At 43.4% G+C, this 72,089-nt stretch overlaps 1 protein-coding gene across 1 annotated transcript; it reads left to right on the top strand.

The window, feature by feature from the left end:
- The first annotated feature begins 31,816 nt into the window (after positions 1-31,816).
- CD276 (CD276 molecule) lies at positions 31,817-50,016 on the top strand. Its single transcript, XM_073579462.1, has 8 exons — positions 31,817-32,218; positions 37,975-38,033; positions 40,682-41,029; positions 41,115-41,411; positions 43,574-43,714; positions 44,494-44,532; positions 44,659-44,691; positions 49,328-50,016. The coding sequence occupies exons 2-8, from the start codon at positions 37,994-37,996 to the stop codon at positions 49,351-49,353; spliced, it is 924 nt and encodes a 307-aa protein (XP_073435563.1). The 5' UTR covers positions 31,817-32,218; positions 37,975-37,993; the 3' UTR covers positions 49,354-50,016.
- The last annotated feature ends 22,073 nt before the right edge of the window (positions 50,017-72,089 follow it).

Below are 72,089 nucleotides of genomic sequence, written 5' to 3' on the forward strand. Positions count from 1 at the left end.
GCAATGATTGACATGATCAGGGCATCAGGCTGCGGACATCAGCTCCGGACATCAGGCCGCAGTCATCAGGCTTACGATCTCTGGCAGCGATCGGCAGGTTCCGGACATGACGAAACAGGCAAGGCAGAGCAAGGACACAACATGGCGAAAACAGGCTAAGGCAGAGAACAGCGGAAGTACTACAAGGCAAAGCAAGGCAAGGACAAACATGGCACGAGAAACAACACAAGACATGGCACGAGACAAGAGGCAGAGTACAAGCACAGAGCGTGTGCAGAGATGCACGACAGGGCAGAGTGCAGGGGCACAGAATACAGGGAGCGACCGAGCAGACCAACCAGCCATGCAGGGAAGCAACGCGGTACTCGGGTCCTGACCATAGGGAGGGGCGGTCTGATATAGCACCGTAGCATCAGTACTTCCGGGTCAGGACCAGGGAGGGACTTTGAGTTCAGATCCTCCAGGATCACAGAGAGCATTGCTAGAACAGCCTGGGTAGAGCCATAGAGAAGGTCACATGATCAGGGAGTTCCAGGAATACAGCGGGTTGCAGAATCAGAGCAGGACAGGAACATAGGAAGGGTCACATGATCAGGGGTTTCCAGGAATATAACGGATTGCAGAGTCAGACAGAGACGGATGGTTACCCAGCAACAGCGTGCAGCCATGAGGTAAGGCGCGCATGCACACTGTTCCAGGCATCTTGTGGTATGACAGACATGGCGGACATGACAGAGAGGGTTCAGTCCTGAGGAGAGGTCTTGGGAACCGCGAGAATGTGGATGCTCCACGCATCATGGACCGATTCTTGGCCAATCTCAGGAGATGTAAAGGGGGATGTACTGTCACGCCGGCACCGCCTGTCAGGTCAGTATGAGTGCCACCTGTGAGGTCGGGGCCGGTGTTGCCTGTCATGCCGGGTCCCGCACTGCCTTCTCCTGCTTCCTGGGTCTCCTCCCGGCTCACCGCTCCAGCCACCGAGCGGCACCCCCGGTCTCCGGTCCTGCAGCTCTGCTCAGGGCTTCCTCCTCTGCTCCTGTCTCGAACATGCACCTTAGGCCACGGGTGCGCGCTCTTCCCCTCACTTAACCCCTGCTGCACCAGGCCTGTGGAGCGATTACCAATCAAGCTCCAGCACAGGGTATATCAGGCGGCTCCTCCCTCATGGAGGCGCCTAATTATCGTGTGCCTTCCGTACGGTACTCTGGCCCTGTCTGGTCACTCCTGACTCCAGTCTCTCCTGACTCCGGCTACTCCTGACTCCGGCTACTCCTGACTCCTGTCACTCCTGACTCCAGTTACTCCTGACTCCGGTTACTCCTGACTCCTGTAGCTCCTGACTCCGGTCACTCCTGACTCCAGTCACTCCTGACCCTCTGTCTAGGTTGTCTCATCCGCACCTGAGTCGCCCCTCTTGGTACCAGCTGTCTCGGTATTCGACTCCTTCGGGCCTGCTCCTAAAGGTCCCTGTATAGGGGTCGGCACCACCTGGCCAGCTCGCCCTAGGGATCCCGGTACCGTGACCCAGAGGGTCCACTCTTGCTACTCCAGACAAAAGTGCTTAGTCGCGTTACTGAAAATGAGGCAACAATGAGAAAATAAACTTTATTTCTCCCAGGAGCTGCTGACTTTCAGTCATCCAATCGTGCCCAGAGCAATTACAATCACCACTCACAGCAGTGATAGCAGTGACTAGAAAACATGTATTTGGAAGTCGCCTTGCTACAATCATCAGGAGAGCTTTAAACTAGAACAATGTGGGAAGGGAAGCAAAAGGCCATAAAAAGCCATACACCTGACAAATGCTATTGAGAACTTTTCTATTAGAAGTGGAAAGGAAGAACAAAGACAAAAGAATCTAAATAATAAAAATATTGGAGAAAGAGAAACCAATCACAAACTAAAATGTTTCTATACTAATGCACAGAGCATGGGCAACAAACAAGGAGAATTGGAACTACTAACACAGGAAAAGAAATATGATGTCATTGGATTCACTGAAACTTGGTGGGACGATACACATGATTGGAATACAAGGCTAGAAGGATACAACTAATTTGCTAGAAACAGACTTGATAAACGAGGAGGAGGTGTCGCATTGTAAGTTAGAAACGCGTATATTTGCACAGAGATTGAAGCTTCAGAGACTGGGAGTTCTGTGGAAAATGTTTGGGTAAGAAAACAAGGACAGAACAATGGAAAGGACACCATTGTAGGCATTTACTACAGGCCGCCTGTGCAAGCTGAAGATATGGATGAACTCTTTATGCATCAAATTACCGCGTTCTCCAAAAAATATGACATAGTTGTCATGGGAGATTTCAACTATCCTGACATTTGTTGGGAATCTCTCTCAGGCAAAACTAACAGGTCAAGGAAATTCTTATCCTCTCTTGCTGACAACATTATCTTCCAAAAGGTAGGGGAGAAAACAAGGGAACTGCTACCTTGGATCTAATTCTTATAAACAGGGAGGAAATGGTTGAGGAGGTAAATGTGGCTGGGACCCTAGGAGGAAGCAACCATGCTATTTTAGAATTTTGGATACCTAGTGGAGGAAGACCTGTGAAGACTCAGACGTCAAGGTTAGATTTCAGAAACTCAGATTTTAAGGGATTCAGAAAGAGAATTGGAGGGATCCAATGGCTGGATATCCTTAAGGACAAAAATGTCCAGGAAGGATGGGAAATCTTGAAAAATGAAATTCTCGAAGCACAATCGTTAACAATTCCGAAAAGAGGGAATAGGAAGCGTTTAAGGAAACCAGGATGGATGAACACTGAACTTAAGCACATGCTAAAAAGGAAGAAAGAAATGTTTATAAAATGGAAAGAGGGAGGCATATCTAAAGTTAATGCTGTCTGCAGAAATTCCAGGGCACAAATCAGATTATCTAAAGCTGACAATGAATTTAGGCTTGCAAGAGATGTAAAAAGCAATAATAAAGGATTTTGGGGATATGTCAAAAGTAAAAGAAAAGTCCAAGATGCTATAGGGTTTTTACAGGATGAAAATAATGAAATGGTAAGACAGGATGTTGAGAATGCCGAACTCTTAAATTCCTATTTTGCATCTGTTTTCTCTCAGAAAGGAAATGTAACATCAAAGGTTCTTCACTGTCCTATTAAGGGAATAGAAGAATCCAGGATATCTATAAACAGAAAGTTTGTGAGGAAGCACTTAGCTAACCTAAATGAATTTAAGTCTCCAGGTCCAGATGAATTACACCCCAGAATTCTGAAGGAGATAGCGGATGAAATTTTTGAACCCCTCTCCATAATCTTTGAAAATTCTTGGAGAACAGGAGAAGTCCCAGAAGACGGGAGAAGAGCAAATGTTGTTCCTATCTTCAAAAAGGGGAAGAAGGTGGACCCAGGCAACTATAGGCCGGAGAGTCTGACTTCTATACCAGGAAAGATCTTTGAGCAAATTATTAAACAACATGTATGTAAGTACCTGGACAAGAATGAAGTGATTAACCAGAGTCAGCATGGGCTTGTAACTAATAAGTCATGTCAGACTAACTTAGTTTCCTTCTATGACAGAATCACTGATTGGGTGGATCAGGGAAATGCTGTAGATATAGTATATTTTACTTCAGCAAAGCATTTGACAAAGTATCTCACACAATCCTTATTGAAAAAATGGCTAAGTATGGAATGGACAAGGCAACTAACTGTTAGGTGGATTCATAACTGGCTTAGTGATCGGACCCAAAGAGTGGTCGGAAATGGCTGCACATCCAGTTGGAAGAATGTCTCAAGTGGGGTACCACAGGGCTCTGTCCTGGGCCCTGTATTGTTCAACATCTTTCTCAACGATTTAGATGAAGGAATTGAGGGTAAACTGATTAAATTAGCTGATGACACAAAGCTAGGAGGCATAGCTAATACTAGAGAAGAGAGAGAGGATTCAAAAAGATATAAATAAACTGGAGCAGTGGGCAGCAACTAACAGAATGGTTTTTAGCAGGGAAAAATGCAAAGTACTACATCTTTGCAATAAAAATGAAAAAAGCATATACAAAATGGGAGGAATAGGGCTATGCAACAGCAAATGTGAAACAGACTTGGGTATACTAATTGATCACAGACTGAATATGAATCAACAGTGTGATGCAGCAGCAAAAAAGGCAAATGCAATTCTAGGATGTATAAACAGAAGCATACAGTCTAGATCACGTGAAGTCATTATTGCCCTCTACTCCTCTTTGGTCAGACCTCATCTGGAATACTGTGTCCAGTTTTAGGCGCCACATTTTAAAAAAGACATCAACAAACTGGAGCAAGTTCAGAAAAGAGCGACCAGAATGGTGACTGGTCTGCAAACCCTGTCTTATGAGGAAAGGTTGCAGGATTTGGGAATGTTTAGCTTGCAGAAGAAACTGAGAGGAGACTTAATAGCTGTCTACAAATATCTCAAGGGCTGTCACATTGTAGAAGGATCATCTTTATTCTCATTTGCACAAGGAAAGGCTAGAAGCAATGGGATGAAACTGAAGGGGAGGAGACAGATTAGATATTAGAAAAAACTTTTTGACAGAGTGATCAATGAGTGGAACAGGCTGACACCAGAGGTGGTGAGTTCTCCTTCAACAGAAGTCTTCAAACAGAGGCTGGACAGACATCTGTCTGGGATGATTTAGCGAATCCTGCTTTGAGCAGGGGGTTGGACCAGATGGCCCAGGAGGTCCCTTCCAACTCTAAGATTCTATGATTCTATGTACGGGGACGGAACAATTATGTGCAAGATCATTCTGCTCGTCAGTATGTATAGCCCTGTTTAAACAGGCAAATAAATGAGGGTCGACCAACTTGTATATAGTTGATCTGTGCACATTAACATTAGGCCACACAGTCAAAAGGTGGCACCATATTTAACACAATATGAAACAATTGGCACATTAGATAATTTTATTAAATCTTCTACAAGGTGCCTTTACATAATAAAAATAAAGGACTTTAAAGGACTTATAGCATTTCTTTACAAACAAAGGCTGTCAGGCAGTTCACCGAAAATATTGGTAGCTGTAGAATTATAGTAGCTGGATGGTTGCTAATTCTTGATATAAATCATTCTTCAGATCAACAGGGCATCCTCTAAGTTTATTTATTTTACTTATTTATAAAGCACCATTAATTCCACAGCCCTTTACAGAAATTATTGGTCAAACCATAATGGCTAGAGAGAAGTTCCTGGAAGACCTCGTCAAATAAAATGTTCCAGCAATTCTGAGGTCAAGGCTTGGTTATGTTTCTGCCTGCTGCTAAATTCTCAGTAAACTCATTCTGTGATTCACAAACGTGGTCAGTGTCTCTTCCTTCCCTGTGAAAATATGCAGGAATACTGAATGTATTGTAATGGGTTGTGAACGTAAAATAAAAGGGTCAAATAAGGCTATGGGACACTGCCTTTTTACACTGGGTGTTGTCCATATACACAAAACATGGCTCATTGCAGTTATCATATACTTTATTCAATGTATAAATTCCACTAATTGTTCCTTGAAAATATGTTCATAAATCACTTAAACATGAATCATTTGCAGACTGTGGGAAGGGATGACTAACCATCCATTGTGAGCATGTATGATTTACACACAATAAAACTGTGTGTAAATATACATGTATATAGTGAAAGGACAAGTGGTCAGGGAATACTATATATCTACTCATGTGTTACGCCACCCACTCGCACATGCCTTTTAAGCTCTGCTCCACCCAGTACCTGACCATCGCTCTGAGCTGCCTTGTATTTCACTTCTTGCTCTACTGTTTGTGAGTTATAGGGGGCACAGCTGAACTCTACAGGAATTTGTATCCATCCTATCCTACAGAGATCTGCTTCCCCATCACCTGCCAGAGGATGATATATCAGTCAACTCCACCCTCCATTGCTTACCTGAACTTAGATTCTAGCAGCTTAGTCTCCAGCTTCCTGTATTGGTGTATTCCTGTTTTGTCTTACCTGTTCTTCAACCCGGCTTGCCTTCTTGTCTATCCTGATCTCTCCACTCCTGACCTCTGCTATTAATTCTGAATGTGTGCTGCCTGCCACATCCTTGGACTGTCTGACTATGCTTCTATCTTGCCCACCTGTACTCTGTACCCGAGTCTTTGACCCTCTGATCAGCTGCTGCAGTCCCTGGAATTCCCTGGACTGATACCTGGCCCAGCCTATCCTCACCATCAGAGGTTCTACTGAATACCTGGTAGACACAGTTCATGCCCCTCCCAGGGTAAGTCGTGCCACAGTGGATCCACCTGCAGCAGCGTTATAGTAAGTTCAGGTCATCAACCCCCGCTGACTACTCAGGATCCAGGGACCCCAAGTCTAGTATACAATTACTATACGAGAAGGTTTGCTCTCAGCGTGAGCGTCAGGACCAGCTGATGCAGGCCATCAATGTGGTGGCAACGCAGCTGCAGGATCTGTCTAACGCTATGTCCTCCTTGTCTACTGCTACTACATTGTCTGGTCAACTCTTTCCTGGACAGTCAGCCTCTTCGAAGGAACCGTCTAATACTCCAGTTTCGGGTGGAACTGCTAAGATTCAGCTTTCACATCCATCCCGCTACAATGGAGACCACAAGGAGAACCGCTGCTTCAATAATCAGTGTCAGATACACTTCAAACTCCATGCTAATCTCTTTACTTCATAACAGACCAATACAGTGTTTGTGGTCTTTCTGATGTCTGGGCAACCCCTTTCCTGGGCAAACCCATTTGGGAGCATGGAGGTCCAGAAACCTGCGATGTTGGGAGGTTACTGGAGATTTTCTTAGTGGTATTAAAAGCTCCATGCCACACCTCCATAGATATTTTGTCACTGTTATCTCGAAGGCAGAGGAGGATACCGTGGACCAGTATGCCTTACACTTCTGTATCTTGGTGACAGAACTGGTTTGGAACAAAGAAGCCCTGGTGGAAACCTTCTGGCAGAACCTGTCTGGTCGAATCAAAGATGAAATGGCAGGCAGAGTTCTTTCATTCTCACTAGATGCCTGTCACGATTCATTATGGGATTTGTGGCAGCTCTGGTTCTGCTGTGATTTAAATGTTTTTCCTTTTGGTCCAGCAAGAGTTAATGTCTGTCTCTTGCTGGCAGATTAATTTAGGCTGGTCAGCTGATATTGGTTGTTAACCACTCCCACCATCTTTTAAATAGTCACAGACCAGTCTGGAGTGAGGAGCTCTCTTGTGTCAGTAGTGCAGCTGCTGCAGGAGTTTGAATTCTTGGTGCCATAGTCTCTGGTTTGGAGCTCATCCGCAGAGCCTGAAGCTGAGTATTCCTTTAATAGAATGTTAGAGTTGGAAGGGACCTCAAGGGTCATCGTGTCCAACACTCTGCTCAATACAGAATTCGCTACACCATGTCAGACAGATGTCTGTCCAGCCTCTGGTTGAAGATTTACATTGAAGGAGAACACACCACCTCTCGTGGCAGCCTGTTCCACTCATTGATCATCCTCATTGTCAGTTTTTTTTCCAACATCTAGTCTGTATATTCTTAGTTTCATTCCATTGCTTCTCGTGTTTCCATGTGCAATTAAGAATAATGATGATCCCGCTACACTGTGGCATGCTTTCAGATATTTGTAGACCGCTATTAAGTCTCCTCTTGGCCATCTTTTTTGCAAGCTTAACATTCCCAGATCCTTTAACCGTTCCGTGTAGGACATACTTTACAGCATGCGTACCATCCTGGTAGCTCTTCTTTGAACTTGCTCTTGTTTTTCAATGTCTTTTTTTAAAATGTGGTGCCCAGAATTGGTGACAGTATTCCAGATGAGGCCTGACCAAGGAGGAATAGAGGGGGATAATTACTTCACGTGATCTAGACTTATGCTTCTCTTAATACATCCCTGTTAAAAAACCATTCTATTAGTCACTGCCCATTCTTCAAGCTTATCTACTGTAGATATTTCTGAATCCTTTCTCTGTCTTCTCTAGTGTTAAGGCCCTTTTACATTTAGCGATGCACCAGCGATCCAACCAGCGATCCGACCCGGTCAGGATCGCTGGTGCATCGCTAAATGATCGCTAGTGAGCTTTCATACAGAAAGATCTCACAGCGATGCAGCAGCGACGCAGCGCACGATACTTACCATTCACACACAGCGATCCTGCGTCCTCCGGCCCGCCTCCACGCGTCGCTGGACGTCACAGCAGGAAGTCTCAGCAGGAAGCGCCCGACGAGAAATGGAGCCGGACATTCTCGCGCGATCAGCGATAACCAGCGGGGGAGCCGGTCGGAGGTAAGTATCACACATAGCGATATCGCTAGCAATATCGCTATAACGTCACAAAACCGGTGACGTTTTAGCGATATTGCTAGCGATATTGCTTAGTGTAAAACCCCCTTTAGTTATCCCTCCTAGCTTTGCATCGTCTGCAAATTTGTGAAGTTTACCTTTAGTACCCTTATCTAGATCTTTTATAAAAATGTTGAACACTGGGGCCAGGACAGAGACTTGTGATACTCCACTTGAAACACTTTTCCAATTGGATGGGCAGTTATTTACCCGTTTGAGTACGATCACTGAGCCAGTTATGAATCCATCTAATCGTAGTTTTGTCAGCTCCATACTTGGTAATTTTTTCAGTAAGGACAGTGTGAGATAATTTATCAACTGCTTTGCTGAAGTCGAGATATGCTATATCTACCACATTTCCCTGATCCACCCAGTCAGTGATGCCATCATAGAAGGAAATTAGATTAGTCTGGCATGACTTGTTTGCTACAAAACCATACTGGCTCTGGTTATTTACTGTATTCTTATCCAAGTACTTATATACATGCTGTTTAATAATTTGTTCACATCTTTCCTGGTATAGAAGTAAGGCGCACTGGCCTGTAATTTCCTGGCTCTGTCTTCTTTCCTTTTTTTGAAGATAGGGACAACATTTACCCTTCTTCAATCTTCTGGGACCTCTCCTCTTTTCCAGGATTTTTCAAAGATTTTGGGTAGTGGTTATGCAATTTCCACTGGTAACTATTTCAGTACCCTAGGATGTAATTAATTTGGACCGAGAGATTTAAATTCATTTAAATTAGCTAAGTGTTCCCTCACCATCTCTCTGTTTATGGATAGTGTTGATTATTTTATTCCTTCGATGGCACTGTGAATATCAGTTGATGTTACATTTGCTTTCTTATAGAACACAGATGCAAAATAGGAATTTAAAAGTTCGGCCTTCTCAACATCATTTTTGACCACTTCACCCTTTTCATCCTGTAAAAATCTTATAGCATCTTTGACTTTTCTTTTGCTTTTGACACACCAACAAAATCCTTGTTTGCTGATTTTTGTCTCCCTTGCAAGCTTTAAGGGCCTGTCAAACTAAGCGATATCGCTAGCAATATCACTATAACGTCACTGGTTTTTGTGACGTTATAGCGATATTGCTAGCGATATCGCTATGTCTGATACTTACCTCCGACCGCTCCCCCGCTGGTTATCGCTGAGCGCGCGAGAACGTCCTGGACCGTTTCTCGTCGTCAGCTTCCTGCTGGGCTTCCTGTGGAGAGATGAGCGTAGATGCGGGCGGGAGGACGTCAGGATCGCCTAGTGTGACAGGTAAGTAGCGACCCCCGACCCCTGTGATGTCGCTGGTGAGATCTGCCTGTGTGGCAGCTCACTAGCGACCACTTAGCGATGTACCAGCGATCCTGACCGCGTCATATCGCTGGTCGGGATCGCTGGTGCATCGCTAAGTGTGACAGTACCTTTACTTCATTACTGGCTTTAGATCTTCTAACTCTTGCCCTAAATTCCCTGCAAACAGCATTATAATCTTCTTTAGATATGTCCCCCTCTTTCCATTTGATATACATTTCACTTTTACTTTTTAACAAGAGTAAAAGTTCTGTGCTCATCCACCCTGGTCTATTTAAATGCTTCCAATTCTCCCTTCTTTTCCGGATAGTTACCGATTGTGCTGCGAGCAATTAATTTAGCAAAATCTCCCATCCTTCTTAGACGTTTCTGTCCTTTTAGAACATCCAGACATTGGACCTTTCCTACCCTCTTTCTGAGTTCATTAAAATCTGCCTCTCTGAAGTCCTCGCTGGTTTTCCTCCTCTTGTAATCCAAAATTCAAAGATAGCATGATTGCTGCCTCCTAAATTCTCAGCCACCTTCATTCCTCAACCATTTCCTCCCTGTTGGTAAGTATTAGGTCCAAGATTATAGATCATTTTTGTTTTCTCTTTCACCTTTTTGAGAAATAAAATTGTTAGCAAGAGAAGGTAAGATTTTTTTGGACCCAGTATTTTTGCCTGCGAGAGATTTAAAAAAAATATCTGGAAAGTTAAAATGTCCCATGATTACTATGAGGTACTTTTTTGAGAAGAGATTTCTGATGTAAAAAGTGTTCATCCATATCTTCAGTTTGTCCAAGTGGCCTATAGTAAACACCTATAACATTGTCCTTTCTGTTCTTCTCTCCTTGAATTCTTACCCAAACATTTTCTACAGAGCTACCAGTTTCCGAAGATTGGATCTCTGTGGAGATATACATTTTCCTAACACACAATGCAACACCTCCTCCCTTCTTGCTAATCCTGTTTCTAATAAGTTGTAACTATTTTAATTCAGAGTTTGTTGTTTTTGTTCTTCCTTTCCACTTCTAATAGCAGGGTTCTCAAAAGAATTCATTAGCTGCATATTTTTTCCTGGTAGTATATTTCCCATCCCATATTGCTCTAGTTTAAAGCTCTCTTGATGAGTGTAGCAAGGTGTCTACCAAATATGTGTCTACCAAATATTTTCCTGCTTTCATAAGATGCAACCCATCTCTAGCAAGGAGTCCATCATACAGGTAATTCACTACATGATCAAGAAATCCAAAACATTGCTCACAGCACCATCAATGTAGCCAGTTGCTCACCTGTAGAATCCTGTTCAATCTCTTTTGTCCATGTCCATCCACTGGGAGGAAGGATGAGAAGACAACCGTGCTCCCAGTTCCTCCATTTTCCGGCCTAGGTGTTTAAAGTCTCTGCCTATAGTTTCCAGGTCTTTTCTTGCTGTGTCATTTGTTCCTACATGTATTAATAGACATGGGTAGTCATATTTAGCACTGAAGAGTCTTTATACCCTATCAAACACATCTTTGATTTGGGCACCTGGAAGACTGCACAATACACATGAAGTAATGTCCGGTCGGCCAATACGGCTTCTGTTCCTCTAAGTAGGGAATCCTCCACAACCACCATTCTTATTTTCTTCTTCACCACAGTGCTTCTTTTTCTCTCTTCAAGAGGCTTCTGATTTCATACTGGGGAGTTCTTTGTTGGCAAAGCACTTTTTTGATGTACATCTTCATAGTTGTTCTGCATGAGAACCTTCTAGCTGTTCTTCAGCGGTATGGGTGCTGACTGCCTCCTCATTATCCTGCTTCTACGGTCACATGCTTCCAATTTTCTTCATCTGCAGGTACAATGAAAGGTGTTTCTCTTCGAACATTCTGATTAGATTTTTCTGCTCTGTCATTATCTTCTACAGGAACACTAAAAAGTTCTTGTCTTGGAACATTCTAAAGAGATTCTTCTGCTCTGTCAAGGAAATCCTCATCTTTTTTGATGAGTTTTAGTGTAGCTATTCTCTTCTGAAGACTCTGCACTTTTTCCTCTAACAGAGTCACAAGCTTGTATTCATCTTGATCTGTCCCTCGTTTGTCATATCCCCTCTGTTTTTACCATCTGCTATGAAGATATCATCCTTGCCGGCCAGTGCAGTAGTCAGGGTATGTTAAGGTGACAATCAGGGTCTAGGCATGTTACGGTGGCAGGGGAAAGGACCCGTATAGGGTGCTAGGGGAGCTTAGTGACAGGCACAGGTTGTGTCAGAAGGTGTTCCATCCCTCGCTCCCTACTGTTATGGCCTTCTTCTCCCTTTTCCATCCTGTGGTATTTGTGTGCTGTGTCATCCACCGGATTCACCTGTGTCCAAGTGTGACATTATTACCAACTGTATCATTTTTACGGAGACTTTTTTCACGCCTGACCCAGACCTTCATGGATGAGGTTACGGAGTAGCGGTCTCAGTTGGTGCAGCAGCTTTAGCTTGTGTCTGGGTTCTGCAAATGCCCAGGCTCAACCGGAACCTAACATTTCTCTTCCCTACAGGTTCTCTGGAGGGAGAGAGAAATTTATGGTATTTAAGGAAGCCTGTAAATTGTATTTCAGGCTCCGCCCTCGTTCCTTAGGGAGTGAGGAACAATGAGTGGGGATTGTATTCTCTCTTCTTAAGTTTGATCCCCAGTCCTGGGCCTTCTCTCTGCCGACTGTCTCACCATCTTTGCAGTTGGTGCAAAAGTTTTTTTTTGGGGTTTTGGCACTGGTGTATGGGGATCCTGATGGCATCTCCCTGGCTGAGTCTAAATGCAGTAAGAACAAGCAGGAGGGCTGGCCAGCTGAGGAGTACTGCTCAGAGTTCCGGAGATGGGCCACTGACAGTCAGTGGAATGACCCTGCCCTTAGGAGTCCTTTTTGTCAGGGTCTGTCAGCTAGGTTTCAAGATTCTGTGGTGCAATATGCTGCTCCTAGGTCGTTGGAGGCTGCCATGGTTGTTGCTATCAGGGTGGACATAAACCGACTTTGCCCCCTGATGTTGTTGCTAAGGAGGAGGACACACAGGTGCTGACAGACGAACCCATGCAGTAGGGGAGAGTCACCTCTTATACTAGGTTGCTTGCGGTTCACCATGCAACGGGGGAATGTTTTTACTGTGGTCTTACTGATCATTATATTAAAGTTTGTCCATCTTGTGCCATAAGAGTACCATCTTGAGGCAAACGTACGTGTGGTAATAAACATTCAGGTACGGACCTGTGTGAATGAGTATGTATTAGGGCTCACTAAAAGCATAACGTCAAAGTACGCATCTGAAATTTGGAGTTCTAGGGTGATCGAGCCATATAGGGTGGCGGTTGTTCTCAGCCCTGGCACGTTCCAGTTGGTGTTACCCCCCAGTAATGTATGCACATAATGTATTCCACAGGTCGTCGCTCCTGAGATTTGTTGCAACTATGGAGCCCATGTTATCCGGTGACCATGGAGGTGTATACTAGTGGGCTGGTGCATCCTTGCCGTACGTCATTTCTGGTTAAGTCCGATCTTAAGAGTCCAGAGGCACCTCTTTGAAAGGGGGGTACTGTCGCAATTCATTATGGGATTCGGGGCAGCTCTGGTTCCGCTCTAATTTTAATTGTTGTTTTTTCCTTTTGGTCCCGCAAGAGTTAATGTATGTCTCTTGCTGGCAGCTTCATTTAGGCTGGTCAGATGATGTTGATTGGTAACCACTCCCACTATCCTTTAAATAGTCACTTGACCCATCAGTTAATTGTCGGTAATAGTTATTCTTTGCAGACCAGCCTGGAGCGCTCTTGTGTCAGTGGTGTAGCTGCTGCTGCTGTGCAAGTTTGGATCCTTGATGCTGTATTTTCTGCTGCTTTGGAGCTTAGAAGCAGAGCATGAAGCTGAGTATTCCTTTATCTTTGTCCCATGTTTGTCACTTCCCCTGTGTTTTTACCATCTGCAGTGGTGAGGATAGCATCCTTGCCGGCCAGTGCACTGGCCATGGTATAGTGAGGTGACAATCAGGGACTAGGCACGTGACAGCGGTAGGGGGAAGTGTTGTGAATTCTCTATCTGGCTTCCCTCTGGGGATTACTGAAGGTAGTGGTGCTGGTCAGATTGACAGAGGGATTGCGAGTTCTCTTTCTGGGCTCCCTCTGGTGGTTACTGGAGGTAGTGGAGCTGATCTTATTGACAGAGGCTTGCCACCTGATAATGAGGAAGACGATTGGAGATCTGGGGTTTCTGATTGGGATTTAAGACAGCTGACGCTCTCTATCCCTGCTGGTGATTTTCTTCCTGTGCCTTCTGAGGTCTGATGTCTCCTGCTCTTTCCCTGCATGGTTCAGCTAAGTGGTTCATTTGCTGTTCTGTTTGCATTTGATCTGGTTTTGTCTATCTCTGCTTTGTGCGGGTCAGCCAGCTCCGGCTGACGCTGTGCTGATTCACCGCCCATATGTTACTGCATGTGCCAGTTTGTTTTGTCCCCTGTTATATTGGTCTCTTTTTGCTTTGCTTTCAGAATATACCAGAGTGCTGATATAGTGGGGGCGAAGTCATGCGACTTCAGTGTTTTTTGTGCATCAGACGTGTTGGACTTTTTGCAGGGTTTTTTGCGTGATTGCAGACAGTGTCTTTCCTTTCCTGTCCTGTCTAGTCAGTGTGGGCCCCATCGTTTGCTCAGTCTATTTTTCTGCCTGCGTTTATGTTTTCATCTTGTCTCACCAACAATATATGTTTGGGGGCTATCTATTCCTTTGTGGTCTGCTCTGGGGCAGTTTAGATTTCCCCTTTCTTGCTTTAGGCTTAGTTAGCTCTCCGGCTGTGCCGAGGCATCTAGGATAATCGTAGGTACGCTCCACGGCTACTGCTAGTTGTGTGGACAGGATCAGGGGTCTGCAATCCACTTAGTTACGAACCTCTCTGGTTTCCTGTGGCTTAGCCTGGGCCTGCTATCTTCCTCGGTGACCCATTCATAACAGGGAAAACCTGCAAAGGGCGTTAGGGGAGCTTAAGAACATGCACAGGTTGGTGTCAGGAGGTGTCCCATCCCTTGCTCCCTACTGTTAGGGCCTTCCTCTACCTTTTCCATCCCATCGTATTTGTATGCTGTGTTGTCTGTCGGACTTACCCGTGTCCGAGAGTGACATGCCCTTATACACCTGGCCAATAGGATAGATCTTTGCTTCATTGCACTTTCTGTGCAGGAACGACAGCAGAGGTTCAGAGGGAATGTATACATGTACTGTTGAGGCCAGGGACATTTAGTTTGCCTATGTCCTGTGAGACCTGGAAACTCCAGCACCTTGGGTTGGCCAATGAGACGACCCTAGGTGAGAGTCTCCAAAGCTTCTGAGTGAAGTTACATTGTCCTGGCAGTAGAGATTCCTCTCAGTTGCTGCTCATCTGAATTCCGGCTCCACGGGCAACTTCATTCAGTTGGATCTGGTCTGTTGACTACACGCACCAGGATCACCCCCCAACTATTGCCTCTATTGACAAAGAAATCCTGGCAGTAACTATTCGTATCATCATGCTGCCAGTCACACTGATTGATGATGAATTTCCTTCTATGTGCTACCCAGATCTGTGAATTCAGTCCTCCTGGGCCTTCTATGGTAGCGTCTTATTGACTGGTCCTCCAGTCAGGTACTTCGTCGGGTACCATATTGTAATTCTAACTGGTTAGCCAAGATCACGCCCAAGACTCCGCCTTCTGTACATTCGAACCTTGCATCAAGTATTTGTACCTATGCAGACGTCTTTTGTGAGAAGAAAGCAGAAGTCTTGTCACCCCATAGACCTTTGATTTGCAGCTTGGCACCTCTCCATGTTGAAAGAAAACCTAGCTAAAGGAAGTAGGTAGTGATGGACGAACCCGAATGGAAGTCTGTGTTACTATTCAGGTTCGGCAGCCCGAACAAAGTTTGTTGAAAGGCTGCAATACAGCCAATCAATAAGCTTTTCCGATGTGGAGTCTTGTTCTGAATATGAGGCTCAATAGGGTTACTTGCAGTCAGCAGCAGGCAGGAGAGTGAGAATTTCCATGCGCGACTAAAGACACGGTGATCGCATGAAGGAGCTTGCTGTTTCTGACAGCAGGGCACCGAGATTCATAGCCACTGATGTCCAGCCTATATTCAGTGCTGTAAGAGCGATGATCATAGGTAGGAGATTAGCAACCATGGGCATCACAAGGGCCAGCTCTAATTGGTGCGATTGGACAATGATGTTGATCACACCAATCAAAGTGCACGGACAACATCTGACCCCATGCTGTCCACTCTGTACTTCCTCATTCTAGTTGCGGATATGTACAGTATATGTATGTATATGTATTACTGTTATCCCAATCCACCTTTCACCCCCTTTTTCCCCTTTCCCCACCTTCCTTCTGCCGCCAAGCGCTGATCAGTAATTGATCGGTCGTTTTGGCAGGTTTTTTTGTGCGTCCTGCAGCCGCCGATTGCTGATCAGTGCACTGATCACTGACGCGCATCAGTGATCGGACTCCGGTTGGTTTTTTTTGTGAAAAAAGAATCAAAAGAAATAATTTTAGATTAGTTGATAGGACTAGATTAGGGACAGTAAAAATATACTGTAGTAATTGGCGTCTACTACAGTATTTTTTCCTGAATTGAGTCAGGATTGGTGTCAGATAGTAAAGAGTAAACAAAAATAAATAATTTACATTAGATAATAGGACTAGGTTAGGGACAATAAAAATATACTGTAGTAATCGGCATCTACTACAGTATTTTTACTGAATATAGTCATGGTTAGTGTCAGATAATGCAGAGAAAAAAAGAATCACATCCGTGCATGCGTCCTTACAGCCATCGCGCACTGATCAGCAACATATCACTGATCGGCATCCGGTAGCTCAGTAAAAAAATTTTTACGGACGTCCGATTAGTAAGTTTGCTTTTTTACCATATTTTTATATTCTTTTTATTTTATTTTTATATTTTTCTTTCTATATTCTTTTTTTTCTCTTTTAAATAAAAAAAAATTAATTTGCCAATTGGACCCATGTAGATGCCATAGAAATGCTGAAACTTTGGGGATTAGTTCTTCTCATGGGGATAGCAAAGAAGCCAGAATTTCGGCAATATTGGAGTGTTGACGTTCTGTATAACACTCCAGTGTTCCGCATGGCTATGCCCCAGATACACTTTGAGGACATCCACAAATTTTTGCATTACATTGGTAATGCACAATGTCCTCCCTGAGATATCCCCAACTTTGACCAACTTTTCAAAGTTTGACGGGTCATTGATCACTTTAGCAACAAGTTTGCTGAGGTGTACATTCCCCAAAGGGACATCTGCATGGATGAGTCCCTAATACATTTCAAGGGGAGGCTCAAATTCCAGCAATACCTTTCCAGTAGGAGGGTCAGGTAACGAATTAACCTCTACAAACTGTGTGAGAGTACTTCAGGGTACACCCACAAGTTTAGGGTTTATGAAGAGGACACATGGATTCAGCCCACTGAATGCGTCCCAGTCCTGGGAGTGGAAAATTGTATGGGATTTGGTGCACCCACCGCTGGATCAAGGTTATCACCTCTATGTAAATAACTTTTATACCAACATCCCACTCTTCAAGTCCCTGTCTGTGCAAGCTACTGGCAGGCGGTACTGTACAAAAAATCAGAGAGGCCTCCCTAGGACGCTATTTGGGCAGCTGCTCAGAAAGCACAGCCCTATGTAGCGACATCATGCTGGTGGTAAGAAATCGTTGGTCAAGGTTTAACCCTTATAACTTCCTAACAAAAAAAATTGTATCAAAAATTGGGATGATGATAAGTAGACATGTGGGAAATCTTATTTTTTAACCGTTTTGTGTGACATAAATCTCTGATTTAAGAAAATGAAAATTGGAAAGTTGCAAAATTTTGAAATTTTTTACCAAATTTTCTTTTTTTCACAAACGCAAGTCATATTGAAGAAATGTTACCACTATCATGAAGTATAATAAGTCACAAGGAAACATACCCACTAGGATCCTTTGAAGCGTTCCATAATTATTAAAGTAACACTGGTCAGAATTTCAAAATTTGGCTTGGTCATGAAGGTGAAAACAGGCTCGGAGGTGAAGAGAAGACCAGATTTTTTTTAAATCTGACTAGTTTCACTTTATGTGGTAATAACTCTAATTTTGAAACATCCACGCCATGCTTTCTTTCTGGAGAATTGCAGATATCCTAGTTTAGTGCCCACACATAGTGGTCCTGTAAAACCATCGTCGGGGGGTGGACACATCAGCACAATCCGTACTCACTGTGTTGGCAGCTGCTTCTTCCCTGGTGCGTCCCACATTCTTCCTGGACACATAGTGGTCCTGTAAAACCATCGTCGGGGGTGGACACATCAGCACAATCCGTACTCACTGTGTTGGCAGCTGCTTCTTCCCTGGTGCATCCCACATTCTTCCTGGAGCTCAAAGGATTGGAGGCAGAGCCAGGATAACTTCAAACAGATCAAACCTGCCTCCCTGGAACCGACTTCAGTCCAGACACGGAAATACTCGTCTACTAGGTTGTCCACCCTCTTTTGGTTATCCTGCCTGAGCACTCACTGGTGGCCCACTCAACTACTTCATCAGCACCCAGACTTAGCTGACCTTAAGGTCGGGGTCACACTGGCGAGGAATACGGCCAAGTGAGAGGCGCTAAAAGCACGCATTAGACACGGACCAATGATTCTCTATGGGGTCCCTCACACCAGCCGTATATTTCTCATCCGTATTCTACGGTCCGTGCCAATCGCAGCATGTTGCGATTGTCAGCATACTACGGCCGTAGTACGCCCATGCAAGTCTATGGGTGCGCAAAAAATACGGATTACACACGGACCACACATGTGACTTGCGAGAAATACGCACCAGGTGTCTTTTAGCAAAGCCGGCAATTCAGTGCGCTATACAGTAAACTCACACTGACAGTTTTAATAAAGAAACAAGAATAGATATAGACACATGGAATATATATATATATATATATATATATATATATGCATTCTATGTGTCTATATCTATTCTTTGGTTTCTGTTAGAAACCCTGTCATAGGGCTCCGTTATATGTCCATTTTGCAAGCCTGTGAGAGAATCTCGCCATACGGATTACATACGGATGCTGTCATGCGCAAAATACGCGACCACACCTTGATTACGGATGACATACGGAGCACTGTTTAGGGGCCATTCATCCGTATTACGCATGTAAAATACTGACCGTATTTTGCGTCGGTTAGTGTGACCCCGGCCTTACGCAGTGACTCATCCACTGTCTCCACTACATTGCTGCAGATACCATTCACTTCACTTCTCTGCTCTGCACAATACTCCCACATCTACTACGGATGGCTAGGGATTCCACTTCACACTTTGTGTGGAAGCTACACAGCTCAGGAACAAGAACATCTGAGCAGCACCAGGGGTCCACCCCTGACCAACTAAAACCAGGAAATCTCGCTCCCTAGGTCCCAGCTACCACTCCTCTAATTAACTCTCAAGTGTTCTACAACTGTGCTCTATTATGAACGTGCTAATTGCCCCCATCTAGTGCCCTTTCTAATAACTGCACTGTCCCTACTTATATATAATAATATGGCAATGAAACACATATATTCAGCTTACACAATATGCACAGATACGTAAATATGGGACATTTAAATATGGCAATCATATACAAGTAAACAGTAATACCAACATTTACAGGGCTAGGCCCTGACCCTCTTACAGTCCTATGTAGTGTAGTGCCCATATATTGTAGCTGCTCCATATATTTTAGTGCCCCCATACATTGTGCACTGCTTGAGCTTCTGGAGACACAACTCCATAAATTAAGTGCGCTCTCACAACTACTAGAATGGCGAACATGTGGCAGCTTAGCCACAGTAAGGCTCAGAAGGAGGTGGGCATATGGATTTGAGAGCGCAGGATTTTATTTTAATTGGTGGGAGCAGTAGCTTTTCCAGAGTCTTTGTTCTACCAGTAACATGGGAAGCCCCTATAGTTCCAGTGGCAGATAATGGACCTGAGTGGGGGCTGGTTTTGTGCAGGATAAGTTAGGGCTTTTATTGGTAACATTTTGGGGTACATAGCTTTTTTCAATTGCTTTCAGTATAAGGCTAGGATCACATTATTGTGTTCTATGCTGAGCACTCACCGTGGGGTTTCCGTGTACATCCCACAAAAGTGCAATTCAGACAAACCCCCGACGGAACCACTCACTGTAATGAGACAGATGGAAACATTTTGGACTCCGTTTGGCATCCAATGGTTTCCATCTTTTTAGGCTGGCACAGAACCACACTTGTGCACTAAAAAGATGCATAAAATGATGGCACACCATCAGAACAGAGTCCAGACACAAAGGGACTTTATATGCCTCACAAGCGTGTGGTTCGGTCGTGGGTTCTGTCTGAATTGCATTTTAGGGATATACATGGAAACGCCAACATAAGTGCTCAGCGGAGAGCACAGGATAAATGTGAACTGACCCTGTTTCAGATTTTTGCAAGGCAGAATGAACAAATAGACAGCAGTACAAGCATAGTTCTATTTTTATTTTTGCACTGTTCAATGTGTGGTATTAGTTATAAGATAGCTTTATTCTTCGGGTCGATGCGATTACAGCGATAGGAGATTTATATAAGGTTTTTTTGTTTTGCTGCTATCACACAGTAAAAAATTTTGAGAAATGCAACTTTTTATGGCGAGCAGAGCTGCTCTGGGGCTTATTTATTGCGCGATGAGTTGAAGATTTTTTTTGTTTCATTTATTGTTTTTTTAATGAGAATTTTCATTTGCAGAATGAACAAAAACCAGCAATTCAGTTGTTTTTATTTTTTGTGCGGTAAAAGGGATAAGACCGATTAGTTTTTCAGGTCAGTATGGTTACAGCGATACCAGATTTATATAGTTTTGTATATTTTACAAAAATGAATTTGTTTTTGCATGACCATATTCTAAGAGCTGCAACTTTTTCTTGTGCCGAATGAGCCATATTAGGGCTTGTTTTTGAGAGACGGTTTGGTGTTTTCATTTCTACCGTTTTTTTTCTACATAAGACTTTTTTAATCACTTTTTATTAAATTTTTTTGTGTGTCAGCATGTTGAAAAAGCGACATTTTTGGCATGCTTGCTATTTTTTTTTTCCATACGGAATAAAATGACAATTTAAGGGCTCATCCCCATTTGCCAGAAAATAAATGGTCTGTTTTCTGGATGTAAAAAATGGACCAAAACTATGCGATTGTCATGCGATTTGTATGCGATTTTTAATCGCACCATCCGTTTTACATCCGTTTTTCATCCATATGCAATGTGTTTTTTTTCTATGCAACTATTTTTCTACAGTCATTTACAGGACCATTTACAGTGTTCTATGACACAGAATGGTAATGTATCCATTAAAAACAGATGGAAAACGGACTGTCCATTTTTCGTCCGTTTTTTTCTCACACCCATTGACTTGCATTGCTGAGTCTCATCCAAAAATCGCAGCAAATCGCAGCATGCTGCGATTTTTTTTTTCTCAGTCCGATTTCAGCTGAGAAAAAAATCGCAAATGAGAAGTCACCTATTGAATAACATTGGTCCAAATGCAATCCGATTTTTTATCGGATTGCATTTGTTCGATTTCATCGTCAGTGAGTATGAGCCCTTTATAGTTTGAATCGTTACAGACGCAGCAACACCATTTATGTGTACTTTTTTGTTTTAGTGCAAAAGCTGCGTTTTTAGTGGCAAAAAGGCTTTTTGTGATTTGTGTGCGCTTTTTTCTGTTTTATTTCTACTATTTTATTTAACCTTTTTCACTTTGTCACACTGTAGGACATATATATTTTTATATATTTTTTACTTTGACTGCTGGTCTCATGTACTACAGTACTCTTGTAATGACTCTCTGACAGGCACTGCTATAAGCAGGGTCTAACAGGCTACCGTCCCATGGGGTCATCAGGTGACCTCAGGGTGCCATGGCAACGATCGTCACCCGCAATTATGATCGTGAAGATCGATCCTGTCAAAGGGGGTCTTTTAAAGGGAATCTCACCACATTTTTCGAGTAGCAGCTGCCGGCACCGACATCAGGGGCTTATCTACAGCATTCTGTAATACTGTGGATAAGCCCCTGATGAAACCTGAAAGATAAGAAAAACACATTAGATTATACCCACCAGGGGGCGGAGTCGGGTGCGGTGGGTGTTGCGGTCTGGTCTGACGTCTCCCATCTTCATACGATGATGTCCTCTTTCTTGCTTCTCCCTCGGCTCCTGCGCAGGCATACTTTATCTGCCCTGTTGAGGGCAGAGTAAAGTACTGCAGTGCGCAGGTGCCGGGAAAGGTCAGAGAGGTCCGGTGCCTGCGCACTGCAGTACTCTGCTCCAGTGTCGGACTGGGGTGCCAAGGGCCCACCAGTAACATTGACTTTGGGGGCCCACTTTTCACCTGTATAAAAATATTACATGACCCTGGTTAACAAATTTACCTATATCTCTATATAATAATAAACTGGGTAGTTTGGTTACTGAATGATGAGATGATGCTTTTTCTGAACAGAATGAATCAAGTGAATTATGACAAGTACTGCCCATACAGTGGGGTTGGGGGCCCTGAGGAGGAGGACGTCATCGTATGAAGATGGGAGGCGCCGGATGGGACGGTGACACCCATCGGACCGGACCGAACGCCGGGGTGAGTATAATCTAACTCTTTTATCTTTCAGGTTAAATCCGGGGCTTATCTACAGCATTACAGAATTCTGTAGATAAGACCCTGATGACGGTGGCCGCAGCTGATAGGGCTAAAATGGGGTGACAGATCCCCTTTAACTGCCTTTTAACCACTTAGATACCGCTGTTGTGATTGACAGGGGTAATTAAGGGGTTAATTGGTTCCAAAACCAGATGGGGCGGATGCTGTAGAGTGCCAGCTGTCACCCGCAGGATTTGTGCCCACTGGAGGGGTAATTCACTTATTCCTCAGTGCCATTAAAAAGCAGAGCTGGAGAATAAGGCCCTTTAATGACCGCGATTAAAAAGCATTTTGGTGGTCATTAAGGGGTTAAGCAAAGCTCCTGCCAGGGGCGTAACTACCAAGGTTGTAGCAGTTGCCACTGCGATCGGGCCCGGGGGGAGTCAGTGGCCCGGCAGGTCAGACCATGATATCTCCCAACCGTCCCGATTTTTGCAGGACAGTCCCGTTTTTGCCCCCCCGCGTCCCACCCAGGAGTCTATTCTTCCTGCACTGCACTGAGCCGCCACTCCCCCCCATCCTCACCCTCCCAGATAGACCCACCGCATCCCCTCACAGCCTGCAATGACGTCCTAGGCTGTTCTTTTCTGTGCGCACAGGACTTGTGATGAGGTCACAGGAGGGGAGGAGTCAGGGGTCACATGATAAGGGGCCTCGGTGTCTGCAGGACTCTGCTGTGCTGGTTGTCATGGTGCTGGATGAGGTGAAGTTTCTGTGTGGGGTCAGGAGGGGTTTACAGGGTATATGTAGCAGAGCTGTGTGTGTACAATTTTGGACGGAGTGGAGCCGCGTGTGTACGAGGTGTATGGAGCGGAGCCGCGCGTGTACGACGTGTACGGAGCGGAGCCGGGTGTGTACGAGGTGCACTGTTATGATTAGATCACCGAGGAGGATAGCCGGGGAATAAGCTAGGCAACCAGAAAGGTTGGTAACTAAGCAGATTGCAGACCCCTAAAACTAACAACACAACTAGAATTAGCCGTGGGACGTACCTACGATGCTCTAGATGCCTCGGCACAGCCAAAGAGTTAACTAAGCCTAAAGCAAGAAAGGGGAAAGCTAAACTGCCCCGGAGTAGAACCCCAAAGGAATAGATAGCCCCCAAACATATATTGCCGGTGAGACAAGATGAGGCACAAACGCAGGCAGAAAATAGAGTAAGCAAATGATGGGGCCCAAACTGTCTAGATAGAATAGGACAGGAAAGATACTGTCTGCAATCACGGAAAAAACCCTAAGAAAAATCCAACACGTCTGATATGCAAAAATACTGATGTCACACAACCTCTCCCCCACTAGATCAGTATTCTGGTGTGAACTGGAAGCAAAGCAAAAGATACTGATATAACAGGGGACTAGTAATACTGAACAGACTGACATAAGCTGTGGCATATTGAACAGGGTCCAGCACTGGTTCCAGCAGGGAACAATGCTGAACCCACACAGCAAAGCAGAAAGCAGAGAAAGGCAAAAACTGGATCAAATGCAAAAAGATTCCAGCAAACAAATAACTTATCTGAACGATGCAGGACCAAGCAGGGGGCAAGTGAACTTCAAAATGCACAGGAAGAAAACCAAATCACCAGCAACAACTGAGGGAAGCTTGCTGACTCAAATCTTCCGTCTGTAACACCTGACCTCCAATCATCCTCCTCAGGTGATTGACTTCTGTCAACCTGACCAGCTCCATTACTCGCAGCAACCACCAGAGGGACCCCAAACTCAGAAGTCAGGTGAAAAGTGTTCACAACAGTGTACGGAGAGGAGCTGCGCATGTACGAGGTGTACGGAGCGGAGATGTGCGTGTATTTTGGCATGGGGTGGCCCCATTTGAAAGTTTACACCGGGGCCCATAACTTTGTAGTGACGCCACTGGCTCCCGTGGTGATTGAGCTGTGTGTATATACAGTGGGGCAAAAAAGTATTTAGTCAGTCAGCAATAGTGCAAGTTCCACCACTTAAAAAGATGAGAGGCGTCTGTAATTTACATCATAGGTAGACCTCAACTATGGGAGACAAACTGAGAAAAAAAAATCCAGAAAATCACATTGTCTGTTTTTTTTCATTTTATTTGCATATTATGGTGGAAAATAAGTATTTGGTCAGAAACAAAATTTCATCTCAATACTTTGTGATATATCCTTTGTTGGCAATGACAGAGGTCAAACGTTTTCTGTAAGTCTTCACAAGGTTGCCACACACTGTTGTTGGTATGTTGGCCCATTCCTCCATGCAGATCTCCTCTAGAGCAGTGATGTTTTTGGCTTTTCGCTTGGCAACACGGACTTTCAACTCCCTCCAAAGGTTTTCTATAGGGTTGAGATCTGGAGACTGGCTAGGCCACTCCAGGACGTTGAAATGCTTCTTACGAAGCCACTCCTTCGTTGCCCTGGCGGTGTGCTTTGGATCATTGTCATGTTGAAAGACCCAGCCACGTTTCATATTCAATGCCCTTGCTGATGGAAGGAGGTTTGCACTCAAAATCTCACGATACATGGCCCCATTCATTCTTTCATGTACCTGGATCAGTCGTCCTGGCCCCTTTGCAGAGAAACAGCCCCAAAGCATGATGTTTCCACCACCATGCTTTACAGTAGGTATGGTGTTTGATGGATGCAACTCAGTATTCTTTTTCCTCCAAACACGACAAGTTGTGTTTCTACCAAACAGTTCCAGTTTGGTTTCATCAGACCATAGGACATTCTCCCAAAACTCCTCTGGATCATCCAAATGCTCTCTAGCAAACTTCAGACGGGCCCGGACATGTACAGGCTTAAGCAGTGGGACACGTCTGGCACTGCAGGATCTGAGTCCATGGTGGCGTAGTGTGTTACTTATGGTAGGCCTTGTTACATTGGTCCCAGCTCTCTGCAGTTCATTCACTAGGTCCCCCCGCGTGGTTCTGGGATTTTTGCTCACCGCTCTTGTGATCATTCTGACCCCACGGGGTGGGATTTTGCGTGGAGCACCAGATCGAGGGAGATTATCAGTGGTCTTGTATGTCTTCCATTTTCTAATTATTGCTCCCACAGTTGATTTCTTCACTCCAAGCTGGTTGGCTATTGCAGATTCAGTCTTCCCAGCCTGGTGCAGGGCTACAATTTTGTTTCTGGTGTCCTTTGACAGCTCTTTGGTCTTCACCATAGTGGAGTTTGGAGTCAGACTGTTTGAGGGTGTGCACAGGTGTCTTTTTATACTGATAAGGCTGGTTTCACATTTGCGTTTTTTAGCGCTGGAAAAAAACGCATACCTGCGCATGCGTTTTTTCCCCTATATTTAACATGGGTGCGCATACCTGCGCGCTGGTAAGCGCATGTATGCGATTTTCATGCGCTGCGTTTTTTTGGGGTGTGCGTTGGTATTTTCCAGACGCAGCATGTTGCATTTTTTGGCCCTGCAAAAAAGCGCATGCGCACATATGCGCACGTTTTGCGCTAAAAATGGCCATTATAGCCTATGGATGCGCATATGTGCGCACTGGCATGCTCATGTATGCGTTTTTTTGCATATGCGTTTTTTTTTTTTAACCATGGAATTTAGGGGTTTGGGTTAGAGTTAGGGTTAGTTAAGGGGGTTTAGGGTTAGGGTTAGGGTCAGGGTTGGGGTTTGGGTCAGGGTTAGGGTTAAGTATGGTTTGGTTAAGGGTTAGGGTCAGGGTTAGGGTCAGGATTAGGGTTAAGTATGGTTTTGTTAAGGGTTAGGGTCAGGTTTAGGGTTAGGGTCAGGGTTAGGGTTGGGGTCAGGGTTAGGGTTAGGGCCAGGGTTAGGGTTAAGTATGGTTTTGTTAAGGGTTAGGGTCAGGGTTAGGGTCAGGATTAGGGTTAAGTATGGTTTTGTTAAGGGTTAGGGTCAGGGTTAGGGTTAGGGTTAAGTATGGTTCTGTTAAGGATTAGGGTCAGGGTTAGGGTCAGGATTAGGGTTAAGTATGGTTTTGTTAAGGGTTAGGGTCAGGGTTAGGGTCAGGGTTAAGTATGGTTTTGTTAAGGGTTAGGGTCAGGGTTAGGGTTAGTTAGGGTTTAGGGTTTGGGTTAGGGTTAAGTATGATTTGGTTAAGGGTTAGGGTTAGGGTCAGGGTTAGGGTCAGGGTTAGGGTTAGTAAAGTCATGGTTTGGGTAGTGTGAGGGGCCACCTAAAAATGTTTGAAAAAAACGCAAACGCGGTAAAAACGCACTAAAAACGCATACAAACGCATAAAAACGCTGCGTTTTTTTCATGCATGCTCATAAAAATGCTTGAAAAAAACGCAGCAGTTGTATGCTTATGTATGCGTTTTTTCAATGCGTTTTTTTGCGGGAAAAACGCGCTGCAAAAAAAAGCAAGTGTGAAACTAGCCTAACAAGTTTAAACAGGTGCCATTACTACAGGTAATGAGTGGAGGAAAGAGGAGACTCTTAAAGAAGAAGTTACAGGTCTGTGAGAGCCAGAAATCTTGATTGCTTGTTTCTGACCAAATACTTATTTTCCACCATAATATGCAAATAAAAGGAAAAAAAAACAGACAATGTGATTTTCTGGATTTTTTTTTCTCAGTTTGTCTCCCATAGTTGAGGTCTACCTATGATGTAAATTACAGACACCTCTCATCTTTTTAAATGGTGGAACTTGCACTATTGCTGACTGACTAAATACTTTTTTGCCCCACTGTATATGGGGTCTGTGACTATTATGCTCTTGTACCTTTCTTATTAACATTATGTGAATAAACTTTCAAGATTTTACTCAAGAATTTACCTTTTCTGCTATCGATTGGTCTTCCTGCGGCACTGCTGGCTTTCCGTGCTCCGGATTTCTTTATGTTTGAGAGGACATTATTGTCCTTTTCTTATACATGTGCATACACATCCATTTTTAGGATATATTTGAGAGACATTGAAAAATATTTGCGTTACTGTCTAATGCATTTCTTCATTTTTTTTTTGCGCTTTTTACATTACAGTTTGTGATTCTAAAAGGATTTTTGTATGCCAGATCAGATCTTTTTGACTGTGCTACTCCTTGAAACATCCCCGATGTCTCTTCTGATTAGTAGGCCACCGCTATGTCATGCTGCAAAATAATAAAGTAATAGTGGCCTACTAATCAGAAGAGGCATCAGGGATGCCCCATGTAATAGAAGATTCTCATGGCTCTAGTTCTGCATCCAAAGACTACCAAGGTCACAGATGGACTAGGTTCCTGCAAGTCTTTTTGCTTAATTCTTATTAAAAACACAACTTAAAAAGACAACAATAACTGCAGGTACTAAAACCAATAAAAACACACTGAAAATGGTTGATAAAATGTGTATAAGAACCTCATTCACACGTCTGTGTTTAAACACGTATGTGAAAAAATGATACCTGTGTCATCACTCATCAGTGATTTGGATCAGTGCATTAACAGTGTTTCTGTTTTTACCACCGTTTTCTGTTTTTACTATAGAAAAATAAATAAATATTATTATTATTATTATTATTATTACCACCACCAGTGTCATCAGTATTTTTCATAGATGGATAAATACAGTATATTACAGAGCTTCTCTTATCCTTTCCAGTGTTAAACACAGACAGCACATAGATGCCGTCCCGTGTGCTGTACATGTTTTTAACAGACCCGTAGAACTACCGGTATATTGGGCCTTTTCATCTGTGATACTGAAAAAAAAATGGACCTGTCTCCTTGACTTTTGCATGGATGCATGATCTGTGAAATGTGGATAGCCCCATTGATTATAATGAGTATGTGTTGTATCTGTGAAAAAAATACCACTTGTAAGTGCAACACTGATGTGAATGAGGCCTAAATGGAAGGAGTTTTTGGCATGCATTTTTAAAAAAAAAAGTTAAATTGTTCCTGCATTAGGATGTGAATAAACATCATGGGCAGGGGTCTGCAAGAGTGTAGAGGGGAATGAGGAGCAGAGCTCTCTCCATATGTGGTAGATGCTGTCTATGTTACATAGAAGACATCTGTGTCTAACCATTGAGACACCAACCTCTGCACAGCAGCATTTAAATGGAGTGCTTGCTTTTGTGCGTGCACCGACCTCTATCAGCCCCTGGCGGCGCGATCATGGGGTACCGAGGTGACATCTTCTATGGAATACCCCCTCACACACACACTTTCAACTGTATCTGCATGCTGGATGCAGCCATAGTTGAAAGGAATGATAGAATACGGAATCAATAGCTTCGTCCTCCATCATTGTCCCTCTGCAGCCAAATCGCTCTGACGGGCATGATGATATCAATGCATCGTGCCTGCTTTATACCAACGTCAGAGACCAGAGCAGTGTGGGAATGGGAAGGGGTAAATTATTTATTTTTTAAAATCAATGAATACATCCTGGAGGTCATTATACTGTTTGTGGGGCTCTGTAGGGGGGGCATTTTACTGTTTGGAGGGCTATGTCAGGGCCATTTGGAGGTCTGTGTGGGGGCCAATTATACCTTTGAGAGGGCTGTGTGGCCAGTTATACTTTCTGTAGGACTGTTTGGTGGGTTACTTTTGGCCAATTATACTGTTTGGAGAGCTATGTGAGGAGTCATTGAAGTGTTTGGAAGGCTATGTGAAGGCTTGGAGGAAGTTTTTTAAATTTAAGAGTGTTTTTTCTAGGATTCAACTCCTGTTGAGGCTTCTCTCTTTTCTGGCCTCTGTTTATTCATTCGATTTGCATTCTACTTGGGCTGACTGGGGTATTTCTAAATCAAATGACATCTTTGATGGTCATAAATTTGTATCTTTTTCTCATCTTAAGAATAGGTTTGGGGTTCCCTCCTCTGCTTTTCTACACTTTACTATGTTGAAAGAATTTTTGACTCCACTGGTGACTCGCTGCCCTCCGCTATCGGAGACAGCGATCAATATTTTATGCAACTCAGGCCATAATATTTTTTGGTCCACTCGTTATATCTACCAGTGGTTCAACGATTCTGCATTTATAAAATCCCCATATATGAAAAAATGGGAATCGGTTTTGAATTTTTCTTTTACCCCAGATGTTTGGGAATTGACCATGTCTCTAACCTATTCTGCTACCATGTCTATGACTCTCCATGAGTCCTACTTTAAAATCATATCGAGATGGTACTATTCGCCATCTCGTCTAGCTTTTATCAACCCTTCCACCTCCCCTCTCTGTTGGAGGGATTATGGGCACCATGGTAGCCTTTCCCATTTATTTTGGTTTTGTCCATGTCTTCGGTTTTTTTGGGACGACATCTCCTCTCTTATTTCTCATATTTTAAATAAATCAGATTTTTCACTGACTCCTCAGTTTGCCCTGCTCTCGTTGGATGCAAGTCGTTTGAATCCTTCTGTTAGGAATTGGTTATTCATTTACTTTTGGTTTCTAAAAATGAAATTGCGTTTTATTGGAAATCCACTCGAGTGCCCCCTTCACTCAATATTATTGCAAAGCTGACTTTACGTAAGTCATATAAGCAAAAATTGGTGTTGCTGAATGGCTATCTTCCTTCCTTTATAAAGAAATGGTCTCGCTGGCTGGAAATGTTTCCATGAGTTCTTATTATTATTTATAGTCTGGTTGTGTTTTTGTATTTTTTCTTTCATGTGTCATGAATGCCTCATGATATTGCATTTATGTATGTTCTGTTATAAAATGTTAATAAAATTCTTTGGAAAAGGAAGGCTATGTGAGGGCCATTACACTGTTTGGAGGGCTTTGTGGGGGCAATTAAACAGTTTGGAGGGCTATGTGAGAGCCAATTATACTGTTTAGGGTGCTATGTGGGGGACAATTATACTGTTTGGAGAGCTATGTGTGAGCCAATTATACTGTTTGCAGGGCTATGTGGGGGCCAATTATACTGCTTAGAGGGCGGGGGGGGGGGGGCAATATACTGTTTGGAGGGCTTTGTGGGGCCATTATACAACTTGGAGGGCTGTATGGAGGGCCAGCCTACTGTATGAAGTGTTGTAGCCTGTGGGGGCCATCCTACTGTGTGTTGAGGACTATCATATTGAGTATGGGGGCCATCATACTGTGGTAGAGTCACTGTGGGGTATCATACTTTGTGGGTTCGGGTATAGTAGTGTCAACCATACTGTGCGTGTGCACGTTACTGTGGTGAAATTCACTGTGAGGTATCCTACGGTGTTTGGGGGCACGTTTGTTGGCATCATACTAAATGTGGTCCATGAAAGGAGTATCTTAGTGCATGGGAACACTAAGGGACTTCAATAGGAGCAAAGTTATTTTGTAAGGGCTATAAACTGTTGAGATATGCTCTTCTGTGACCCTGTCAAATATTATGTTTTTAGTTTGTTTTTTTTCTGGGAGGGAAAGATGGGTAGAATTAGGACTTCTGCTATGGGCTTTATGATATCTGCAGTGCCTTGCGAAAGTATTCAGCCCCATGGATCTTTTCAACCTTTTCCCACATATCATGCTTCAAACATAAAGATTCCAAATGTAAATTTCTGGTGAATAATCAACAACAAGTGGAACTCAATTGTGAAGTTGAATGAAATTTATTGGTTATTTTAAATTTTTGTGGAAATTCAAAAACTGAAAAGTGGGGCGTGCAATATTATTCGGCCCCTTTACTTTCAGTGCAGCAAACTCACTCCAGAAGTTCATTGTGGATCTCTGAATGATCCAATGTTGTCCTAAATGACTAATGATGATAAATATAATCCACCTGTGTGTAATCAAGTCTCCGTATAAATGCACCTGCTCTGTGAGGGTGTGTGCACACTTTTGCTGCTGTGTACAGTACCATTATATTCCCTATGGGAATAAAAAACCGCAGTGCAGACGGTGCGGATTTTTCCGCGCGGTTTTGAAACTGCAGAAAGAATTGACATGTCAAAGCAAAGCATACTGCGCATGCGCTAGCTATGAATGCTTAGCGCATGTGCAAAAAATGGCGTACACCTACTCCAATTCAGCAATAAGCTGCCGGCGGGCAAGGATGGGGAGGCGGCACACATCGGGACCGACCTCGCTTTCATCGCCCGCCAAAGGGTAGGTGACAGATTCTCTTTAAAAAATACATACAAGAATATATTTGGTATAGCTGAATCTATGCCTGTTGTAAAATCTTAAGAACCTGTATGGTAAAGAGAAAAAATGGAAATGTCACAATTCGGTTGGGGCAGATAAGTAACACTGTGTTGTACGCAAAGAATACACGTATGTACATGCAACTTGCCGCTCATGGAAACCACCATATGGAGACGGGCGGTGTGACATTTTCTGGGACTTTTACCAACATTTTTTTTTTGTTGCACAGACTCCTTTCTAAGCAACCCCTCATTTTTACGCCAAGATAGCAGTAGTACGACTGTAGGAGACGGCGGCCATGCTGCGGTGCGTGTCATGTCACAATAGCCATAAACAGTGTATAGTCAGCACAAGCAGCAATATATGGAGGAGCCCCCCCCCCCAAAAAAAAGACTGCCATAGATGGGAAGGAGAAACGTGCAGGGTCACCAGCACTGATATTTCTACATAACAGGACGGCTAGCATAAGTGCCTGCAAGGGGCACCTGCTAATGGCGCCGCCTGAGGACACAGCCGCGGAGAAGTTGATGGGGTCACCGGGCTGGGCCGGCATTACGCTGTAGGCTATGGAGACAGCCGCCTCTTCCACAGGAGGGCGGATGGGAGTGACAGGAAATCTGGCCTCCCCAGCACCGCTACTCACAGGCCGCCTCCACCAAGAGGCCTTTGTCAGAGCCGCAGCCAATGAGTTGTCTCGCCCCCTCATCCTCCCGCTGCCATCGCATGATCTCACCACAGGATGGGAAGGGGAAGCAGACTGAGCATGGACCCGCTCACAGGGCGGCAGTGAGCACGGCTTCCTGTGGCACATGCCGGCGGCCTGAGGGGTCGTGTCACCAGCGCCCACGTTGTGCCAGGTACGTGCTGTGTCTTTTGTGTAGTGTGGAGACGTCTGTCATGGCATCGTACCGTGTGTGCGTGGAGGGCTGCGCTACCGCACTGTGTGTTCTAAGGCGCGACTTTAGAGCAAGTTGTGTCCTTTAAGTGAGGCCATAGTTATAAGGGTATGTGCACACACAGCGTCTTTTTCAGGCGAATTACGCCGAAAGCCCCACTAAAAAGCTTTTAAAAATACTAAAAAGAGTGACTATCTGTAATGGAAAAGCGTCTTCAGGCACTTCTTCCTTCTTTTGGCGCTTCTCTTAATCACTTGAGGCTTCGAAAGCCAAGAAGTGGCTAAGCGCAGTGATCGGTCCAGTCTCCAGCAAGAAGGCGCCTCATTAAACGCCGCTGGAATTTTCATGGAACGTCTGTAGTGTTCTGCTTCCAAAACTCAGCGTCAAAACATCGTTGTTTGAACAGAACCATAGGTGTGGGTCACATATTGTCTTCTGTGATCAGTGTCACCATCGGGGGCCACGTCCTCCACCTCCCGCATGACGGGATTTGGGCGTATGCGATAACGGGGCCATTGACTACAATGACGCATGATCACTGCGATCAGTCACGCACCATGTTCGGCTGTATACGCCTATTGGAGACAGGCAGTAAGACATATTCCCCTACTTCTTACTGGCGGGCTCAGCTAGGCGTATACCGCCGTAAATGTGTGAGATTTATGAGCTGTGCTACCAATAGGTGAGGCATGTAAGGCAATATGGTGAGATCTGCCACCAGGCGCTGAAAGTGACACCGTGTAACAATTTGCTACGATCAAGGCCAGTTTTAGGCAAAGTTGAAAATGGGACCCAAAATGCTAACATATTGCACATCACACAGAAGCATTTCAATTGTATTTACATGCACTGAGTTCAGGCCGCTAAATGAGTGTGATCGACAATATTGAAGCCGTTCAACACTTGTTTCCCGGCCTCTTTCCACCATCTGAGAAAGAATGATGGGGACAGAACAATCACTAACAGATCACCATACAGTATCATGTTATCAGCAGCACATCTACAGTTTACACCCCATAGTCCTCCATATAATATAATGTGCCCCATAGTCCTCCATATAGTGTAATACACTCCTCATAGTCCTCCATATAGTTTAATATGCTCCCCATAGTCATCCATATAGTATAATACACTCCTCATAGCTATATATATATATACACTCAGTCCTCCATATAGTATAAGACACTCATAGTGCTCCATATAGTATGATACACCTCCAATCATTCATGTAGTACAATTCACTTCCCACAGTATAATGCACCCCATAGTTATTCATATAGTATAATGTATTCCCTATAGTCCTCGATACAGTATAATGCAGCCCCCCATTGACTATAATGCAGCCCCTTATATAGTATAATGTAGCCCCTCCATAGAATACAATGTAGCACTCCACATATAGTATAATGCAGCCTCAATAGAATATCATTTAGCCCCCTCATAAAGTATAATGAAGCCCCCATACAATATAATGCAGCCCCCCATAGAATACAATGTAGCCCCCTCATAGAGTCTGATGCAATCACCCCCCATAGAATATAATGTAGCCCCCCATACTATGTAACAAAGCCTCCACCATAGAATATAATGTACCCCCCCATGGTATATATATATATAGCACAGTACCATGGTATATAGCACAGCCCGCATCCCCCCCCCCCCGCCGAGAATGGCCCCATAGTCCATGAAAAAAAACCCCACATTCCTCACCTTTCCTCGTGCCCGCGCTGCTCCCAGCTCCTGTCTCAGCGGCTGCACACAGTGAGTGCGCGATGACATCATCGCGTACCTGCCATGTCAGAGGCAGAGCGGGGAATGATGGAAGAGGGAGCGTCAGCTGACGCTCTCTCCTCCATCATTGCTTTGATCTGTACCAGCGTCTATGACGCCGGTATAGTTCAATGCGGCGGCTGGGGGAGTCGGCGCTGGCTGCAGGCGGGCCCCCCTGCCTCACGAGCCCCATAGCGGCTGTGTGATGTTCCGCTAGCTGGGGGCCCCTGGGGGAGCGGGGGCCTTAGGCAGCTGCCTGGTCTGGCGGCCCTGCCTCCAGTGTCATTTTGCAACCTGTGACATAGTTGCATGTTTCCAAATGTATTGGATTTTCTGTAGCTGATTGCACATCACATGCTACACACATTGAAGTCTATGGAATGCAAGTTGCATGGAACATGCGACCTGTCACGCAACAGCGAATAGTCATGCAACAGCAATTTGCAGACCAGTATTACAAATATTTTTGTCTTGTGAATAAAATTAGTGGAGCAACACTTTAAAGGGGTTTTCCTGGACTTTATTCCCCCTGTCCCTCTCCTCCGAAAGGGTTAAGATCTTATTGGCATATAGTTGGTAACTAAAGAAACCAGCTGTCAATCAGTGTGACATCGGCAAAGCAGAAGAGAAGGAACTGCTCCCAACATGATGACACCGGAAGCAGGAGAGGTCCGCACCTGCTCTAAGGCGGGAGAGATCGTCGCAGGGCAAAACGGCCACGTAATTAGCAACTACCTGGTGGTAAGTTCTCAGCCCACAGGAACAAATAAATGTCACGGATAACCCCTTTAAGTATGGATTTCAATTAAATTAAGAATTATACTGAATCTTTTCCAGAGCTGTTGGTCAATTTATTTAGCTCTTTCTTCTCTGACTTGGTGTTGGCTGTCTGCTTGTACAGTGAGACAGGTTCTCTTCGCGGTGGGGCCAGTCATTTGAATATACCTTTCAGCCTGCTTGTTTGTTTTCCTTTTCCATCTATCTCCACCCCTTCATCATTGACTGACAGATCTGGTTTCATAGAGCCAGGGAAGGGTGGAGATAGGTGGGGAGGTGTATATAAATGATTGGCCCCGCTATGAAGCACCAAGCGCCTGTACTTAGTTTGAACAGTCACTCTGTGCTGACAATCCCTTTAAACTACAAGTCTGCAGTCACTCTATGTGATTGCAGACTTATGAATGCTCCCACTGCGCCATGGGAGGATTCGCCGACACTGGGAACAGTGGTCATGTGATCGCAAGCATGCTATATGCATACTCCTAGCCACAATCTGACTAGACTGTTCCAGGCCTCGCTCAATACATTTGCATTGAGCAACACTGATCTCGTCTACTTTGAATGTGCCCAAGAGTATGCATATCACATACTTGCGCTATCATGACTACCTTTCACACCATCAGAGATTCCTCACAGTGTGTATTGCGTGCAATGTGAGAATTCACAAATCTGCAGCCAAATAGAGTGGCTGCAGAGTTGTAGTTGAAGACGGGACCACCTATGTAAGGCTTTTTTTCCTCTAACAACCCCCCCCCCACCACCACCACCACAACAGCACACCGGAGGATGTATCCCCTTAACTAATAAGAACAGGAAACACAAAATGTCAAATAGCCCCTCCCACATCCTCCCCTCAGTGTTGCTCCTGTCCCTATCAGGGCCACCCAATGAGCCCTTATCTATAGATTTGGGCAGACTTTCCTGGAAAGCAGCTTTTCTTGTAACCATAACTACAGCCAGGAGAGTGGGCGAATTACAGGCTCTCTCGATTAACGAGTACTTCATGAGGGCCCTGGAGGACCGAATTATTCTTCAATTAGACCCATCGTTCCTACCTAAGGTTGTTTCAGAAATTCACAGGTCTCAGAAAATAATCCTTCCCTCCTTCTGTCAAAAAACAACAAATGGAAAGGAAAGGGAGTTCCACACTCTGGATGTACGGAGAATAGGTCTTCACTATCTCCCAGAAACTGAGAAGTGTAGGAAAGCCCGAGAAGACCTCCAAATCCACAACTGGAAGCTGCAGTTGTCTGATCGTCTCTGCTTCGTACAGACGATGATCAGATCGCCTGTATGTAGCAGAAATGTTCACTTGCTATGAGCGCCTACCAATGGGTGGCGCTCATAGCAATCCAGCTGACAACCATAGAGGTCTGCTGGAGACCTCTGGTTGTCATGCCAAGCCATCGGTAACCCGGAAGTCACGTGAGGGTCTCCGATGGGCGGGATTTCCTGTGCGCTTACAGGAAGTTGACAGCGGCATTTAACAGGTTAACAGCTGCAGGTGGATTGCCATTCCACCCGTGGCTGTTAGAGACATGACATGTGCTGGAAAAAATGTAGGCTCAGTGCTGGAGCCCACATCAAAGATTCCAACATGGGCCTACTATTGCGCCCACCGTCGAAAAAGGGTTAAAGACTTCGCCTTTGGGAGAAAAGTCCTCCAGGCTATTATCCCTCCCTAACATTACTCTTGGGTATTTCTGTAGTGTGCTGTTGTTGGGGGTTATTAGAGAAAATAGAATTAGACTTAGGCCTGTTTCACACTTCAGTTTTTTTGTGTCAGTTAAAATCCGTCAAAATGGCGTAAAGCGGATCCGTTGTTAACTGATGTAGACGGATGCCACCGGACTGTTTTTTTTTTTGACAGATCCGATGAATGAAGAATTTTAAAGGAACCGCAGCCCAGAGAGAGAGAATTTTTTTTTTTCAGCCGCCAGAACAGACTTTAGGGTTAAATTTCCGACCGAGTGAAGACTTTCGGGCATGCGCAGTGTGAAGTGCGGATCCTGCCGGCCGAAAAAACGTTACATGCTCCGTTCGGGCATGTCGGCGGACGGCAAAATTTTGACGGATCCGCAAAAAAGCGGATCCAATGGATGGCCATCCGTCAAGATCCGCCGGTAATGCAACTCAATGGGGAAAAAAAACTGATCCGCCAAACAAAATGGCGGATCGTTTTTTTTTTTGCAAAACGGCGGATCTTGACTGATGGACAAAAACTGAAGTGTGAAACATGCCTTACCGGTAATTCGCTAATCCACCACGACAGCGTGGGTAATTCCCTCCCCCTGCTTATTAATTTTCCACTATTCAAATAAGAAGAAGGAAATATCATTTGAAGCATTCACACTGCTGTAGTTCTTTTATAATAATACTGAGGGGAGGATGTGGGAGCGGCTATTTGACCTCTTTTGTGTTTCCTATCCCTATTAGGAAAGGGGTTATATCCTCACGTGTGCTGTCATGGTGAGTTATTAGAAACCGCATTTCCGGTAATGTAGTGCAAGAGGTATCTAATTGTAGACACCCACAGATGTGTAGGTCTGCAGTATAGAGATGGCTTATATAGGCACCAGTTCAGAACCAATGTTAAATTTTACCCTTTTATCAAAGGGGAAACTGACAGGTTAATTAATTTTCCTACATCTTGCCACTCTGTCCATTGTGTATGGGACAACTGAACCATGTAGACAGTGAATACAGTGCCCAGGATTTCTTCTCCTCCTAACTGTGGCCTTGCAGTGAGTCATAGTAATTGTGGGAACACGTTGGAGCCCCCAGCAAACATTTAGCACCTACCCTATGGATAGCACTTCTGGGGAAAGCAATATGTCCTCTATAATTCAACATACCTGAACCTTCTTTCCCAAACCTCTGCTGTCATATTACTGTTGTGTCGCCCTTGTAAAACCTATGTTGTCAGCCGGTCTCACGAATTTGTTTCTAGTATGTATGGCCAGCTTTACTCTTGGAAGTGTAAATCCGTAGACTGATAACTGCAGATTGTGTTTAGTGTTAAAAAGTGACATTTTGCACACCACGATGTGTTGTGTGTCTTGTGCGTTATCTCGTCGATCTGGGGTTGTCGGTCAGGATATTATGCCTGCAATTCCCTGATTTGTCATCACTGAAAATGTAGCTAATATCCATTCTTTATTTTCTAGTTCCTACTGACCCTAAAACATGGATGCCTTGTGCCTTCTCTTTCTTCTTCCTTTATGCAGTAAGTTTTGCAAGTATATATCAGGAGAGAATGAAATGCATTATAGGGGTAACCTTCCTTTCAGTGACAAGCGCCATAAACTCAGCGCCAAGTACCAGATTGAGTTCTGCTCTCTAGTCCTAGGCCGTATTTCTGTAGAGAATGCGTCTGCTGTGACATTTGACATTAGTGCATACATGAGCGACCTGATTGGCTGCTCACATTTTAATTCTCTCTTGAATTATTGTGAAGACACATTTGTGTAATTTGTGCCTGGGCCTATTTAGGAGGCACTACATATGTATTACGATGATATGGAGGCACAGACTTCAGCAACATCATGGAGACTTTGGCTATGAGCTTGTTAGGCCAAAAACACATGTCCAAATGATTATGGCCCATGGCTGGATAGCAGTATCTGGGCTAATCGTGGGTTTCCTAGCCCAAACGAACAACTTCATAGAGTATGTACCTTTAGACCTTCAGTCGGGACACGTATTGCATATGGAGAAAATGATCTACAAGTCATTATTAGACTGGAAAAAAATTGCAGAAGACCCACTTTGAATTCTATGGCTTTCATGAGAACATAAAAAATTAGGTCCTTAGAAGGTCTTACAATTAGGGACACACATCAGATGTACAATAGCACATGACAAATTACATAGTTATTATTTATAAAAAACTAGGCTACCTGCAGAAGCAGTGTGTGAATAATTACAGTGCCTTGTGAAAGTATTCGACCCCCCCCTGGAACTTTTGAACCTTTTCCTACATATCATGCTTCAAACATAAAGATACCAAACATAAACTTTTGGTGAAGAATCAACAACAAGTGGAACATAATTGTGAAGTTGAACGAAATTTATTGGTTATTTTAAATTTTTGTGGAAAGTCAAAAACTGAAAAGTGGGGCGTGCAATATTATTCGGCCCCTTTAACTTAATAATTTGTTGCGCCACCTTTTGCTGCGATTACAGCTGCAAGTCGCTTGGGGTATGTCTCTATTAGTTTTGTACATCGAGACTTTAATTCTTGCCCATTCTTCCTTGGCAAACAGGTCGAGCTCAGTGAGGTTTGATGGAGATCGTTTGTGAACAGCAGTTTTCAGCTCTTTCCACAGATTCTCGATTGGATTCAGGTCTGGACTTTGACTTGGCCATTCTAACACCTAGATATGTTTATTTGTGAACCATTCCATTGTAGATTTTGCTTTATGTTTGGGATCATTGTCTTGTTGGGAGACAAATCTCCGTCCCAGACTCAGGTCTTTTGCAGACTCCCAACAGGTTTTCTTCAAGAATGGTCCTGTATTTGGCTCCATCCATCTTCCAATCAATTTTATCCATCTTCCCTGTCCCTGCTGAAGAAAAGCAGCCCAAAACCATGATGCTGCCACCACCATGTTTGACAGTGGGGATGGTGTGTTCAGGGTGATGAGCTGTGTTGCCTTTACGCCAAACATATCGTTTGGCATTGTTGCCAAAAAGTTCGATTTTTGGTTTCATCTGACCAGAGCACCTTCTTCCACATGTTTGGTGTGTCTCCAAGGTGGCTTGTTGCAAACTTTAAACAACACTTTTTATGGATATCTTTGAGAAATGGCTTTCTTCTTGCCACTCTTCCATAAAGGCCAGATTTGTGCAGTGTACGACTGATTGTTGTCCTATGAACAGACTGTCCCACCTCATCTGTAGATCTCTGCAGTTCATCCAGAGTGATCATGGGCCTCTTGGCTGCATCTCTGATCAGTCTTCTCCTTGTTTGAGATGGAAGTTTAGAGGGATGGCCGAGTCTTGGTAGATTTGCAGTGGTATATTACTCCTTCCATTTCAATATGATCGCTTGCATAGTGCTCCTTGGGATGTTTAAAGTTTTGGAAATCATTTTGGATCCAAATCCAGCTTTAAACTTCTCCACAACAGTATCACGGACCTGCCTGTTGTGTTCCTTGGTCTTCATGATGCTCTCTGTGCTTCAAACAGAACCCTGAGACTATGACAGAGCAGGTTCATTTATACGGAGACTTGGTTACACACAGGTGGATTATATTCATCATCATTAGTCATTTAGGACAACATTGGATCATTCAGAGATCCACAATGAACTTCTGGAGTGAGTTTGCTGCACCGAAAGTAAAGGGGCCGAATAATATTGCACGCCCCACTTTTCAGTTTTTGACTTTCCACGAAAATTTAAAATCACCAATAAATTTCGTTCAACTTCACAATTGTGTTCCACTTGTTGTTGATTCTTCACCAAAAATTTACATTTGGTATCTTTATGTTGGAAGCATGATATGTGGGAAAAGGTTGAAAAGTTCCAGGGGGCCGAATACTTTCGCAAGCCACTGTAAGTACACATTACCCTTTATAACTCCTATGAAGGAAGAATGTGCTGCTAATCAAATGCCCTTGATTAATTATTCATCTGCAAGTGTGACCATGTCTATAAAAAGCCACAGTGTCATTATTTGTGGTGTTGATCTGAGGTTGTATTTGCCTAGTTTTACAGCCACTAAGAACCATTTTTTTTTTGTATGTTCTGATATGTAAAACCGTAAAAGTCAAAGAGGGTGTAATGAATTTTCCTCCTGCCTGTTAGGGCTCCAGAAATGACCACCTCTCTTTTTAATGCTGTCTTTTTGCATTTTTTTTTTTTTTTTAAAGGATCTATTGAAGTCATTGTGCCTGATTTTCCGGTCACTGGGATCCTGGATGAAGATGTCGTACTTCCATGCAGCTTTTCTCCTCCACTTGGATTTTCCTTGCAGGACCTGAGTGTGTTTTGGGAGATTACAAAACTCCAGCAGGTTCATGCTTACACCCAAGGACAAGAACAACTAGAGAAACAAGATCCTAAATTTATTAACCGGACACAACTTTTTCTTGGACAGCTACCAGCGGGCAATATGTCTCTCTTACTGCACAAAGTCAGTTTATCTGATGAAGGCAGCTATACATGTTTTGTAAATGTGGGGAACTCCAGTTCAGCTGCTGTAAGTCTTCAGGTGGCAGGTAAGCATTATATGTGGGTCCGAATCTCGTTGGTGACATTCAGCTGGTGATGTTCAGTTAACCCATATGTTTCACTTAACCACAGCCTTCTACACTAAGCCAACTTTGTATATGGATCCTAGTGAAGGACTTAAACCTGGTGACCAGGTAACAGTAACCTGCCATACCTACCGCGGATATCCTCAGGCTGAAATACTGTGGCAAGATGGAAGTGGGAAGAACCTTACAGAAAATATTACAGCATCTCAAGTAGCCAATGAAGAAGGCTTGTTCCATGTGCAGAGCTCTATCCGTGTAATCCTGGAGACCAATGACACTTACACTTGCCTGGTATATAATCCTGTGCTGCAGATGGTGACTCATGCATCACTCAGTGTCACAGGTCAGTGCAGGAAATACATCACTTAGTCATAGGTCAGTCACCAGATGTTTGGCTTTTGTGTGTAAGAACAGCAGAGAACCCCTTCCTCCATTTACAGTAAATCAGTCTGCACAAGGCAGTTAGTGTATATCCATTTGATAATGCTAGTTTAGTACTATTCAGAATACATTATCACTTGTTGTTTTTATACACCTGTGGTCCAATAAAATCGAATCGGGACCATAGCACACAACTGCTGAATGACTACGGTAACCTATTCATTTCTATTGCAGTGTAGTATGTTAATATATGCAAATATTTGTCATTAATGCTATTGGCTGGGTACATTGTGTAAAAGTTCCCTTCAAATATTACTTTTTTCAGCCAATCTGACATCAGCCATGGATACATAATCTTAATATTCTTTATTTTTTTTATATAGCGCTAACATATTCTGCAGCGCTTTACAGTTTGCACACATTATCATCGCTGTTTCTGATGGGGCTCACAATCTAAATTCCCTATCAGTATGTCTTTGGAATGTGGGAGGAAACCGGAAAACCCGGAGGAAACCCATACAAACTCCTATACATGCCCACTGGGCTCTATAGTTACTGAGGCCTGCAGTTGCATCTTTCCTCACTTGTGTAGATCGAGTGGAAAGTAACATTGGAGGTTCACTTTACATTTTTAGTTCACACACATTCTTTCCATCAATGTATAGATGCAGAGCAGTTTCCCATGCATAATCAGAAGTTAGCCAATTTTAACAATTAAATTTGTGTTTACGTACTCTGCTATTCTGTTATTTTTTTATGTTATATATTTTTTTTTTTTTTAATATTTTCTAGACCTGGTTTTCTTAGGGATTGTCCAAGCTTGGAACAAAAGTCTGCAGTCACTGTGACTGCAGATTACCCCAATTCCCCTGTAGTAGTTACTTGGCCAAGTGTATATAGCTTACATACTTGGTCACCTGCTAATTAGACACATTTGGTTGCGCTCATTTCACTTCTATGTGGGAAGCCGAACTAGTAGTGATGAGTGAACGTGTTCGGTAGCGTGCTTATCTTTGCTCGCTAGTGTGCTAATAGAGAATCTTCGACATGTTCAAATACTATGTTTGAGTCACCACGGCTGTTCAACAGCCACAACACATGCATGGATTGTCTGTTTGTTAGGCAATCCCTGCATGTGTTTCGGCTGTCGAGCAGCCGTGGCGACTCAAACATAGAGTATCTTGGACGTGTTTGCATACTATTAGCACACCAGAGTGGTAAGATAACCCCGATACCGAGCACATTCACTCATCACTACTAACGAGTAGTCGTCAAGTTGGCTTGTTAACACAAGTATGAAAACTAGACACGTGGTCACATGACTTCCACCCCATTGCGCCAGGAATACTGAAGAATTGTGATAACGTGACTGAAGACTTAACAATTATTATAACTACATATGTCTCCCTAATCAGGCTATCCTATTTTCTAGTATATTACTCAGTGCCTAAGTACTAGTTTGATGTATTTTCAGTAGTGGTGTTTTTTTTTTTTACGCATTTCTTGGCTTGTTGAAAAAACAAAGTGTGCAGCAGAATAATGTATCAATCACAAATAGTCACACACTTAAATAAAAAGGCACCAAAAACACTCCGGTTCTTTACATGTGCTTTAAAACACAGGAAAAAAAGTACGTATGACATACTACAAGTTCTGATGCTACCATTTGTTGCTATGGTAAGAAACTAATACAGATCATTAGTTTACTGTGGGCAGCACTGTGGCTCAGTGGTTAGCACTGGAGTCCTGGGTTCAAATCCCACCAAGACAACATCTGCAAGAAGTTTGTATGTTCTCCCTGTGTTTGTGTGGGTTTCCTTCGGGTTCTCCATTTTCCTCCCACATTCCAAAGACATACTGATAGGGAATCTAGATTGTGAGCCCCATCGGGGACAGTGATTATAATGTGTGCAAAACTGTAAAGCGCTGCAGGATATGTTAGCGCTATATAAAAAGAGAGATTACTATTACTGTACATATAAAAGGGTTAGAATTGAATATAAAAGGGTTGGCCTCTTTTGGTTGAGTCCACCCAATTGTTGAAGTTCTGTGCCAACTAAATTCTTTAATTTATTGATTGAATTCAGTAGCTTTATTTAATTTATATCATGTTTTTGTGTAAAGGTCAACATCTTTCTTTCCCTTTGGTCGTTGTGTGGGTGACGGTCGGGCTGTGTGCTTGCCTGTTTGGTCTTCTAGTTGCTCTGGCATGCGTGTGCAGAAAACATCTCAAACAGAGCTGTGAGGAGGAGCAGGAAGAAGCAGGTAACTAGAAGAAATCATGGACTGGGTCACAATATCACTCTGCTGTGATGGAAGATATTGGCGCTGCACTATATATCAGTGTGGATGCGTGTCCTGTAGCTTTTAGGCTGCAACATAACATAGTAGCAAGCAAAAGAATAAGATTTTAGCAAATCAACTCTACTGGCCTGCGTTGGGGATTTTTAATATATAGGTCTTATTAGTGTTTGCCAGAGCTCATGGCAAGTATTTTCTGGCCACTAATACATGGACTGTGTGGACTTTTATCATTGTGGATTTCCCTACAGATTTGTTGCAGACTTTTTTTTTTTTCTGTTTTTTTTTGTAGTGGTAGCAAGTCTGACCCCTGTAAACTCACCCTAGAACAAATTTGGGGTGTCTGGGGCAGAGACATAGCAAAAGAATATGATGTACTCATAGGAAGATGCATTAGACCTTGCATTTGCTAAAATGGTTCAGTGTAATCTGTGTTTAACCCTTTAACAAAAAATGACGCACATGTATATCATTGCTGCCATGCACATGTAATCGGTGGGAATAGTAGATATCAGGCGTTTATCACTTATCCTGTGTTCTCACATCGGTGCAGCTGTGTATCCTTTGAGCATACAAGTACCACGGCCACAGCACCATGTCTCTTTGCCATTAAGGAGTTTGGGGTACTATGGCACCCACAAAAGCACCTTGTTATAAATATTCTATAGTTACTTATTGTTCACTGAGAGAATAAATTTGCCCATCAAGTTTAACAATATTCTTACTTAATGTCTGTAAAATAGGCAATGAAGAGCGTGAGGAAAATGGAGAGTTAAAAACAGGTATGGTTAAACATAAATGGAGAAAAACGTGTTCTATAGAAGGCTGTCCTGCTTTTATTGTTTGTTTGGTTTTTTTTTTGACTGATGATGCCACTGAAAATATAATACACAAATCTCTTTTTACAGCTATGCAGCCTCTAAAAACCAGCTCAGCAGAAGGTAAGACACTGGTTTAAAAAAAAATGTAGACTTTCGAGAATAAAATGATCAATAGAAGTTGGAGTAGAATGGTAGAGCAAGACGGTAATAAGAAATCCTCTCATACACAACAGATAAAATATCTTTTGAAACAATATTTTTCTTTGGTTGACCTCTATAAATGGCTATTTGAAAAGTCTTCTGACGTTAGTACTAAAGCAGTTTTTCTGTATCAGAACCCATGTCTGGTAACCCCGCTTTGTTTCTTACAACCACTCATGCCAGAACTGACCCCATGCTTTACTGTGAAAGTTTTAGCATTCGCAGCATCAGTTTTGACACTGGTCTACTCGTTACTCCATGTTTATCATCCGTAATATCTAGCATAAAATAAGTCACATTCAGAAGTTTGAAGCAGTTCACAGAGAATCCTGAAAATAAATTCGTATGTCAATCCATTATGAAACTGAATGCCAAATCATTCTTATATTTCTTTTATTTGACAGATTGTAAAATGACAATTTAAAAACAAGCTGTATGCTCTGTCTTTCGTCTCTCACAATTCCTTGACCAAATCTTGTTGTTCTTACTCCAGCTAAATTGCTGAAGCCCAGTGTTAATGGGGTTGTCAATGAGTGGGCAGTGGGTGGTGCTGGTCACTGGAGCTTGCTGGGAGTTTGGTGGGGCTTCGCACATACACTGCACCAAATCTGCTGCTGTGTGAAGACATCAGTGACACAGAGCTTTCTCATTCACACAGCAGAGGCTTTGTCACACAACAGATTACATCAGTGACTGCCATCCCCTGTGCAGATTAGAAGCTGCAGACCCTCATCACTGGCTATCCCACAGTCTGTTCTCACTGCTGCCAGCAGCCAGGGACAGTGAGGGAAGAAATTACTGATAATGAGTTATGTATTGTAATCATGGAGTGGCCCAGAATACAGGACGATTTTCCTTCCTCACTAGATTCACTTTCCATAGATCACTGTTCAGTGTGTGTCTGGGGGAGGAGCAGCTCTCTGCACTGAGGCTGCTGGAGGGGAAGAATTCGTTACTGTGTGATGAGGGCTGCTTCATGTGGACGGGAAGGGCCTGTAGCTATGGAGGGTGGGGTTGTTGCTATAGAGGGCATGTTTGGAGTAGAGTAGGAGGTTACGACTAGTTCTCATTTCAATCCCATAGCACACCCCCCCATTGGACGTTCTGTTCAGAATATCTAGAAAACCATGCAAACTAGTGACAGAAAGTAAATTGCTTATTGTCATAATTCTGCAGCCCAGATATGTACTGAGATTATGTGAAAAGCCCAGACAACCCCTTTAAGGAACCAGTGGGGAGCCAGGCAAGGGTCCAGGAGCGTCATTTGCTGCTCTACCTAGTTTTATCATCCATATCCGCAACAGTAGAATTTAACTTTTTACTTTTTTTTTATTGAAGTCATTTCGAACAAATTGTTTTTTTTCGGCAAAAGATATTGATTTGCTGTGGCTTTAAATATCCTACTGTAAATTTTGCAGCACGTTGCTGAAATTTTTTACCTTCTCATACACTTGTTAATTAACTTTATTCTTATACAGATTTTCTGTAAGCAAATCAGCACAGAAAATCCACAGCATATATAAACCACATGGACATACCATAACATGGAATTTTTTTACATGGACAGCCAGGTTTGTGTGTTGCTTACCCATAGAAGAGATGGCACTGTGGGGAGGGAAAATTAAATGGCAGTGTAAAGGTCCATTTACATTTAGCGATGCACCAGCGATCCCGACAATGATACGACCCGGTCAGGATCGCTTGTGCATCGCTAAGTGGTCGCTAGTGAGCTGCCAAACAGGCAGATCTCACCAGCGATGCAGCGGTAGTCGTTACTTACCTGTCAGACGGCAGCTCTGTTGACTACTTCTGCCGCGTCCATGCATCACTCGTCGGCGCCAGCAGGAAGCCGACAACGAGAAATGGACTAGGACGATCTTGCGCGATCAACGATATCCAGCGGGGAGCCGGTCGGAGGTAAGTTATTATATCACGCATGGGGGGAACTTTGCTTTGGTTTTAAGTATGTTTTAAACTGTTATTGTTAATAAAGTTTTGCCTTTTTACTTAGTATTGTGGTGTGCATTCCCTACAGTGGTACTTTTTCTTGTGTTGTCCATTTTGCCTGCCACTGGCATTGCACCCGCTTATAAATAGACCAACCCTCATATCAGTAGTGCACCTAGGCTTCATTATTGGTCGGAGGTAAGTGTCACATGTAGCGATATCGCTACCGATATCGCTGTTGCGTCTCAAAATCGGTGACGCTTTAGCGATATCGCTGTGTGTAAAAGGCCCTTAAGGCTGTGAAACCTAGAATCAATTATGTGAATCAGATATGTCAGCTTATAGGATTTCATTTACTTTTTTACAGGAAAGATCTGCTAATGTATTGATGTTAGAGATCACTGGACACTAGAGTTGAGCGACTTTGGTCGGATCGGGTTTTATGAAATAAAATTTGTTTCAGATGAAACTGGTCCGACTAGGGCAAAAAAAGTCGGAGATTCGTCCGAAACCCGACCCCAATGCAAGTCAATGAGGAATAAAAGTCGGCATTGAGTGGATGAATGTCATATGATAGGTCTATATGGAGAGCTACATATTATTCTGTTTTAAGGTTATACAATTAGGTCCAGAATTATTTGGACAGTGACACAAGTTTGGCATTTTAGCTGTTTATCAAAATATATTCAAGACAGTTATATAAATAATATGGACTTAAACTGCAGACTCTCAACTTTAATTTGAGGCTATTCACATCCTAACTGGAGTAAGGATTTAGGAATTAAAACTCTTTAATATGTAGCTGCCTCTGTTTAAAGGGACCAAAAATAATTGGGCCGTTATCTCAAAAGCTCTTTAATGGCATGCATGAGCTATTTCCTTGTTAAGTCAAGATCAGTTAAGCAGGACAAAGGTCTGGAGCTGATTCCAGGTGTGACATTTGGAATCTTGCGGTGAACCCACAACATTTGCTCAAAGGGGTTCTCAGTGGTAGAAAAACAGATCATTACTAGGCTGAAAAATGAAGAAATCCTTCAGAGGTAGCTGAAATGTTAAGGCCCCGTTACACTAAACGATGCACCAGCGTTCCCGACAACGATACGACCTTGTCAGGATCACTGGTGAACTGCCAGACAGGCAGCTTCACCAGCGATCAGCACCAGTGAGGACGCTGGTTTCTAAGGTACACATCGGGTTACTAAGTGACGCGTGTCACTTAGTAACCCGATATTTACCTTGGATACCAGCTCCCAGCGCCTGCTTAGAGTGCTGGGAGCCTCGCTGATCGTTGGCTCCCGCTGCCACACGCAGCGATGCACGCTGGCCAGCGGGAGAGCAACGATCAAAAAACGGCCGTGCACGATCAGCGATACCCGGCGGGGAGGCGGTCGCTGATCCCCGTCACACACAGCGATCTCGCTGGTGAGATCGCTGTGGCGTCACAAAATCAGCGATCTCGCTAGCGAGATTGCTGTGTGTGACGGGGCCTTTAGGATTGGCCAGATTAACAGTTTGATACATTCTTAAAAAAAAATAGTGCACTGGTGAGCTTGGGAATTCAAAAAGTCCTGGACGTCCATGAAAGACAACAGTGTAGGATGATCACAGAATCCTTTTGCATGGTAAAAAAAAAAAACCCTTCACAACATCCACCCAAGTGAAAAACACTCTCCAGAAGACTTCATGAGAGCAAATACAGAGGGTTCACCACAATGTGCAAACCATTAATTAGCCTTAAAAGCATTCTTGGACAGATGAAACTAAGATCAACCTGTACTTGAATAATGGGGAAAAAGAAAACTTGGAACGACTCTTGATCTAAGGCACACCAAATCATCTGTAAAACATAGTGGAGGCAATGTGCTGGCATGGGCATGCATGTCTTCCAATGGCACAGGGTTACTAGTGGTTATTGAATGATACAACTGAAGATAGAAGCAGCCAGATGAATGATGAGGTGTACAGGGCTATACTTTCTGCTCAGATTCAACCAAATGTTGCAAGGTTGATTGGACGGCACTTCACATTACTGATGGACAATGACACAAAACATACTGCAAAAGCAAACCAGTGTTTTTAAGGCACAGTAGTGGAATATTCTGCAATGGCCAAGTCAAACACCAGATCTCAACCTCATTGAGCATGCATTTCACATGCTTGAAGCAAAAAGACCCGCAAACAAGCAACAATTGAAATCAGCTTCAGTAAATGCCTGGCATAGCGCATCACAAAGGAGGAAATCTATTATTTTATAATTCCATGGCTTCCAGACTTCAGGCAGTCATTGTGTGTAAAGTATTAAAAATGAACATTTCATTCATGATAAGGTTAATTTGTCCAATTACTTTTGAGCTGCTGAAATGAGGAGGCTTTGTAGAAAAATGGTTACAATTCCGAAACATTCCACAGGATACTAGGTCACTGTCCAAATATTTTGAGACCTAACTGTAGCTGATCTATATAGGGAGCATAGCATGCTTCATAGTATAAGAAATGGTGCAGGATTAGGCTATGTTGAATATGTATTAGAAATTCTGACAAGTTTTAATTTTCATCTGTTGACCCAGTCTGCTGACTTGTTGATCTCAACCGTATTATCTCATTTCAGGTGATGACACTTCAACTTTAGAATGACATTTACACAATGATCTGGAAAATTCACACTGCACTCTAGCCTCGAAGGATGAAGGAACCTTTCATGGAATACGTGGGTTTGCCTTCCTGTGCGGAATTATACTTGGCCCAATGTGTAAAAACATTCTATATTAGTAGTAACGATAGAAGGCCGTAGGATAACACTGTTTTTGTCCACTCTGCTGCTTAATGTTTCAGTGGTGAGAGCTGGATCAATGGTGATTACTTTTGGGAAGTAAAGTTAATTATGGCATATTTTAATTACATACATACAATGCAGAACTGCACATTTTAAGTACCCATTATCACTTTCCAAATATTTTTTTAATTTCTTTGATTTGTGTGAACACTGAATGTTCTTATTAGTGTCTGAACTGGTCATTGAATGTTCATTCTGTATCGGAGTTGTTACATTTCCTTAGTTCTGCAGGTTCAGAAATCTACAGGAATGTGATAAATCTCACAGAAGCTTGTAATGTATTACCCATTTTGCAAAAAAAAAGTAATTTAAAAAAAAAAAAAAAGCAGTACAGTGCCTAATACATTGTATGTTTTTATGGCAATAAAGTTTGATACATTATTCTGCCTGGGAACTACAACATTAAGGGATTTACTATTTTCTTGTAAGACGTTTTAAATAAAATGCTTTCTTGTCATGAAAAATGTGTTTATCATATTAGAAAGTAGAGAATGAAGCACTAAGATTATTACAAATTAAAGGATTTTTCTGGAGCACATATTCATGGCATATAATATAGGATAAATGACAACATGGCTGGTTCCTTGAATTCTGTTAACACCCTACTGATGATTCTGGTTCAGGTACCTGCCCTGAAAAGTACAGCTCTTGCTTGGTGGTCTGTCCTTAGAGAGGTGCCCGGAAAGTGTTAGGCCACGTTCACACTATCAGTATTTGGTCAGTATTTTACCTCCGTATGTGTAAGCCAAAACCAGGATCAGGTGATGAATACAGAAGTGGTGACGGGTTTCTATTATACTTTTCCTTATTGTACCTCTCCTGGTTTTGGCTAAAGCCCCCGTTACACACTGCGATATCGCTAGCAATATCGCTGTAAAGTCACCGATTTTGTGACCTTACAGTGATATTGCCAGCGATATCGCTGCATGTGATACTTACCTCCGACCGGCTCCCCCGCTGGTTATCGCTGATCGCGCGAGAAGCTGCTGGACCATTCCTCGTCGGTCACTTCCTGCGGTGACGACGAGCGACGCTTGGAGCCGGGCGGGAGGACGCAGGATCGCCGCGTCTGACGGGTAAGTAGCGATCCCCGTCCCCAGCGATGTCGCTGGTGAGATCTGCCTGAGTGGCAGCTCACTAGCGACCACCCAGCGATTCACCAGCGATCCTGACCGCGTCATATCGCTGGTCGGGATCGCTGGTGAGTCGCTAGGTGTAACGGTACCCTTACAAATAAGGAGGTAAAATACTGAATGTATGAATGTGGCATTAGTCTGACAGTTCATTATGTTATAGGGGTAGACTTGCCAGGAGCGCTTTCAGAGGTATGGTTGTGTTTTGTTCATAACACAAAAAAACAGAAGCACTTCAGCCTCCATTATGTATGTGCTATATACGATCACATCCCATGTTCAAAACGTGCCACCATGCTGTGGACAGAAGGAATGGCGCCTGTTTGTGTAATGCACCATTTTGGCTTGCTGGTCATACTTCTGTTATAAAGTTTTAATGCGTCTTTACCCTCATACTTATAGTAGATGTTGCATGGCTAAAAGCTTAAGCTTCTTTCTGGATTTTTTTTTTTTTTTTTTTATTGCTCAGTTTAACTGCTCTATTTTTGTTGGTCTGAATCCAAGAGGAAAGGTTACTCACTCACTGAAAAATAGGACTTCTATCTTGCTGACTAATGCATATTCCCAAAGAAAACTCTGTATATAAAAAAAAAAAAAAGCTAGCCTCCGTATCCGCTTGAAACACTAACCATATATTTGCTTGTTACTGCAACTGAATGCTCTACATATTGCTTTTTTGTGCCTATACTTTCTAGCCGCTAAAAGGATATATTCACATGAGGCAGGTTTGTTGCAGAAATGTAATAGACCGTCCTATTCTTTATACAAAGTTCACACGGACGTATAAAAAGGAAAAAAAAAAAAGTCTTCTTATCCAGTAAAACAGATGATGATTTTTTTTTTTACCTGTATTGTCATCCAAATGGCATCTATTTTTATACATCAGCAGTGAATAAATTAACAAAATTAAACAGTTTCCTATCTTAATACAGGAGAAGTATCCGTAAAAATCGGCTGCTATACAATACATGGGAAACGATTTTATAATCTTTGCATGATTCATATTTTGGATGCGAGTCGCCTATTCAGATATATGTAGGCGACTGCATGCTGCAATTTTTTTTTTTCATGAAACAAAAGGTCATCTGAACAGACCCATTGAATAACATTGGTCCGAGTATTTTCCACAAACAGCACTTGGATTGAAAATATGTGCACAAGGCCTTAGAATGGGGCTTGCAGAAATCCATGGCAGAAGCGGCTAGAGCAGGAGATGGTGAGCTATGCAGATATATAGCTTTCCATCCTCTGATTCAATATTTTAATTCAACAAGCTGTTTAAATGTTTCAAGGACTCGTAGAGAGAGCCTGCAAGTCCTGCTTCTCCTGCCCACACACACAATGATTGACAACTCTGACTGCACACAGTGTCATCCAGGAAAAGCTGTTAATCATCGTTTGTGTAGGTGGGGAAACTTGGAAACATGACGGATCCACTTGATACCACATTTGGACAGGGAAGATTTAATAATCTGATATGAAGTGAAGTTAGACAGAAATAAATGTAGAAACCTGGAACAAAATATTTTAAATTGGGCAGCATACCCCATATGTCCTGGCTTTCTGCTGGATCTCTGCATCAGATTTCATTCCTTGCAATGAAAAGTCTTGATCAATTGAATACTGTTTTGAAACTGATAGCCAAAATTGAATTTGCTAATCAGTTGAAAACTATTGTTCCCATTGTCAAAAGTACTAACAATGTTTGGGGGTCTGTGCACTCTTTGCCTTTTGTTGCTCTTTCTGAGCAGTTTTGTCTCAAAACCTGAAGGATTTCCTAGTCCCAGCAAAGTGAATGAGAATCCTGAAGCTTCAGGCACATGTTGCTTATTTTTTTTCATCGCAGATTTGCAGGAGATACAAATCTGCAACATGTTCATTATTTGTGTTTTTGCTGCATGTTTTACTCATACTAATGTAAAAAACACATGCAAAAAAAGTAAAATGCACACCTATTTTCGTGCCAACACATTAGTATTTTCAGCAGATTTTCTGCTGCAAAACCAGAGCATGTGCACATAGTCAGTGTATAGGGACACATTTTATTGACAATAGGAATAATAATATTCAGCTGTAAAAGTATTCATACATTTACAAGAAATATTAACACCTTAGTGACTGGTCAGATTTCAAGAATTTTGCCCGGTGTCACTATGTGGTAATTAACTCTGGAACGCTTCAACATGTCTCATTGATTTTTAGATTGTTTTTTCGTGACACATTTACCATTATCATAAAGTATAATAATACACTACTGTTCAAAAGTTTAAGGTCACTTAGAAATTTCCTTATTTTTGAAAGAAAAGCACAGTTTTTTTTCCAATGAAGCTAATATTAAATGATTCAGAAATACACTCTATATATTGTTAATGTGGTAAATGACTATTCTAGCTGCAAACATCTGGTTTGTAATGCAATATCTTCATAGGTGTATAGAGGCCCATTTCCAACAACCATCAGTCCGGTGTTCTTATGATACTTTGTGTTTGCTAACTGTGTAAAGCCCCCGTTACACATAGCGATATTGCTAGCAATATCGCTGTAACGTCACCGATTTTGTGACATAGCGATATTGCTAGAGATATCGCTATGTCTGATACTTACCTCCGACCGGCTCCCCTGCTGCTCATCGCTGGTCGTGCGAGAAGGTCCTGGATCATTTCTCGTCTGCCACTTCCTGCTGGGCTTCAGGTTGCGCCGACGAGCGACACGGGCGAGAGGACGTCAGGATCGCTGCGTCTGACAGGTAAGTAGCGACCCCCGATCCCTGCTATGTCGCCGGTGAGATCTGCCTGTGTGGTAGCTCACTAGCGACCACTTAGCGATGCACCAGCGATCCTAACCGCGTCATATCGTTGTCGGGATCACTGGTGCATCGCTAAGTGTAACGGTACCCAAAGAAGGCTAAATGGATGGTTAGAATACCCTTGAAAACCCTTGTGCAAGTATGTTAGCACAGCTGAAAACAGTTTGGCTGATTAGAGAAGCTATAAACCTGACCTTCCTTTGAGCTAGTTGAGAATCTGGAGCATTACCTTTGTTTGTTCCATTAAACTCTCAAAATGGCCAGAAAAAAAGAACTTTCATGTGAAACTCGACAGTCTAGTTTTGTTCTTAGAAATGAAGGCTATTCCATGCAAGAAATTGCCTTGAAACTGAAGACTTCCTACAACTCCCTTCAGAGGAGAGCACAAACTGGCTCTAACCAGAGTAGAAAGAGAAGTGCGAGGCCCCGCTGCACAACTGAGCAACAAGACAAGTACATTAGAGTCTGTAGTTTGCGCAGCCTCACATGTCCTCATCTGGCAGCTTCATTAAATAGTACACGCAAGACGCCAGTGTCAATGTCTACAGTAAAGAGGCAACTCCTGGATGCTGGCCTTCAGGGCAGAGTGGAAAAGAAAAAGCCATATCTGAGACTGGCTAATAAAAGGAAAAGATTAATATGGGCAAAAGAACACAGACATTGGACAGAGGAAGATTGGAAAAAAAGTGTTATGGACTGACGAATCCAAGTTTTTGAGGTGTTTGGATCACACAGAAGAACATTTGTGAGACGCAGAACAAGTGAAAAGATGCTAGAAGAGTGCCTGACACCATCTGTCAAGCATGGTGGAGGTAATGTGATGGTCTGGGGTTGCTTTGGTGCTGGTAAAGTGGGAGATTTGTACAAGGTAAAAGCGATTTTGAATAAGGAAGGCTATCGCTCCATTTTGCAATGCCATTCCATACTCTGTGGACAGCGCTTGATTGGAGCCAATTTAATCCTACAACAGGACAATGACCCAAAGCACACCTCCAAATTATGCAATAACTAGGGAAGAAGCAGGCAGCTGATATTCTATCTGTAATGGAGTAGCCAGCGCAGTCACCAGATCTCAACCCCATTGAGCTGTTGTGGGAGCAGCTTGACCGTATGGTACGCAAAAAGTGCCCATCAAGCCAAACCAACTTGTGGGAGGAGCTTCTGGAAGCATGGGGTGAAATTTCTCCAGATTACCTCAGCAAGTTAACTGCTTCTATGACAAAGGTCTGCAATGCTGTAATTGTTGCAAAGGGAGAATTCTTTGACGAAAGCATACGTATAAAGGATAGAGTCCTTCAGAATTGTTCCACCGACTCATTAAAGGGAATCTGTCACCCCTTTTTTTTGAGATATCATATAATGATATCATTCAATTGTGTGTCACATAAGGATTCTCTTAGTACTTTTGGGTTCCAAAACAAGATGCCCAGCTTGTGAGGCATGTCATTCATCAAATCAGAGTGTGGTATGTGTCCACTGTCTAAGGGTGGTTTCACATTAGCGTTTCAGGGCTCAGCGATGGCCTGCGCACGGCCGCCGCTAAGCCCCACCCCCCTGCTGCGCCTCCTCCGGTAGCTCCGCCTACGGGAGCATGATGCTGCATGCGTCCCCTAACTTTATCACTGGGGACACAGGCTGTGCGCAGTATGCATTTGGCAGCGCATGGGTCCTTTTGACGGTGCGCCGACCAGTGCCAAATGCAACCTGTTGCAATTTGGTTGTGCTCGGCGTACTGTCAAAAGGACGCATGCGCCGCCAAACGCATACTGCGCATGGCCTGCGTCCCCAGTGATAAAGATAGGGGACGCATGCAGCGTCATGCGCCCATAGGCGGAGCTACCAGAGGAGGTGCGGCAGGGGCGGGGCTTAGCAGCGGCCTGAAACGCTAATGTGAAACCACCCTAAGATGTGGTGAAGGAGGACATTATGCCAAGGATTGCCCATGGTCACAGGCGTTTGGGTTAAAAGACAGGAGGTTGCCAGTGCGGGATGACTGGTAATCGTGACACAGAGGAGGCCAAGATCAGCTGTGGCAAAGAATACTTAGTACCACATGTGTAACCCTCAGGGGTTAACACTAGGACTACTGGACTCGTGACCCCGCCTAGAACTACTGAAAGGAGTCATTTTGACTCCTTGCTTGTTTTCGTTTATTTTTAGAGTTTCATTTGTGGTTATTTATTAATAATTATATTTTTTGTAATGTATTATTATTGTGAGATCCAACAGTAATGCTTTTGATTGTTTTTTTTCTGCTTTTCTTATTTTTCTACAGAAAATAACAATAATTATAATAGACGTTTTTCAAACATTTTTTTTATTCAAGTGCACACATATAAACAACAACTGAAGAACAAAAAGCAGAGAAAATGTAGGTGGAGGAGCATAAAAATGAAAATATGGCGCAGAATTCACCTTCTAAACATTTGGTGTTTCGCATTTTAGGCATTGGCTTTGATTTATGGCAGTACATTGCCCACACAAAGACTTACCACAAGTCTTACAATTGCCGACAGATCTATTTTTCTTGCACTTTTCTTTGATCTGGCAAAATTTTGTTTGAACCATCACTTCTGAGCATGTAGAAACTTGGGACGTGGAACCCTTTTCCCTATCTGTGACATAAGGACCACTCAACTCTCACAAGCGTTTGCAAAAATGCCTTGCGTGACATTTTTTGGTGGGTAATCTCCTTGAATATTATCCATGCATTTATACCCGCAAAGTCTAAGGCATTTTCAAATGCATGAACAGGCCATCTCCTTGTGCATGTTCGTGTGGTATATTTTCGTGCCATCTGATCCACTACATCTACTCCATATTTTGTTTCATTGTAAAACTTTACCGTTTCTGGAGTTTTTTTAGCGGAATCAGACGCAACAACAACATCTGGATGGACGGAACTCAAAATGACAACATTTTTGTTGGGCTTTCCTTGATATACTGTAAGTGTAAAATTGTCTTCATTTCTAAACACTTTAGTGTTGTACAATTCCTCTTTCATGGATTTTATTTCTTTAGGCACTTCTCGCCTTATCTTGTTCAGTGTTCCCACGATGGTTGTTCCTTTGCTTTTTAGCTGTTTAGCTAATTTTACTGAAGTAAAATAATTATCGGTTGTAACATTGCGACCTTTTTTCAAAAACGGGTCCAATAACTTCATTACCACATGGTCAGCTAAACGGTCCTCAGCACGGCGTGTGTCATCTTTTGCCTAGATAAGGGAAGCCATTTGCCAGATATTTGCTCTCCTTATCAACAGCTAGCCAATATTTGTGGCCATATTTATCTGGTTTGGAAGGCATGTACTGCGTGAATGGACACCTAGTTTTGCTTGGGAAAAGTTGCTCATCCACCGTTATGTATGGGCCAGGTTTGTAACACGCAATACAATTTTCAATAAACCTGTCCCACACAGTAGAAAATAGAGCAAACTTGTCCGTTTGCAGTCTCTCCGATCGAGTAGATTTCTCATCAAATCTGATAAGATAAGAGCCTAGAGTAAACAAGCTATTTTGTTCAGTATTACACAGTAATACAAGCAGGTAAAACACAAGGAAAATGTGAAAAGTTGACATGTAAATTGAACTACATCTATATGAACATCAGGGTAAATAAGACAGAGTGAAAAAATTATGCACAAAACTTTATAGCAACATTTAGTGACAAAAGGACCTCAAAATATAGTAGGGAGTCAAAATGACTCCCTTCAGTAGTTCTTGGTAAATTTTGAAAAAAACGCGCAAATTTTTCACCAAAATTATTTATTCTCACAAAATCTTTTTTCACATCATATTTGAGGAAAAGTCACCGTGTTTCAAGCCGGAATTCTGAAAAATGTAGTCACAGAAGAGAAATAAAAAACGAAAGGAGTCAAAATGACTCCATCAGTAGTTCTAGTGTTAAATCAATAGCTTGGAGGATTTCCATTCAAAATAAAACAGCCTTAAATAATCCATTAAAATCTAAGACATCACATAAACAACACATAAACAAACATAATAGTGCTCGTGCGTATAAGTGCTCATTTAAAAAATGGTTCGGTCTCACCATTAATCATGGACATAAGCGCCCTGGCCTATTTTTCAGAGGTCCCCTGCCGGGTATTCGGGTCCATATAGCAGCATAAGACAGTGTAAGAAAAAGGAGGTTAATAGGGTTACGGGTATGCAGTTTTCCCTATCCTCCCTGTCGTGCCCAGGTATTACTCCTGCCCTTACAAGGACAGGCCCCAAATGGACCCTATACTGTCAACCCCATTCCTCAGAAGGGGTATTAGCTCCCTATGCGTTTCCTCTCCAATAGTGGGGATTCATCAGGGTAGTTATATAATTAGATATAAGGGGGGTTTGAATATATTTGTCCATAAAGAAGGGGTCCCGCAATGGCTGGGTACCTCAACCAGCAGAGTGACTGCCCATATCACTGCCAAAAAGTAAGTCCCATGGATAGATGGTGTAGTTTCCTTAAATAGACCATCCCACACACACAAGTCCCACCTCCGGCATCTGACCTCATCTAAACTAGTCAAATCAGTGGCTGGAAGGGAACAGGTATATGTAAGAAGCCCATTCATAGGTAAAATAGTAAAAGGTCAGTAAACCCACCCCTATATTCTCTTATATTTACTAAAAATTTGCCCAAACTCAAAAAATAAAATCAGCACAGCAATCACTTATCGATTCCAAACATAAATTGCCATGCCTCGACATATTTCTCAGAATAGAAGACAGTTGCATGAGGCCATCGTTATAGATTAATCATGGAATGCGGATAGAGTGTCCCTCACAATGGGGTACTTGTGTCAGATATCCTCTAGCCTATACGCCACTGGTATCACAGTGTTCACACAGTAAGGTCTCAGGTTGAAAGTAATCGCGGCTACCGCGATATAACATTCTCTATGAAATGAGCGCCGCTACAGTCGCGGTAAATACGGATAGTGAGGTCACTCATCAGTGGTCACAGTTGATTCACTGCTGGTCGTGCGAGATGACACCCCTCGGGTGTGAACGCTGCTAAAATCGCAGCAAGTTCACATAATGAGATCTCCAACCGGAGGATGACCGCAAATACCGCAATGCCTCATCTAGGTTACGTTGGAGATTTCTGTTTTGACCGCCCTGTGGGGCAGACCAAACATAATTACAATGCCACAGCATTGCTGCAATTCAGAAGATATATAACTTACAATTATATCATATATCTTTTTTCTGCCCAGTGGAGCAGATCAGGCCGCAAGTCTAATGATATATCGCTTCAGATTAGAACCAGTGATTCTATTTATTACCCTATAGGGCGGAACTGGGCATGATCATGTATATATACCAACCGCCCATATAGTGAGCTCATAGAGAAGAAAAAAAAAAAGGTTGAAGTCAGCTCACCTTTCTTTCTCACCTTTTTTCTACTATAGTGAGCTAATAGTTCACAACACATGGGGCAAAGAGAGGGGGCACATGTAATCAAAGAAAAATATAAGAGACAAAATATTTTAAATCTACATGCTCGGTACATATGAAAAATTCCTGTCAATTATTGTGCATGTAATCTCATATATGATAATAGAGATCTTTAAACCAATTACTGCTCTGCTTATATTATCAATTCACCTTCATGGCATAGATCTTAAGGCCCCATCACACATAACGACTCACCATCGATCCTGACAACGATATCAACGTGTCAGGATCGCTGGTGAGCTGTCAAACAGACAGTTTCACCAGTGATCAGCACAGCGTGCGGCGTCGCTGTGTTCATTAGTTACCAGCACGCTGACGCACGTCCCTTGGATACCGATGTGTACGTTAGTTACCAGCTGATCGCTGGTCTCCCGCCTGTCACGCAGCGATGCCTGCTGGCCAGCGGGAGACCAGCGACCAAAGAAAAGTCCAGGGCTTTCCTACAGCAATCAGCGATACCGGCAAGGTGAGATCGCTGGTGAGATCGCTGTTGTTTCACAAAACTTGTGACTCAGCAGCGATCTTGCTAGCAAGATCGCTATGTGTGACTGGGCCCTTAAAGAGTGTCAGTAATCCCACAGATGTAGTACATTCATCCTGCTTCCTGGGAAGAGAATAAAACCCATATTACTGATTCCCCATAGGTGTCAATGGTGCATGATATATAATTGCATGGAGAAAGGGGTTATCTCTTGACAAATATCAGTAATCCCATGGAAGTAATACATTCATCCTGCTTCCTGGGAAGGGAATAATTAAAACCCATATTACTGATTCCCCATAGGTGTCAATGGTGCATGATATATAATTGCACAGAGAAAGGGGTTATCCCTTGGCAGAGGAGGCCCCAGAAGCAAATCCAAATCCCACCAACCCCCAGAACAGTGCATGAGGTAAAACAACTGCATCAGCACTATCCCCAAGTGCCCCAAGTGTGTTCCCGTCTACAACAGCTGCAAGAGACACAGGGGAATCAGTTACTTAATGCTCAGTGCGGAGGTCTAACGTCATACTCCCGGGAGGATTCCTCGGTCAGTAAAGATAGCCTCATCAGCCTAATCTGTGAAAGGTGCCATATACAGTGCCAGCTAGATGGACTCCTGGTAAAAGCACTGTGGGACACAGGAGCCCAAGCAAACCTTTTAAATGAAGAATGGAGAAGATACCACCTGCCACATACCTGCCTTTGGTTGCTAAAGAAACTCTTAGGACCAGTGGAACTCCATGGCAAAGCCGTCAACCAGATCGAAATTCCTTTTAAAGGCTGGGTGGAAGTGACTTTCCAACTCAGGGCCATGAAGAGCAGCAACACTATCGAGCTTTTGGTACCTTTTCTCGTGACCAGTGATCAGGACGTGGCAGAAGATCCTATCCTGGGTTATAATGTAATCAGTGAGGTCATCACGAACCACAAGTCAGGGACACTGATGATGGATGCAATTGCCATATTGTTCGCCTTATCCAACGCTGTGGCAGAAGACGTGATTCATAGAGTAAAGAAAGCAAAGAATACAAAAGACCTGAAAGAAGTCAAGGTAGGCCTGCGCCCAACCATTATCCTTGCAAACCAAATGGTGAGAGTGAGGTGTGGAGTCCGGGTGGAACCGAGGAGAAAAGTCCAGAAGAGACTGTTCGTGCCAAAAGACTCCTCTGAACTTCCAGAAGGTGAGACTGTGCTTACGATTCCAACTTGTGGATTTGTCCGAGTGACAGTGCCGGTGATGAATACTGTGAAACATGAAATTAGACTGGAACCAAAAACTGTGCTAGGTCACATCGAAATCGTCAAAGCGGTATACCAGCCGGTGTGAGACCTGTCAAGTGGTCTACCGTGAATTCAGTCCCCTCACCAAGGAACAGGCATTTGGGTCGCCCTCAGTCCCAGGGCTGTGGAGTACTCGGTACCAGGCCGGTATCAATGTGATGTGTCACAGCAGCAGTGACCCGGTCCGTGGCCCTGGGCGCCCAAGTCAATGGTGGTTTGTGATATAGTTTATGTGATGAAATAGTTTGTGACGCCACCTGTTTTGTTTGGCAAGCAAGATGTTAAGCCCACGCTGCGTGCAGATCCTCTGGGGCTGATGGTGTGTTGCAGCAAAGATGGTGTAGCTCCCCACAGGTGAAGCTGTAACCCCAGGGCAGTGTATAGGCACTGGTAGTGTAGAGGAGGACACCCAGATGTAGCAGTGCTGACGGTGTTGGTGCACAATGACTGGAAGACACCAGGGCTTGTAGTTTCAAAGCTTTACTCACAGTTCGTAGTACACACTGGTGCCTGCCTCCGTGCCGTGTCCTCCGGGGCAGAGACTCAATTAACCTCCCAGGCAAGTCAGGCTTCTCCTCTCCAACACTCCGCCAACATGTACCTTTCCTGAACGACTCCTCTATTGCGCCTTTAGTGTGAAGAGCTCCAGTACCGTGGTACTCTGAAGTTCCTCCTGTCAGATGTTCCTAACAACTCTTCCTTGTACGGCAGACAGCTCTAGCCTACTTCGGGGACTCCCTTTCTCTTGAGCCCCAGCTCCCTATACATATGCTGTTGTGCCCCAAGTCTTGGATGGAAGTAGTGCATTTACAGCCAACTACTCCACCGGTGTCTGCTGCAGAACCATAAGTGTCCATACAGCCTCGGGGACCGGGCCCCGGCCTTGCGCTGAGAACCTATAGGCAGGGTTCCTCTTCCAACCCACAACTCCTCTCTGTTCTCCTACTCCCTCGTTCCGCGCTGTTCCTTCTCTCTTATGGAAGCTTAGGTTGCAGTTCTACGTCTTTCTCCTTCTGTTCCTTTCCCGTGCCAGCTGGCTCAGGTCACTGAGGCAGCTGCAGCACTCCTTCCTCCATCCTTCCTTCTAGGGATCTGTCCTCAGTCTCTCCTGACTGACCCCCTAGCCTCCTCTCTCTCGACTGACCTCCCGCCAGACTGACCTGTAATTCTAAACTTTCCCACTCTTTTATATCTAACTCCACCCACCTCCCAGCACATCTCGTGTGGCGAAGCAAGGACCCACGAATCAAATCAACCATAAATATACAGAGGAAAAGAGGCAAAGGTAAATCAGTACTCAGTATTAAAATTCCAATAGTTTATTGAACATTAACTCCATAAAAATAGAACAAGGGATTTTCACATAAATACTGTGGACAAGCCAAAGACTATATACATTAAGGGATATCAGTTAGGGAAGCACAATGCATTCAAATAAAAGGCTAGTACTCTGTGGCCAATATTCAATAAAGTGCTTAGTGCAATAAATAAATGTCAGAATACCACTTCATTATATACCAGAATACAAAAGTGCCTTGTGCCAAAAAGGAGCTAACACTAATGCACTGTGTGCAAAATGCTAACAACCTAAACAGATTCCTATCCTCTACTTACACATGTGTGAGTCCTGGCGCAACCGCCCACAGCTATGGAGTTAATGTTCAATAAACTATTAGAATTTTAATACTGAGTACTGATTTACCTTTGCCTCTTTTCCTCTGTATATTTATGGTGGATTTGATTAATGAAGAATTCCAGAGGAGCATGGAGACATGTTTAGAAGGATTGAGGGACGATATCTGTCAGCCGTACTAGGATGACAATGTGGTACACAGCAAAACCTTCCGAGAGCATGTTGAACACGTGCGGACCGTACTTCAGAGGTATCAACAACACGGAGTTAAGTTGACCCCAAAGAAGTGTGAACTGTTCAAAAGGCAAGTCCGATTTCTAGGGAAAATTGTGTCCAGAGAAGGATATACCATGGACCCAGCAGAAATCGCTCTGGTACTGGTCTTAAAAGATAAGCGGCCTTCTACTGTCGGGGAGGTGAGGCAGATCATAGAATTCCTCTCCTACTATCGTACTTATATCCGGAACTTCTCCAGGATTGCTGCTCCACTATATCTTTTCTTGGGGACGACGACAGAGTCAACAACACCCATGGAGAAAAAGAAGAACGCGGGCAGGACCGGACTTAAAAGAAACAACGCCATTTCATCCCAGCAACCCATTTTCTGGACATCAGACCACCAGGAGGTATTGGAACAACTACTGAATAACCTGGTAAAACCACCCATATTGGGATATCCTGATATCAACTTGCCATTTGTTCTTCATTGTAATGCTTCTCAAGTTGGACTAGGAGCTGCCCTGTATCAGCATCAAGATGGGAAATTGACAGTCATCGGTTACGGCTTCAGAACATTGACAAACACCGAGAGAAATTACCATCTACATTCTGGAAAATTGGAGTTCCTGGCATTGAAATGAGCTATCTGTGAACGATTTAGAGATTATCTCTACTACAGCAAAGAATTTGAGGTTTACACGGACAATCCCTTGACCTATGTTCTCACTACAGCCAAACTGAATGCAATGGGTCAGAGATGGGTAGCTGAACTAGCTGACTTTAATTTCAGTATTAAGTACAGGCCAGGGAAATGCAATGCGGATACTGACAGATTGTCAAGATCAAGAATGCCACTAGAGCCTGAGGAGCTCATGCAAGAATGCTCAGAGGAAGTCAGTCTGGAAGCTATTGAGAGTTCTACCCAAGCAGTACAAGTTCATCAAGAGGAAGACACACCATTGTGGTGTCCGTTGACGGTGGAAGCCACTGTAAAAATGAAAGAACGAGATCACCCCCTGTCTATTCAACAACTACCAAAAGGAACAATCCGTAGAGCACAACAGGAAGATCAGATATTTGTCAGAGCACTCCCTTATGTGGACCAAAATCATTTTCCAAGTAAACGAGAGATAATGAGTCAGCAGCAGTATTGGTTTAGCTAAAGAATGGACGAAGCTCTACCTCAGTGAAGTTGGTATCCTGTATCGTAAAGGAGGACAAAAACAGCAGTTGGTGCTACCCAGAGTATACCGTAGGTTGGTCTGCAAAGACCTCCATGAAAGCAGGCGACACCTGGGAATGGAAAGAACAACAAACTTGAACGTTGAACGTTTCTTCTGTCCGTACATGAGAGATATTGAGAGGTACATGACCAGGGAGTGTGGGGGTCTGAAAGATAAACATACCAACACATCAACCCGGGCACCTATGGGCAACATCCATACTACGTATCCGTTTGAGATGGTCTCAATAGACTTTTTACATCTCGAGACGTGCAAGGGAGGTAATAAATACATCTTGGTGGTGATGGACCATTTTACTCGATTTGCTCAAATATATGCCACCACTAAAAAATCTGGTCGAACAACGGCAGAGAAGAGCATCAATGATTTTGCTTTGAAGTTTGGGTTCCCTACGAGGTTACACCATGACCAAGGAAGAGAATTTGAGAACCAGCTCTTTGCCAAATTAGGAAAGTACTGTAGAATTCAGAGATCCCATACAACACCCTATCACCCAGAGGGTAATGGACAAGAGCAACGTTTTAACAGGACATTATTGTCAATGCTGTGCACTTAAACAGCTGATGAGAAGAAAGATTGGAAGAGTTCTCTGTTAAAAGTGATACATGCATATAACTGTACCAAGAGCAAGGCAACGGGTTACTCACCTTTCTTCTTATTGTATGGACGATCGCCAAGCCTGCCAATCGACATTATGTTCGACACTCCGGTGTCAGAGACTTACAGAACATATCTGGAATATGTTCAGAAATGGAAAGAACGGATGACAGAGTCGTACAACATAGCCTCCAAAGTGACTACCCAAGGACAGAGCAAGAGTAAGGAGTACTATGATCAAAATTGTTTTTGGAGCAGAATTAACACTGGGAAGTCGGGTGCTAGTGAAGTACATACATGAAAAAGGTGGTCCAGGAAAACTTTACTCGTATTAGGAAGACAAGGTGTATGTGGTCGTAAGGAGGAAAGCCGATGACAGTCCAGTGTATGAAATCCAATGGGAAACGGGGGACAAGAAAACCAGAATAGTCCATCGGAATTTACTACTACCTTGTGATTATCTCCCACCACAACAAGTCTTACCAGTAGTAGACTGACATAGATCGAGATCAACTAAGGGACTACCCCAGATTGAAGCTCCAGAGGTGGATAGTGATCTTGAGAGTTCCGTTGAAGAAGAGCACATTGCTGTATCTTGCGGACCGGCAAGGAGAGGGATGTATTATCCTCAGGAGAGTGAACTAAGTCCAGAGGCACCAGAGTTTGTACCAAGGAGTACAGATGAATTCCACTTCTGATGATTGAACACCGATCACTGCAGAGACCGATCGACACTCAGAAGGAGCGGTATTACCAGACTGTGCAAAACCAGATGATTCTGGAGAAGTACAGGAACTTACAGAGGCAGTTTCAAGAGCATCTGAGGAAGTGCGAGATATGAGTGCGGCAGAAGAAACTCCTGCAACCGAACAACCTGTGGTATCTGAGGAACAACCCATTAGGAGGATGTAGACTCGAGGAGTGAGGAGGCCCGTGTTGCTGACGTATGAGACACTTGATGAACCTAGTCAAGTGCCAAGGACTGTCAACTGGAAACAGGCATCCCTGCCTATGGACCAGGTAAGCCCAATTAAGTGGTATTCATCACCGAGAGGCAGTATGAAGGCAGTATGGAAGATGTCTGGTGGAAACACTTGTTTTCATGCTTTGATTTTCCTTAAAAAACTTTGTGGAAACAAAGAAGTGTTAAGGCCTAGTGAGAGAGAGAGAGCTGGTTGAAGAAGTATGAAAAGCTCCAGCTGTATGTATTTGGAAGTCGCCTTGCTACACTTGTAAGGAGAGCTTTAAACTAGAACAACGTGGGAAGGGAAGCAAAAGACCAGAAAAAGCCATACACCTGACAAATGCTATTGAGAACTCTGCTATTAGAAGTGGAAAGGAAGAACAAAGACAAAAGAATCTAATTAATAAAAAAATTGGAGAAAGAGAAACCAATCACAAACTAAAATGTTTCTATACTAATGCACAAAGCATGAGCAACAAACAAGGAGAATTGGAACTACTAACACAGGAAAAGAAATATGATTTCATTGGAATCACTGAAACTTGGTGGGACGATACACATGATTGGAATACAAGACTAGAAGGATACAACTTATTTGCAAGAAACAGACTTGATAAACGAGGAGGAGGTGTCGCATTGTATGTTAGAAACGCGTATATCTGCACAGAGATTGAAGCTTCAGAGACTGGGAGTTCTGTGGAAACTGTTTGGGTAAGAATACAAGGACAGAACAATGGAAAGGACACCATTGTAGGCATTTACTACAGGCCGCCTGTGCAAGCTGAAGATATGGATGAACTCTTTATGCATCAAATGGCCAAGTTCTCCAAAAAATATGACATAGTTGTCATGGCAGATTTCAACTATCCAGACATTTGTTGGGAATCTCTCTCAGGCAATACTAACAGGTCAAGGAAATTCTAATCCTCTCTTGCTGACAACTTTATCTTCCAAAAGGTAGGGGAGAAAACAAGGGGAACTGCTACCTTGGATCTAATCCTTATAAACAGGGAGGAAATGATTGAGGAGGTAAAAGTGGCTGGGACCCTAGGAGGTAGCGACCATGCTATTTTAGAATTTTGGATAACTAGAGGAGGAAGACCTGTGAAGACTCAGACGTCAAGGTTAGATTTCAGAAAGGCAGATTGTAAGGGATTCAGAAAGAGAATTGGAGGTATCCAATGGCTGGATATCCTTAAAGACAAAAATGTCCAGGAAGGATGGGAAATCTTGAAAAATGAAATTCTCAAAGCACAATTGTTAACAATTCCGAAAAGAGGGAAGAATAGGAAGCATTTAAGGAAACCAGGATGGATGAACACAGAACTTAAGCACATGCTAAAAAGGAAGAAAAAAATGTTTATAAAATGGAAAGAGGGAGGCATATCTAAAGAAGAATATAATGCTGTCTGCAGAACCTGCAGGGCACAAATCAGATTACTAAAGCTGAAAATGAATTGAGGCTTGCAAGAGATGTCAAAAGCAATTATAAAGGATTTTGGGGATATGTCAAAAGTAAAAGAAAAGTCAAAGATGCTATAGGATTTTTACAGGATGAAAATGATGAAATGGTAAGACAGGATGTTGAGAAGGCCGAACTTTTAAATTCCTATTTTGCATCTGTTTTCTCTCAGAAAGGAAACGTAACATCAACTGTTCTTCACTGTCCTATTAAGGGTATAGAAGAATCCAGGATATCTATAAACAGAAAGATAGTGAGGAAACACTTAGCTAACCTAAATGAATTCAAGTCTCCAGGTCCAGATGAATTACACCCCAGAGTACTGAAGGAGATAGCAGAAGAAATTTTTGAACCCCTCTCCATAATCTTTGAAAATTCTTGGAGAACAGGAGAAGTCCCAGAAGACTGGAGAAGAGCAAATGTTGTTCCTATCTTCAAAAAGGGGAAGAAGGTGGACCCAGGCAACTATAGGCCGGTGAGTCTGACTTCTATACCAGGAAAGATCTTTGAACAAATTATTAAACAAAATGTATGTCAGTACCTGGATAAGAATGAAGTGATTAAACAGAGTCAGCATGGGTTTGTAACTAATAAGTCATGTCAGACTAACTTAATTTCCTTCTATGACGGAATCACTGATTGGGTAGATCAAGGAAATGCTGTAGATATAGTATATCTTGACTTCAGCAAAGCATTTGACAAAGTGTCTCATACAATCCTTATTGAAAAAATGACTAAGTATGGAATGGACAAGGCAACTGTTAGGTGGATTCATAACTGGCTTAGTGATCGGACCCAAAGAGTGGTCGTAAATGGCTGCACATCCAGTTGGAAGAATGTCTCAAGTGGGGTACCACAGGGCTCTGTCCTGGGCCCTGTATTGTTCAACATCTTTATCAATGATTTAGATGAAGGAATTGCGGGTAAACTGATTAAATTTGCTGATGACACAAAGCTAGGAGGGATAGCTAATACTAGAGAAGAGAGAGAGAGGATTCAAAAAGATATAAATAAACTGGAGAAGTGGGCAGCAACTAACAGAATGGTTTTTAACAGGGAAAAATGCAAAGTACTACATCTGGGCAATAAAAATGAAAAAAGCATATACAGAATGGGGGGAATAGGGCTAAGCAACAGCACATGTGAAAAAGACTTGGGTATACTAATAGATCACAGACTGAATATGAGTCAACAGTGTGATGCAGCAGCAAAAAAGGCAAATGCAATTCTAGGATGTATTAACAGAAGCATACAGTCTAGATCACGTGAAGTCATTATTTCCCTCTACTCCTCTTTGGTCAGACCTCATCTGGAATATTGTGTCCAGTTTTGGGCACCACATTTTAAAAAAGACATCAACAAACTGGAACAAGTTCAGAAAAGAGCGACCAGAATGGTGACCGGTCTGCAAACCCTGTCTTATGAGGAAAGGTTGCAGAATTTGGGAATGTTTAGTTTGCAAAAGAGAAGACTGAGAGGAGACTTAATAGCTGTCTACAAATATCTAAAGGGCTGTCACATTGTAGAAGGATCAACTTTATTCTCATTTGCACAAGGAAAGACTAGAAGCAATGGGATGAAACTGAATGGGAGGAGACACAGATTAGATATTAGAAAAAACTTTTTGACAGTTAGAGTGATCAATGAGTGGAACAAGCTGCCACGAGAAGTGGTGAGTTCTCCTTCAATGGAAGTCTTCAAACAGAGGCTGGACAGACATCTGACTGGGATGATTTAGCGAATCCTGCTTTGAGCAGGGGGTTGGACCAGATGGCCCAGGAGGTCCCTTCCAACTCTACGATTCTATGATTCTATGAAGAGATGCTGTTTGTTTTAATTGTTTATTTCTTACAGAAGTCCTACAAGTAAAAGGTCATAAGAATAGGTTGTTATTAATGTTTATGAATGTTATGCCAAAATGTATATGAAGTGACATGACTTCAACCACTGTTTTACAAGTGGTCAGATCGATCAATTGAGGCAAATATCGAGGACGACATTCAAAAAGGAGGGAAGAGTGTGACATGCAGAAATAGTGCTAACTGCTGTTGCTTCAAAAGCATCCAGCACCTAGAGGGGTTAACACAGTCACAGGAGACAGGGAGTGGTTAGCAGAGTCCCAGGCGATTGTGGGAAATCTGCTTACATTCAGGCAGCAGCCAAAAGGGATGAGTTGTGTATGATCTGTCTCTTAAATATGTTCAGGCAAGTTAACCATAGGGACACAGGATTCCATTACAGAGTGGAGCTGGGCTACCCCTACACTGCTACTTGAGAAAGTCTATCAGGAGCAGGAAGATAAGTACGATAAGAAGTTGTGTTACAGAGATAATCTCCCTCAGCAAGCCCTCCCCCCTCCATCTCACTGTGCTAGAAGAAATGCTGTGTACTGCTGTGCCTTTGTAAAGAGTCTTGATCTGTGCTAAACTGTGCTAACAAAAGAGACTGTTTGTCAATGTGCCTCTAAGAAGCAACTGTACTGTTTATATAGCCTGTTCTTGAGAGACTTTAATTGTACTGAATGTGCTGTGACTAGGGATGAGCGAGTACTGAAGTATTCGGACTCGCTATAATCGTACCGAGTATACCTTAATACTTGGGTATTCGGTACGAATAGCGAGTCCAATGATAGTCAATGGAAAATGCGAGTAATTGTCTGCTGGACCTTACAAAGCGGTCTGGGGGCTGAGGAAAAGGCTACAAAATGTGTAAATGTTAAAAAATGTATGTTGTAAACAAATGTATATAACATGGGGGCACCTGATCAGGGGCTGCACGATTGTTTTTACACCACTGCTACACTAGAATGTACAAACACTATTTGAAGTCCTGTGGTTTTTTGCCGGAAGAGCGGGACTCGTACGTCACTCACGCCGTGCCAGTGATATATCAGAAGTGCTGTAAGAGCGAGTTATGATGGAGGCGATCTTCTGACAGCTAAGTGTGTAAGGAGAGCAATCTGCCCTAGGGGCTGTGTTATGGTTAACGCAAGAAGAAGCCACCCATCATCATCATCACAAGGGATTCAGAATTATAAAGCTTGGACTACTTTCCTTGCTGTGCCACCGCCAAATGTGTAGGCATAGATATAGTGTCTTCAAAACATTAGCCCTAGGGGCTATATCATGGTTGATGAAGGAAGCAAGGCAGGTCTGAAGGGCCAAACAATTATGATGAAGCTAGGACTACTAGCATAGAGGTGGCAGTGCCCAGTGTCCAGGCATAGCCATAGTGTTTCCAAAAATTAGCCCAAGGGGCATGATACCATGGTTGATAAAGGAAGAAGGGTCTCACTCTCATCACAAGTGCCTCCGATGGGAAATATTAATTAACATAACATTGTTTTTAGCTTATTGACCATGAGGTACATGTGTCAGAAGCAGGTTTTGAAAACATGTGTAAGAAGAAGAAAAGGGGCTTGTATGGGAAGGGATGGACGTGATCAACAATTAAAAAAAAAATAAAGTTTTGGGTGACTTTAGGTTGGGATACTGTCATCTGGAGGGCTTAAATACTGTTGCAAAATCCAGTCCTTGCTAAATTTTATCAGAGTCAGCCTGTCTGCATTCTCTGTGGTCAACCGTGTGCGTGTATCTGTGATGATTGCCCCAGCGGCACTAAAAACACGCCCTGACATCACACTAGCAGCAGGGCAGGCCAGCACCTCCAAGGCATAGAAGGAGAGGTCGGGCCAACTATGCAGCTTGGATACCCTGTAATTAAACGGTACAGAAGCGTCAGGAAAGACGCAGGTATGGTCACTTAGATAGTCATTGACCATCTTGTTCAACTTCTCCCTCCTTGACATTGCTACTGTTCCAGCTAGTCTTTGGTGATGAGCCGGTTTATTGAAGATGGCTCAGTTTGTGCACATTTTACCACCACCTCTTCTGGACCTGCTTGGTGTATCTCTCCCCATTAAAGCATGCTGTTGCACAGAGCTGGTATCTCTGCTAGCAGTAGTGTCTGAGGGTGCTGTTGCCATGAAATGATCGACAACAGCCTTCTTGAAGGATTTCATTGAGAAACCCCTTGGTGACTGCAACAGTAGCGAAGGAAATTAGTCCTTGTACTGTGGGTCTAGAAAGGTGGCCAACCAGTATAGGTTGCTATTGAAAATGTGGATTACGTGAGGGTCTTGGCACAGACAGTCAGATATGAAGTGGGCCATGTGTGCCAAGCTGCAAAGAGGCAAATGTTCTGTGACCTCTGAAGGAGGAACAATACCCATCCTCTCCTCACACTGACTCTCCTCCACCTCCTCCTCTTCAGCCCACCCATGCTCGACAGACATGAAGCTGGAGTTGGGATTCCCCTCTGTAGCAAGAGGTGTCCCCTCGGTACCACTGAAAAAAAAAAGTCCTCTCCCTCCTCATTTTCATCATCATCTTCATCCCCCAATGTTACCTGATGATATTGGCTGGGCTGAGTAGGATCACCCATTGTGAAATCTTGCTCCATACCCAGCTGCTGGGCACGCAAAAATTCCATTTTTTGATTCTGCAGTGATTTTTTCAGCAGACATAGCATAGGGATGGTTATGCCGAATAGCCTGATCACCGCTCACAAGCTTGGTGCAGTACTCAAAGTTATCAAGCACCTCACAAATATCAGTGATCCACACCCACTCGACAGTTGTTATGTGTCTTGGCTGAGTCTCAGTGTGACGGGCATGTTTAAGCTGGTATTCAGAAAGTGCCCTTTGCTGCTCACTTACCCTTGCCAACATATGATATGTGGAGTTCCACCGTGTTGGCAGGTCACAAATGAGTCTGTGGTTTGGCAAATTAAATTGCTTTTGAAGCGCTGCAAGACCGGCAACAGCGGTTGAGGAGTGGCGGAAATGGGCACAAATACGGCGCACCTTCTCAAGTAGGTACGGCAAGTCAGGGTATGTTTTTAGAAATTTCTGCACCACTAGGTTCAGCACGTGAGCCATGCATGGCACGTGTACCAGCATCCCGAGCTTTAAAGCCATCACCAGATTACGCCCATTGTCGCAGACAACCAGACCAGGTTGGAGTTGCAGTGGGGAGAGCCACTGATCGGTCTGTTGTTTTATTCCGTGCCACAGCTCTGCTGCAGTGTGTGGTGTTTCATCTAAGCAGATCAGCTTCAGCAGAGCCTTTTGCTGCTTTGCCGATACGCTGCTGCACAGCTCCTAACTTGGGAGTGATGTGGAGGGTAATTCAGCATAGGATGACGAGGCGGAGGAGGAGGAAGAGGGGAGACTGGACGTATATGATGAGGCG

This window comes from Dendrobates tinctorius, unplaced genomic scaffold (genome assembly GCF_039654945.1).
Source record: "Dendrobates tinctorius isolate UK_male_01 unplaced genomic scaffold, ASM3965494v1 ptg000062l, whole genome shotgun sequence".
Lineage (NCBI taxonomy): Eukaryota > Metazoa > Chordata > Amphibia > Anura > Dendrobatidae > Dendrobates > Dendrobates tinctorius.

What these genes read in the sequence shown, in the direction of transcription:
- CD276 (XM_073579462.1), top strand. Translation starts at nt 37,994, where the DNA reads ATGGATGCCTTGTGCCTTCTCTTTCTTCTTCCTTTATGCA. An exon ending in TGTAAGTCTTCAGGTGGCAG is followed by an intron (nt 41,030 to 41,114) that starts GTAAGCATTATA and finishes ACTTAACCACAG; the next exon opens with CCTTCTACACTAAGCCAACT. An exon ending in AAATGGAGAGTTAAAAACAG is followed by an intron (nt 44,533 to 44,658) that starts GTATGGTTAAAC and finishes CTCTTTTTACAG; the next exon opens with CTATGCAGCCTCTAAAAACC.